This window comes from Peromyscus eremicus, chromosome X (assembly GCF_949786415.1).
Source record: "Peromyscus eremicus chromosome X, PerEre_H2_v1, whole genome shotgun sequence".
Taxonomy (NCBI): Eukaryota; Metazoa; Chordata; class Mammalia; order Rodentia; family Cricetidae; genus Peromyscus; species Peromyscus eremicus.
In genome coordinates, this window is record NC_081439.1 from 15,878,722 (window position 1) to 15,949,990 (window position 71,269).

General features: G+C 45.9%; 2 protein-coding genes, 1 long non-coding RNA gene and 1 other non-coding gene across 4 annotated transcripts; 2 read left to right on the forward strand and 2 right to left on the reverse strand.

Moving 5' to 3' along the window:
- Positions 1-7,977: 7,977 nt before the first annotated feature.
- Maged2 (MAGE family member D2) lies at positions 7,978-14,803 on the reverse strand. The gene is made up of 12 exons (XM_059251141.1): positions 14,536-14,803; positions 13,676-14,170; positions 12,775-13,083; positions 12,592-12,655; positions 12,268-12,347; positions 11,699-11,793; positions 10,978-11,057; positions 10,852-10,894; positions 10,463-10,525; positions 9,149-9,263; positions 8,274-8,757; positions 7,978-8,113 (listed from the first exon to the last, which is right to left on the reverse strand). The coding sequence occupies exons 1-11, from the start codon at positions 14,578-14,580 to the stop codon at positions 8,281-8,283; spliced, it is 1,866 nt and encodes a 621-aa protein (XP_059107124.1). The 5' UTR covers positions 14,581-14,803; the 3' UTR covers positions 7,978-8,113; positions 8,274-8,280.
- LOC131900309 (small nucleolar RNA SNORA11) lies at positions 9,436-9,562 on the reverse strand. Its single transcript, XR_009376207.1, has one exon. It is a non-coding gene; the product is annotated as a small nucleolar RNA SNORA11 (small nucleolar RNA).
- A 462-nt stretch (positions 14,804-15,265) lies between the features above and the next one.
- On the forward strand, positions 15,266-24,718 carry LOC131899645 (uncharacterized). The gene is made up of 3 exons (XR_009376109.1): positions 15,266-15,383; positions 21,457-21,596; positions 24,598-24,718. It is a non-coding gene; the product is annotated as an uncharacterized LOC131899645 (long non-coding RNA).
- Positions 24,719-28,331: 3,613 nt separating this feature from the next.
- On the forward strand, positions 28,332-59,264 carry Itih6 (inter-alpha-trypsin inhibitor heavy chain family member 6). Its single transcript, XM_059251449.1, has 14 exons — positions 28,332-28,433; positions 29,476-29,630; positions 38,084-38,194; positions 41,613-41,860; positions 44,162-44,331; positions 48,344-48,460; positions 49,829-50,000; positions 50,743-52,546; positions 52,659-52,795; positions 54,569-54,661; positions 55,846-55,881; positions 56,164-56,277; positions 57,718-58,095; positions 59,053-59,264. The coding sequence occupies exons 1-14, from the start codon at positions 28,332-28,334 to the stop codon at positions 59,262-59,264; spliced, it is 3,849 nt and encodes a 1,282-aa protein (XP_059107432.1).
- The last annotated feature ends 12,005 nt before the right edge of the window (positions 59,265-71,269 follow it).

Below are 71,269 nucleotides of genomic sequence, written 5' to 3' on the forward strand. Positions count from 1 at the left end.
TAGAGAGGTGAGATGTGGAGGGGATGTAGATGGTGAGATGTGGAGGGGATGTAGATGGTGAGATGTGGAGGGGATGTAGATAGCTGGTATGTGGAGGGGATGTAGATAGCTGGCGTGTGGAGGGCATGTAGATAGCTGATATGTGGAGGGGATGTAGATGGTCAGATGTGGAGGGGATGTAGATGGTGAGATGTGGAGGGGATGTAGATAGCTCATATGTAGAGGGGATGTAGATAGCTGGTATGTGGAGGGGATGTAGATGGTGAGATGTGGAGGGGATGTAGAGAGGTGAGATGTGGAGGGGATGTAGATGGTGAGATGTGGAGGGGATGTAGATAGCTGGTATGTGGAGGGGATGTAGATAGCTGGTATGTGGAGGGCATGTAGATAGGAAGGAGTTTACCAAGGAATCGGGGTGGAGAGGCAGATGCTCAGCAGTGGAGGAGATGGAGGAAGACACACCAGGACAGCAGTGAGCCTGAGAAAATCTTTGCTCCTGTGCTCTTTGGGACTGGCTCAGGTGGTGGTAGAGAAAGGTGCTTGGTGGCCTGAGGCCTTTCAGCATGGTGGCTTGTGTTCTGGGCAGGAGCAGGGAGGCAGGAAAAGCCTTTTGGGGGACTGACTTCCCAGTCTTTGGCCAACCTCACCAGCAAGCCCAAGGGGTCTTGGGTCAGGGCTGCCCTACTCAGCTGGAGCACAGGAGCTCCCTCCTCTCTCCAGGGGTGTTCAGGCTCAGAGTTGACACATTCCTGTGCAGGAAAGGGCCTCATGATGGGGAACAAGTGTTCAGAAGCCAACCACAGCAAGAAAGCCAAGGACAACAGGATACTCTGAGAGCTACAGAAAGCATGAAAACCTAATACTCAGCAATGCCTTGCTTTGCAAAAGGGCTGCTTCAGCGCAGGCTAGGGACTGACACAAGTAGGTGGGTCCATTCAGGCCCTACTTCAAGTCCTTCAGCTCTGTGTCTGTGAGGTGCATACATGATTCCCAAGGAGTGAAGCCACTTACCTTGTCCCTGATGGCTAGCTCTCACATATCCTTAGCAACACTCAAAGGGACAGCTCCTATAGCCTAGAGCATGACCCTGGCCCGAGTGATGGTGTGCCCAAGACCTCTGCATCTCTGGGGTCCAGGTACCTGCACGTCTCCAATGATGTCCTCCATGGCCACATCATAGTGGACCGTGAAGTCGGCCATGATGCCTGATCTGGAGAAGGCAGACTGGTCTTGCAGTGTTGGGGAGAAGGTGATGTGGACACAGGTCTCTCCTCTCTGTATCCTGGTGGATGGGGGCACGTCACCCTCACCTGTATGGGTGTTGAGGTGGGATGGAGGGCTCAGTGGAGAGAAAGGCCATAGATGGAGACAGTGACAGGGCCATGTGTGAGGAGAGTGAGAAGTGCAGTCCCCCACACTCCCAGCTGCTCCACCAGCCTAGCATGCCCTTCCTCCAGCTGTCCCATTGTCACTCTGTCAGGAGCCCTGTGGCCAGCTCCCGCCCTGTCCCACTCAGCTCCCAGCACTGGAGGTAGCGGGTCCACTTATGACCTCACCCTGCCTCACTTCCCACCCAACCCATGACCTGTCTCTGGAGGACTCTCATGTCCCCAGCTCCAGCAGGAGCCTCAGTGTCCTCCTCCAGAGGGGCAGTGTAGTGGGCGGTGAGGACAGAGACAGACACAGTGGCAGGGCTGGGCTCCTCTCCTGTCCTTCCTGCTGTGGGACAGGCCAGGCTAGCAGGGATCTCCTCTGGGACACAACTGTGTGGCTCTTCTTCTCCCTCTTCCTCCTGTCACCCAGAATCATGCCTGTGAACGAGCCCTTCAGAGTCTAGTGAAATCACTCATGACTTTTGCTTCTGGACATTTGCTGAACCGGCTGCAAGATCAACTCCTCTGGAACTTTAGTCCAAGACAAGTGTCCATTTAGAAATGTCTCGGGGCCTCCTTTTCTCCAGAAAATGGAGACTTGGGAATTCTGCTCCCCCCTCCTTCCTGCTACAGCTGTCAGGAAGCTTAGGGGCAAACCGAGCCCCCATGCTCTGAGGCGCCTGCTCACATACATTCCCTGGGCTTCCTTCCTTCCAGAAGTCTTTGTTTTGTTTTATCCCCACAGGACTACTTCTATCCTCTGTTTTAACCTTTAAGGAGAAGGGGGAGGGAGCTGCCATTTTTAGCTTGGGGCTTAAGCATGCAGACTGCTAGATTCAGCTGCCCTGTGGGCTCGGGTCCCTGATAGTGCCCATGTGCCTGGGCCCCTTGTTCCCTTTCTGTGAGCTCCAGTCTCCATAGAAACAGCACAGGGGTGGCAGTAGCTCCCAGGTCATAGGAGGTTGTTTTAGGGGTCAACTGTGAGCTTATGGGGAAAGGCATTTGGGAGCACACCTGGACCTCCATGAGTGTCAAATGAAGGGAAATGATTGCATCACCCCCAGTATTCATTATGATGCTCTATGTCCCGTGGAGGGAGAATGGTCCCGGTTTTTGCATGCATCTTAGGGTGTAGCTCTGTGAGAGAATGACCACTGGCATGAACCAGGCCCTAGGATCCATTCTCAGCTCTGGGAAATAAAACCTCTCCTTGTGGTCTTGGGTCATAGTTTTCTCTCTTTCATCTGACAGATCATTTGGCCCCATCTCATGGCAAAGTCAATCCTGGCTGGAACCCAGCTTGCACCACATGCATCATGCTGTCTTTGTGACTGGGCAGGTTCCCATCAGCCGTAGTCTCTAGGGCTGACAATCTCTGCAAGGGCAGCCACTAGAGCTACGTAATTTCCCTGTTTCCGTCTACTCAACTCTCAGGGAAGTGTTTAAACTGGTGTAGTGGTCCCCCAGCTTGCCTGTAAATCAAGTTACTAGGAAGTGGTTAAACAAGAAATTATTAAGTCAGATGCCCCCATGATGTGGTAAAAGCAGTTTGTGGTCATTGGTCTTTACAATGCCAGCTACAGTGTTGGGATAACCATTGCCGGCTCCCCCATACCTACTGCTTCTGCAAGACCAGTTGCATGGTGCTCCAGGGCTGGCCAAATCTGATTGCTTCTTGAGCTCCATCACAGTTTCCACCCTTCCCGTACTTGATGTCTCCACTCATCCTCCTCACCACTCTGTCCTTTGCTCATGCTCACCTTGCTGTCCCTTTTGCTCTTTCTGTCAGCTGGTAACTGTCAAGTACGTAGATAGGTGACCTGAGGGTCTCGGCCTGAATCCCTCTTCTTCATGACTCACTGTTGATGTTCTCCCCTACCCTATTTTAGAAGTCTGTGGTCCCCACCCTACTGCCTGTTACTCACTCCATTTCCTTCTAAGGCCCAGCTTCTGCTCCAAGATATAGTTCTCCAGGAAGTTCTCCCTATTTGTTCCTTATCTCAGGGGTCACTGGCCTTTGGACATCTCTTCCTTTTCTGGTCTGTTTCTGATTCTCTTATGTCAGAAACATATGTCATGTCTTATGTCATGAGTCTCCCTATCCCCTAGCCCAGTTTAGTAACTTGTAAATTTTAGATACTAGTTTCATAAAGGCATTCATTCCTCAGCATCTGTTCCTTTGCCTGGGCTTGTTAGCATATACATTGTTTGAAAAAACTCCGTCCATGTTGCACAGGTTGGAAATGACTTTCAGGAAAGGCATTCATTGTCCTTATTTTTTTTTCAGACACCTATGCACAGCCACAGTACCATCAGCTTTCACATGTGGGATCCCGCTGGACTGACAATGGCAATGTGAACTGGGCATAACTATCATAGTTTATGGATGAGTAGGCTGAGCCACAGAGGAGCAGAAAGCATCCCCAGGTCACATGACCAGTACCTGGCAGCACATGCAGGACTGAAAAGCAAGCCTTCTTGCTTGACCTTGGCACTTTCACTGGATAGGTGGGGGATGTCCCAGACTTGGACTGCCCTCTGAAGCCCCTTCTATGCTAGCCTTCTTTATCTTCCACACTGGAGGTATCCTCCAACTTGATTCTCAGCTCTCCCACTCTCTAAAGCAGAGAAAGAAACCACTTCATGCATCAGCCTACACCATGGCACTACCTTCCTCTCCCGGGTCTCTTCACTGGAGCTGACCCTGCCCTGCCTATGCAACTCAGACTTCCATGTGATGGCTGGTCGTGTTCATATGAGTGCCTCCTGTAACATACAAATGTGTGCATGTATGTATACACCAGATCTAAGTCTTCACACTCCTCCTGGTTTCTTTTTTGTGTGTGGAATGTCCATACATGTCTATTCACATGTGTGGGGGCTGGAGGTTGATGTCAGGTGTATTTGTCAATTGCTCTCCACTTTTTTTACTGATCCAGGGTCTCTTGCTGAACCCAACGTTTACCGATTCAACTAGATGGTCAGCTTGCCCGGAGGATCTTCTGTGTCTACTTCTTGAAGCATTGAGATTACAGATGGGTTCTCATACTCATTAGGCTCTTTATGTGGGTGCTAAGGCTCCTAACTGCAGATCTCACACTTCCACAGAGCTATCTCCACTGCCCCTAATTTCAAAGGGCTATCATCTTCATCTGTATAGTTCGAAGTTAAGCAGCACTGGCCGTGTATCACACAAGTCTGTGTCTGTGTATTTGTATAGATGTACCTAGCATGTGCCACCTTTGCTTAATAATACCCTGTACACAGGAGAGCGGATCCCCTCCTCCTCTGGGCTCCCACAATTCATGCATTCTTCATGATATAATGGTTCTTCTGTTTGAATTTAACTTGAAAATTACCTAACCAATTTAAATCACTGGATCCTAGTATGCTTCAAATGCCTAATGCAGGAGCCCCCAAGTGACCGTGCACTATACAGCACATACTGATTTTCTTCTCTAATCCATCAAACATAAATTTGGCAGGCAGTGACCATTGCCAAAGAGTAGTGGTGCATATGAGATTGGACTGGAGTAGGCCCCAAACACGCTTGTGAATTACACTAGGCTCATGTTCCCTGTAACACGTACCTGTGCATTGCATTGCGTAGCTCACCCCTAGGGCCTAGTTCAGAACTCCTGATAACCAGCTTCTGGGAAAAAAGAAGCTGGGAACATGATGCCTGATAAGGAGGAACTAGCTGGAGGTTGAGCTGTTACAGCCCTGCTCAGATGTGACCCTGCTAGGAAGCACGAAGTAACAGTCCCTCTGGGGGTCATGCATCTGCTTGATCTCCATCTGGAAAGCATCCCTGTCATCCCAGCACTTTGGAGGGTGTCAGAGGCAAAAGTATCAGGAAGTTAAGGGCAGTTTAAGTTACATAGGGGTGTTTGAGACCAGCCTGGGCTACTTAAAACTCTGTCTCAAAAACTATCACAAAACAAAGAGATGGCAACCTGGTCAGAAGCCCTAATCAATGTTAACTGAGTCATGCTAGAGGGCCAGAAAATAGGGAGAACTGATTGTGATAGCGATATTGGAATAAAATTCTTCAAAGGCACACATCATGTACCAGGCCCAGTTCTAATTGCTTTGCCTGTAGATATTTTGAGTAGTAAGTGAACAGCTCTCTCAGAACAGGCTGTGTGGGAATATTTATGCCCTATTAACTTACCAACAGCTTTCTTCATACAACTCAGTGCTTGTTCAATGAACTAGTGTACAAATTGCCCCAGGGCAACAATAGTTGCTGTGTGTAATTCCTATATGTGTTGCCTTTCACATTTAACTTTTAGCTTAAAACACATTATCTAGTCATTATTAACCTTGTGTTGGATTTTTTTTAAGTGATGCTGGGGATTGAAGCAAGGGCCTTGTAGATGGTAGGCAAGCACTCTACCACTGAACTATGTTCTCTTCTCTCTTTTTACCTCTTGACACAAGTTCTCAGTAATTTGCCCAGGCCGGCCGTGAACTCACTCTGTAAACCAGACAGCCCTGGAACTTACAATCCTCCTACCCCAGCCTCCTAAGTAGCTGGGACTGCAGGCCATGCTTTTCTTTATGCATGAATCATAACTGTGTCACATTATTATAGTCCACTTAGGGAAAACAAATTTCAAGGGAAGGGAACAATTTAGACAAAAAATATCTATAGGCTTTCTGGAAGGTGAGATTGCTCAAAGGGCTCTTCCTACTCCTAGCCAAGGAGAAGATACATGCTAGAATGCAGAATTATTTGGGTTTAGCCAATGACATCATAAAGGAAGGCCTAGAAACTGCAGTGTCCATTTGTTACAATAATGGCATCTAGGCTGAAAAGGTGGCAGAAACAAGGTCTTCTGTGATTTTCTCGGCCACGCCCTCTGCCATGCTGTAACCCCACTTGCCAGGGATGATTTTTTTCTCCCTGTCCCACCTGCCTTCAAGGCCTGACACTTGGTTTCCTGAGAAGTGGGGAACTCCAGAAACCCAGCGGCCTGTGGAGGACACATTGCAAGGGCGGAGTTCTTTATGACCGATTCACTCTTAACTCTGTCAAGCACTTAAACTCCAGTTTTATTAGACCTACAGTCCTCAAGTTCTTCAGGACCCTCCATTATCTCCTAGTTCCCATTTTTACGTAAGCGTCACCTGGCAATGAGGTAACCTTTGACATAGTATCCACTGACTCCTAGAATGCCAAAGCTGACTGACTGTATAGCATAGGTACCATCCAGCCTCCTGAGGAGAGCATGGCTTGCACCCCAATAGAAAGACCTGCTCCTAGTGAAGACCCCCCTGGGAGTGCATGTAGGTCTGAATCGATGGCCATAGGTAAGAGGTAACAGCCTGTCTGGCTGTTTTGTGGTTGTTGTTTTTTTCCCCCAATCATTTTTCCTAAGCAATAAATGTTGCTTTAATTGCATATAGAGTGGAAGAGGTGGCCATTACAAGGGCCTCATAACCCACAAGACTTTCTCAGTGACGGGGAACCTATTATCACAGGAATTAGAGATGGTAAGTCTTCTCACAAAGAAAAGGACAAAACTTCCCACATACACTCAAGGCAATGTCTGGTAGCCTTTGTGCTATGTCCCTTAGTGAGCAACGGCAGAAACCGCCTTTAATCTCAGGAGAGGACTCTGGGTTTCCTGGCTCATAGTGGGCCCCTCCATCCCCATTCTTGCTTCTATACAGGTGCTTTGACACCCATATGGATAGATCAACTAATATTCTGGCGTTCAAGCCATCATCTCCTTACATACAACTACCCTACTGTGTGACTAAAACCCCCCAGACACCTGGAACACCATCAGACATACAGCATCCACCAAGGATATTAATTTAGCTTGGTGCCCCATTCTTGGGCTTAAGACTCCTAGTCACAGACCCCACACACACCAGTCCTTAATCTACCTCATCTACTAATCTTTCTCCACATCTGTCTAGGTTCTATTGTCTAGTCTCTTCTGTCAGTCTTTGTAAGCACTGTTTTAAGTCAGGCACCAGAACACAGTAGCTAAGATCTAGATTCATGCTCACTCCCCTTGGTCCTGTGTTCTTATTGTAAACCCAAATGTCAAAAACCCAATCCTTGGAGTAAACCAATACTCGTTTTCTTGGTTGCTGTACCCAGATTGCCTTTCATACTGTTAGGTCTCCAGCCCTTCCCTGCCCTAATCATGAGCTCCATGCACTATTAGAAACTTCCACTGCTTGATGTCTCCTAAGTCCTGTCTGCACACTGCATTCTCCCAGGCTTTCCAGCAGTCCAGGCCTCTCATCTCCTCAGGGACTGGAATGCATGGATCAGTGGTCAACTTTTCCCTCTCCACTGTAATATATTACACTCTTCTTCCCCGAGAAAATGTTCTTTCATTTGGGTCTAACCACTCACATTTCTCAAAAGGAGAGTCAGGCCTCTTTTTGAAAGAGTGTTTTCCGAGACTACAATCCCCATGTTTCTACCCCACAGAAACCCTACCTACTCTAGAGGGGAGAAATGCCTGACCTACTGCAGAGAGATGTACTAATTCTCATTCTCAGGAATCCAACCACCAAGTTGGAAACTTTGCCAGTTGTTTTTAGGATGTGACAATCTACCCCAAAAAAGGCAATAAACTCAGAAATGGCAAATAGATTTAATATAGAGTGTCGACTTCAATTGATAGATAGTGGCTGCCTAGAGTGCTGCGTTGAGTAGATTTCTGAAAGCGCACCCTGGCTTGAGAAGAAGATGCTGCGATTATTAGCAATATCTGCAAACACAAGTAAAGGAAAATCAGTCAGTATCTAGCAAACAGGACACAGTCACAGAAGAGTCTTTCCACATGCTTCATGCTTATCTCCAACCCAGGACTCGGCTCCCCATCCCACCCCCATAAGCCCCAGCTACTTCACTGGCGCCAAGACAGATACCTGCATCTCACTTGTAGGAGAAACCACAGGCACCAGAGCTGCTGCTGGTACTGGCCCCAGCTCCACTAAGGCCAGCGAAGAGCCCAAATGTGAGAGTGGCAGTCAGGTTGGAGCTGGTACTGAAGCCACCACTGGCACCAGCACTGGCACTGGCACTGCCACCAGTACCAACACTGGCACCGGTACTGGCACCGGCACTGGCACCGGCACTGGCACCGGCACTGGCACTGGCACCACCACTTTCTTGGGCTTTGGCTTTAGTTTCAGCTCCTGCCTGGATCCGGGCCTTCGCCCAGGGCCCAATATCAGCTTCGTCCCAGTTGCAGGGCCCAGCGGCATTCTCAGAGCCGAGGCCAATGCCCATCTGGGCTCTAATCTCAGCCCTCGCCTTGGCTTCAGCAGCAGCCTCAGCTGCAGCCTTCAAATCTGCTTCCATCGCCTCTCGGTACTGAGCTGCCCATTCCTTGGGATCCTTCTTTTGCACCTGAAATGGAAATAATAACCTTCAGAAAGTTCACAATCCGAGAATTTAAAATCCACTGTTTGCAAGGCAGCATACTATACACTGCATGTCATGTAACAATACAGTTAGTACTATAAGTAATCCTGCGCTGACCAGTCCATCCCTTCATCGACACTTAACAGGCTCTATGATTTGGCAACATTACCTGCCAACTACTCTGAGGCTGTTTTCCTATGTGCAATACCAGTTGTAAGGATTAAATGATCTAGATACAGTGCTTGTCACAGTGTTTGATATCTCAGAAGCTTTAAAATGTCCAGATATGAATATCTGGACACTCTGAACATAGAATGCCCCATCCCAGGGCACCCCATAACCTTCATATTCCAAGTACAAATGGCTCTCCAATTACCTTACAAGCAAACTTGAGAACTTTCATCTTGCTGGTTTCATAGTAAGAGCGCAGGCCCCAGAAGAACTCATACTCAGGAGGATTGCTATTGGGTACTCTGGCGTAGTCCAAGTACCTATGAAAGAGAGATTCAAAGTCTATTTCTAGGGTCAAATGTGAACCACTCATGAATGGACTAGATAGCCTGTAGATGCACACATTCTCAACTAAATACTTCAGTCCTTCCCCAATATTGAACCTTATCGTATTGGTTATGCCCTGAAACCACATGGAAGAACTGGAGAGAAACATGTAGGGCACTTGCTCACAGGAGGACAAAGTGTTGTACTCCTTGTTACAATGGGCCCAGATTCCTGTTGGGTGTGTTGTAAACAGAGAAGCCATTCTTCAGGGTCCCTGCTCTGAGGACACCACATTGCAAGGATTTGGAAGGAGGACTGGCCAAGCTCTGGAAAGATCCATTATTTAAAAAAAAAAAAAAAGACTGGCCAGGCATGGTGGCACATGCCTTTAATTCCAGCTCTCGGGAGGGTGAAGCAGGATGATCAGGAGTTAACGGTCATCCTTAGCTACATAAGATTGAGGCCAGTCTGGAGACTGAGGAGAGAGAGAGAGAGAGAGAGAGAGAGAGAGAGAGAGAGAGAGAGAGAGAGAGAAAACTGTTCTTGATTGACTAATCCTTTCTTTATAGACTCCCCCCTTTGTGTCTTTGTGTGTGTGTGTGTGTGTGCTCATGCTCCTAAACACACCTGTTTCTCTATGTGAGAGCATGTATATTCTTCTCTGACACCCAATGATACAAGGTAGACTCCTAGTTACAAAGTTAACAGATTAGGACTCCAAACCCAAACGAGCCGTTTTTAATCACCTGTGGGCCAGGCTCAAGCATCCCCTCTTAGGTATCATATCCCTCACCCGTGAATGGTACACAATTATGTAAATGAAATCAAATGCACAAGTCTAGAGTACCCAGCACTGTCCTGGGTTGCCTAAGGGTACCACTTGATGCCATTTTAATGGAAATTAATTTTTACAAAGCACTACTTAGCAGAGTAAAAAAAGCCATGCTCTAAACACAACTTTTATTCTGAGCAAATGACATTAATTCGTTAAGACTGTTTCCGTCTCCCTCACAGAGCTGTTCTGAAGCCACATATGAAACAGAAATCTGTGACTGCTCTCAGAAATAACCTGCCAATAGCATACACACATGCACACATTCAGACCACACATGCCCAGACCTGCACAGAACATATTCATTATCAAAAGAGACAAAATGCATGGAACACACCAGCAACAGACATAGGCACTTACTTCTGCTTCACAAACTCATCAGTAATGAGCTTCTTCACATCCCCAAAGAGTGAGTGATGTATCCTGAGAACACAGAAAGCTGAATAAACAAATAAATATAATCAAATCTGTCACACCTCCCAGATGCTGGCATAGGCATTTCCACAAGAGAAAATAGATGTACAGTACAGAGAAAGCTCTGTGGAAGCTCAAGAGATGGTGAGAAGGTGAGCAGAGATGAGAGACACTTCCCCATCCACACAGGTCAGACCCCTGGACCCACTACCCAGCTTAGTATTCCCTACCCCCACCCCACGCTCCCCAGACCACCAGGTTGATGCGATCCTGGGACCGTCCTCGCTTGCCAAAAGACAACACGGACAGCAAGCGCTGAGAGAGCCCAATCATACCCAGGACGCAGCCCCAACTTGCGCAGCACCTCCCAGATGACAGCTGTAAGAGGAGGCAAGGAGAGAAAATGAGCATCTGGAATTCAGACAACAGCCACCTATTCAACTGCATGCCCAGCCACTCACCCTCACTGGACCGATTTCCATTCATGAAAATGATGCTAAGAAGCACCATGAGGAGGCCCAGCTTAGGTGAGTCCTTGGTCCTAAGAGGATAACAGGACAAAGAGAAAGTTTATGATCATAAGTCATCATCTATCCAACACAGTTCATTAGGCCAGCCTCTCCTAGATTCCTCAGATACAGAAAATTCGGCCTACTCTGTGGTCCCTGCTATCTATGACCCAAGGCAAGGTGCTTTCATTCTTGAGTCGAGGTCTCCAGTAAAATGGGAACCCACATACTATCCCTACCCTGGGTTAGCAGGACATGGACGAATCCCTGTCAACCACACAGGCGCTCAGTTAATGGGAGTCTTTTCTTTCTCTCCTAAAGCCCCCCGGCCCCGAGAAGTTCTAGATGGGACCCCAGTGACACCCCTGCTCTCAAGCATCATGATCCACACCAGAAGTCCCTTTGAGAGCCACCCTTCCACAGCCAGGCCAGGCACCCAGGAGAAGAGACAAGTAACAACAGGCTGATTTCCTGGGAGCCTGTCAGAAAGCAAACGTGACAGCAGGAATGGTCACTCCAGGCTCTGAAACCCTTCTGTCATAATCTGGTACCACTGTTGCTCACAGGGATCCAGTCATGTGTGGGAGCTGGGACATGGGCATTTAGACCATCTTTCCTGAGCTGCTCAGAGGAAGCAGAAGCCCCTTCCCACCCTAGCACTTTCCCAGCTTACGTTCCCAGTATGCCTGCATCAGTGGGCTCTAGGGTACTGAGAAGAATATACAAGTGGTCACTCTTGTCGATTTCCTTCAGTTGAATTCCAAATACCTGTGGATGAGAATAGCTTATAAATTCATAAAATGCAGCTTCCCAGGCATCTCGTGGCTCCTTATAGCAGCTAAAGATTTTTTTGTGTGAGAGAAATTAATATAATACTGTATATAAAGTACACCATTAAGTGCGTATTATACATGTAACAAACATAGGGTAGTCATCCACAGCATCTTTGTGATCAGTGGAAATTTAGGGAGACAGAGAGGTGTGCATCTGCATTACATGAGACGGTGTATCCAGCAACAGGCAGAAGCCGGGACTGAGCTACATAGCTTCAGTACTAGCTGTGTTTCCACCGCTGACTTGCTGAGTGATCAGTGGCTGCCCCTCCCTAGGCCACTGTGTGCTCATCAGCACAGTAATGGGAATGTATTAGGTCTCTCTGCTTCCCCCCAGGAGGGCGATCATATACCTTTCTTCTGTTTAAGGTTTCCCCAGTGCACCCATCCCCCAGGGCTGCCCCTTCACCTTCTCCAAGGAATAGCCTGCTCGTTCTATGATTTCAGGGTATACATCAGTATATTCTTTTATGATGTCCTTCAGCATATCTGCAAAAGGAGAGTGTTGTAAACATCTGTGCTGTAGAGATACCAGGTGACCCTCATGCCCAACCTACAGACCCTTTCTTGTCCGTGCCATGGGTGGTATAGTCAGGTTTGGGGCTTATCAATAAAGATGCCAGTACTAGGAGAACTTGGGGAGAAGAGACAGGGACAGGAGAGGGACGGATGTCCCCGGAACACTGGAGAGAAGACAGAGCTCAAGAGAGGGGAAGGGTTTGTAGGACTGTACCTGAGCGCCTGATGGGAATTTTTGTCTGATCTTTAGCCAACAGGTACTTCACCAAGTCATTTGCCTAGGGGAGAAGGAAATGGTGAAAAGACTGAAAAAATCTGCAGAAAACTTCAAAGCACAACAGAGAAGAAGTCGGACAAGGCAATGGGAAAGGTGGGATGCAGAGGATGGAGTTCATACCCTTCCTTGTAAAAGGGCCACATCTCTAGGTGGGGGTGCCTCAGGTTCTTGGGATGACTGCAGCTTGGCAGCTCTTCTTCGGGCCTTGCCTCTCCGAGCTCTGGGTGACCTCAGAGAAAGCAAAGCTCTCCGAGCCCAAGCAGCCAACCGAGTCCTTGATGCCCTGCGGGCCCAAAAGGCTATGGGTCCCCTTGAAGCTCTGCGGGCCATGGAGGCCATTAGGGCCTTTGAGACCCTCCGACCACCTGTGGTTTCCGAAGCCTGGCTCTGATCACTGTTACCATCCTCTTCCCCGTCCGGGTGTTTGACCTGCATCAACAGAGGAGGGTCAGCACCAGCAAGTGAAGCAGGTAGTTCTTTCTCCTAACTCACTCTCTTGTGGGAGGTACCCCCTAAGCCTGCCTTGTAGTAATAGTCTGCCATCCTGAGTCATGGGCTTATCACTGAGTACCAGTTGGGAATTTCCTCCTTGAGTGGATCAGGAACAACTCAAAAATAAGGCGCGAGGCTTTTCTTCTTCCTATGTCCACCACTGACTCTGCTTATACCACCCTGCACTAGTCCTGTCTCTGGACATCAGTTTCTTTCTCTAGAGAATGAAACCATAGGAGGTACGTTCAGATATGAGACTACGCATGTGCATATGCCCTACTCAAGGCCTAAAGTGGACAGCTACTGTGTAAATATAAACTGATCACAGTCAGATTGCAGCTATGTGTATTCCCGTCTCAGCTCCCCACCAGCCTCTGAGCTCTATGGATATAAGAACTATAATACATTCCTCTTGTTGTTCCCTGTGTCTTTCATGAGGACAGGAATCCTTTTAATGGTTGCAGAACAAATGAACCAAATGGACACGATGACTGTGGAGAAGCAAGGGCGGTTAAGGCAGAGGCCTTACCTTTTGGGTATTCTTGGCTTTGACCTTGGGCCGAGTATCCTGATTCTCCTGGACCTTGGCAGCTGCACCCTCAGGCTCTGGTTCATCTGCTCCAGCCTGAGAGGCAGCAGCCTCAGTCTCAGGGGCCTTTGTATTGACCTTCGGATCAGGAACAGAGCTGACCTTTTTGGTCTGGGTTGCAGGCACTGTCACGGCCTGCAGGTCAGCAGCCTTCTGCGTTTTGGTGTCAGCTGCTGGGCTCTTGGTTTCAGCTGCTAGAACCTGGGTGTCAGTCGGCTGTGTGGTAGGTGAGGCCTTGGTGTCAGCTGCCTCAGGATCCTCTGGAGCCTTTGAGACCTCTGGAGCCTTCGGGTTTCCAGAGGCTTTGGGGACCTTTGCAGCCTCTGAGACCTCTGGTGCCTTTTCAGCCTTTGGTGTCTCTGAGACCTCCAAGTTCTGGGTCACGGTCAACAGGTCCTGCATGGTGGAACCGCTGTCCTTTTCTGAAGCTTTGCCCTGCAAGGGGAAACAGGGAACTTCACTGACCTTCTCCCCAGCCTCAACTATGCAAATGATCCCCCCAAATTCCGAGGCAACACTTCTCTGACCTGTAAAGACTCCTACCTGCAGTGTGCTCTGACCATCTCATCCTAAAAAGGCCTCCCATTCCCTTTAGTAAAAAGTAATGACAGAACAAGGGCCCGCCCACCCTCTCTCCCTTCCTCCTGGCCTCCTGGTCTCCCATCCACTGGGGAGAGGGGATGCACCCTGGCAAAGAAGTGGGTGGAGAATGACAAGGATGGAAGCTCCAAGGATTTGGAATAGCAGAATGGGCTGGAAAGGCAAAGCATAAAGAAAGAGGGGCCCCAAATCGGTCTTACCTGAAAGCTAGCTGGACCTGCACCACTCTCGCTTGTTTCAGACATGTCTCAAGTTCAAAGCTGAGTCTGAAGAGAAGGCCTGGGTCAAGTGGAGAGCCTGCTGAACGTCGTATCCCTCGTTCTGCCTAGAAGCTGATCCTCACCTTCTCCAGGGCCCCAATGCCCAGCCCCTCCCCGAGCCCCAACCAGTAGGTTCTCAGATACAGAAATTCTGTCTCTAGGTCTCAGTTCTCTGCAGCCGCACCCTCCCCTCCTCCAGGAAGATGTGCCAGCGCGGCAGCTCTGAGGACCCCGCCCCCTTTTCCCAGCGCACCCCCCCCCCCCAGCCGCAGGCCTGGAATGCGCATGCGCGTCTGCTGCAGCGCCCTTTCAACCCCGCCTGCTTTCCCAATACAAACCCGTTCTTTGAAGTTCACCGTGCACATGCGCATTCAGCAGCTGGCCCTGTCTCCGTGCTAGCCCTTCTCAACACGCCCCTTTCTCGCTATACATAAAGCGCATGCGCAGTGGCCACGGTCTCAGTCCAGCACCCAGCCCCTTCACACGCCCCTTTCTAGGTCCGCAATGCTGTTCGGCCCCGCCCCCTCCTCAACTAGCCTTCCTTCCAAATTGTCGCAGTGTCTGGTGGTCCTAGCCCCTCCCCTACTCACATCCACCCTATCAATTTCACAGAGCCTCCAGGTCCCGCCCTTTATCCTAACACGCCCCCCTCCAAACGGTAAAACCCAAATTGGGTTTGGCTCCTTCCCTGTAACACCCCCTCCTCAACTCAGGACTAAACTATTGATTCCATCTTGGGCCCAGCTAAACGGGGTCCAGTCCCCTCCCTTCCTAACTGGATGGATTCGGTAAGATTTGGCTCTTGAGGCAGGTTTTCTCCAGATCCCAGAGGGTGGGGCCGACCCCTAGCAGGCTCTCATCCAAAGCTGGGGCCCACGGCTCACCTCGTCCTCCTACAATTCCCGAGTGTGTCCACTCTCTCCAAGCCCCTCCGAAACTCAGATACTGCCCTCCCCACTAAAGGCCGGAAGTGGTCCCGCCCCTTTCCGCCTCCCTAGGGGGCCTCCGTCCCAGCCCGTCTGCCCTTCCCCCCCTCATCACTCCTTATCCTCCCCCCAACCTCCTTATTCCCTGTGCCTGACTCCGGACTCCCTATTTCCCATCGCATTTCCTATTTACTCTACAAAATCTCTTCCCATTCCTTACATCCTCCTCTGTATTACCTATGCACACACACCCCAATGTTCCTTAACCCTTCTCTGCAAACCCCTATTCTCCTCTCTGGATCTCGTCTTCCCCTTCACATTCCCCCGTATTCCTCGTTCTCCTCCCAACATGCACAGTTTCCCCCTTTTCTCGCCTCCACCTCCACCAGTCTCTGCTGTCCAGTCCATATAGAGCCTACTACTTTCTTGGTCGTTCTCTTTCCCACACCACATTAAAAGCAGCACCTCTTCTCCAGCTACAGTAGTGAAATAAGAATTGTCCACCTGCCCAGCTGTAGATTTCAGGAGGTTAGAACCAGTGTCTGGTCGCCAGGAAAGCCCAGTCTTGTCCTCTCACCTTGTCCTCTAGCGAGTCTGGGATGCGTGTGCCTGCTCTCAGTCCCTCTTGAAGTCTCAGCCTCCTGGACTAGTGCTGCAGACAGCCCAGCCCAGCCCAGCCCAGCCCCTTTCCGCAGCCCCCTACCCCCGCCCCCCTTCCTCGGGGGTGGGGCAATGGGGCCCTGCTCAATGCTGTCTGACGCCAAAGCCCATGTTTATGCCACTGTACCAGGCTCAGTCTGAAGCCCTTCCAAGCCAAACTGCCCCACGAAAACGATTCATTCATTGAATTTATTTATTTTATATCGTTATTTTTTCTTACTACAAAGGTAATGTGTTGTATGAAAATCAGAAAAATGCAGAAATATGTAACATAATGAAAGTCTACCTTTAATCTCATTCCCCAGAAATAGTCATGATTAGCATTTTGATAGACATTTTTTTCTATTCATAGTCTGATTATTTGTGTTTTCTCTCCACACAGGCTACATACTATACCTACTGTTCTTATAACTGCTTTTTTCAGTTATATATTCAAACTTCTCTTCCTTAGTGTGTATTTTTCTTAGTAGCGCATAATGTTTTCATGTATAAATGTCCTATAATTTATTTGCTTGGTTCAGCTTGCATGTACTTTTGGATTGTTTCCCCCTTTTCCGCACTATTACAAACAATGCTACAAGGAACATCCTGGTGTCTATATTGGACTCTTTCGTTGCTTTATAATGTTTTGCTGACTCAAATCGTTCGAAAAAAGACTTCCATTTTCAGCATAAGTTAATTGTACAAAGTAATGAGTTTTATTATGGCATTTACATACTCGCCCTCATTAAGGTTTCTCACTAATTTGAGAGGGCACTTCTGTTACCTAATAAATTCACATAAAGAATTGGGTCTCTTCAAGAGAACAAGATAAAATATAAAAACAAAGAGAAGTAGACAAAACCATTATTAGCAATAGAGCATATAAATGCAGACCCAGAAAAGTTTATTAGAAACTATAATGTACTACACAACAGTTATAGATATAAAATTCAAGATCTTTCTTATTCACAAATGGTCGCTGGTCTGCTTCATGAGGTCACCTTTCCCTTTACTAAAGAAAGGAAGTATGACGAATCCCTATGCTCTACAGACATTTGACTCACATACATTTCACACATCATCAAGGCAGGTTTCCGTACTCCTGTTTCACCTCGTGCGAACGGTTACTTCCCCAAAGTTTGTAATGTCACACTGCCACTTTCTTACCTCCTAGGCTGTCTCTGCTGATCACGTTAGACTAGTCTCTCACTTTTCTTCCAATTTTGGCACCCCAAATTCCTCTCCCTTCCAAGTTATGACAAATCTTCGATATCAAGATAATAAAGTACCCAAACCTGAGTGTACTGAAGGTCTGTTAAAGAGCCCTACAGCGGAAGACAGCATGGATGTTGTAGGTGTGTGTTTTAGTAAGAAGGTCTTAGGTGTTGTGTGGAGATTAAGTGTCTTCTTGGAAATAGAGAGCATAGCTATGACCTTGGTGGCCATCCAAGTGAGCAGTGCTTGTGGTTTGTCCTAGAGTGTTAGCATGAAAGATTAGTAAGGAGATGGGTGGGGGTGGGGTGGGGTGCACATTAGGACTTGAGTAATTGGATTTTGTAGCGATGGATTGGAAGGAGGAACATATTCAAATCTTGGATCTTTATTTGATAGAGAGTGTGGATGGTGACCCTTTCACTGAGACATTGAAGAATGGATTTAAGAGGAAATGAATGTTGATTTTGAGGCACCTGTGGTACATCCAAGTGGAAATGCTGTATTGGCAATTGAATAAGCACATCGGAAACTCAAGAAAAAGGCCTAAGTAAAGGCTGTCAGTCTAGAAACTGTCATTATATAAATGAGTCTTTAATTCACAGGAAAGTACACCCAGAGGAAGGAATTCATCAGGTTAGAAGATACTGGACCTAGAAATGAGCCCTAGAGACCAGAAAGACAGGATTTGAAAAGAATTTTTTTTTTTTTCGAGGCAGGGTTTCTCTGTGTAGCTTTGCGCCTTTCCTGGAACTCACTTGGTAGTCCAGGCTGGCCTCGAACTCACAGAGATCCGCCTGGCTCTGCCTCCCGAGTGCTGGGATTAAAGGCGTGCACCACCACCGCCCGGCTTGAAAAGAATTTTTAAGAAGTAGTTCTCAACCTGTAGGTCGAAAGGGTTGAACGATCCTTTCACAGGGATTGCATATCAGATGTCCTGCATATCAGATATTTATATTACGATTCATAACAGTAGCAAAATTAGTTATGAAGTAGCAATGAAAATAATTTTATGATTGGAAGAGTCACAACATGAAGAACTATATTAAAGGGTCGCAGCATTAGGAAGGTTGAGAACCAGTTCTACAAGATAGAGAGAGGTTGGGCTGGGGATCCAGTTTAAGTGTTAGAGCACACGTCTAGCATGTATGAGCCCTGGGTTTGAGCTCTTTCACTGGTTTAAAAAAAATACACATAGTGCTGATTTTTTTATAGCTGGGCATACAATGATAATTCCAGCATTTAGGGGCCAAGGACAGCAGGATTAACTAACCTGGGATACATAGGGGAGGAGAGCAGAGGGGGAGAAGAAGAAAGAGAAGGAGGGGGAGGAATAAATGCATTTGTGATGTTAAATATTGCTGAAGTCTAGAAAAGCGAAGCACAGAAAAAAGTTTGGGCATGTTTGCAGGTAAATCTCTGGTGAGCTTGGAAGGAATATCTTCAGTGCACACATTTGCAGAGTCCATTGCTAATTACTTAACCTCATATCCACTCTCTTCGTTTTCTCTAGTCATAAAACATCTCTTTTCTAGGATACATAAGCTCTGCCCTGGATAAAGGCCGAGAAGACTACAGTTATACTTTAGGACACCATCACAGTAAATGAAAAGAACCTGATTCCTGACAGCTTGGTGGAATGGACTGCCTACGTCTGGCTTTCTTTTAATGAGATGAATAAGTGTGTGTCTCGTTTAGCCGTTGTTATTTCGGAGTCTCTGCCATGCAACAGTTTCCTGGTGGTTCTGAATGTCATACGTTGTATTCGTGACAGTGAGTAGATTTTCAAGAAAGACCCGAGTTTGCCATCTATCCCTATTTGCCAGCCTTTTTTTTTTTTTTTTTTTTTGCTGTTTTTTTTTTTTCTTTTGAAAAGTATATGTAGTTGCCTATATTCCGGTTAAACAGAGCGCTTCACTATCAGCTGGCACTTCCTCGTGCCTGGAAACCTCTTCTCCTGCAACCGCTTCCCTTGGTCTCTGTCTACCCTCTCTTACAGTTTCCAACATTTAGAGTCCCACATTGTTTCACTCGTGGTCTCAGGAGGAACAGAATTAGAACCTTGAATATTATCGAATTCAGTGAAGTAAGCTAAATCTCAGTCCAAGTTCATCAGAAAGGTAATGCCCTTCCGCACTTTTACTGCCTTCCTAGCACAATGTCATAAATATCCTTATCTTGGGACCTGGAGACCAGAGAAGGGGCGGCAACCTTATGTGAAAAGAAGAGAAAAAAACAATTAGTTCAGAGTCTTTGCCCTTTGACTAGAGAAATTTCCTTCCATTTTCTTCTTATGTACTGTAGAATCTTTTGATCATCAGCATTAATCTACAAAATCTGAAGAGCCTCAGTCATTATGCCCAAGGCCTGTTTCCGATAACCATAAACCATCAGAAAAATACCTGAGATTATGGTCAGCAGGCGCATGTTCTTGCCCTAGAACATGATGACCTGAGTTTGGTCCCAGGGTCCCACGTGGTGGAGAGAATGGACTCCAGAAGGTTGTCTTCTGACTTCTACATATGCACCATGGTGCCTGCGCGCACACACACACACACACACACACACATACACCACTCACATACATACACACTCACTTTCACACACACACCACAACACACACACACACACACACACACACACCACTCACATACATACACACTCACTTTCACACACACACCACAACACACACACACACACACACATACACACACACACACATGTGTAATAAAAGTGTTTTAAAAGAAAAGAGATTACATAGGTCCCACATACCAACTTGGGGGAAACATGAAAAGCTGAGTTTCTGTTAGACATTGCAATTAAGGAAATATAGAAGCCTGACTAAATGTTGTTTAGCGTAGAAGAACTGGATGAAACTGTCTTACGTAGGAACACTGAGATTCCAGCCCCTGAAACTGAAAGACAGAGTGCAGGAGAGCCCTACCACCCACCAATCCTGCCTAGCCAACTTCTCTTCCCCTGGACTACAGAGAACCAATGCTGAGGATTTTGAAAAAGTCAGAGACAGTGCTGGGAAAGAGTGGCAAAAATTCCTTCCAGGGCTACTTGTCATTCCTTTTGACACCCGAGCTGCACAGCACAGCAAATTATGAGTTGGCGATCAGACTTTCTCATTCGTCAAACCCCACAGCCTTTCTCAGTACCGGGAAAAGCCCTGTGCGCCATGCTTGGTGGGCCTCTTCTACCCTTATTTGCAGCTTCCTCCTTTCCACTTCAATGTTTCTCCCTCTCCCTCTCCCTCTCTCTCTTCCCCACCTCCTGATAAGGTTTCACTATGTAGCTCTGGCTTTCCTGGAACTCACTAAGTAGACCAGGCTGGTCTTGAACTCACAGACACCTCTGCCTGTATCTACTGGAGTGCTGGGATTAAAGGTGGCACCACACCGGCTGTTTTTTCATTTGATCTACTGGTAGAACCCTGTTGTAAGGCAATTTAACTCACTCTGTGTTACTCCAGACTCTGAGGGCTATCTGTTCAAAAGGGGAGACAGAGAGAGAGAGGGCCGGGGGGGGGGGGGGAGACTACCTTTTGTTAAAGAAAAGGCAGGTTCCCCATATATATGAAATCCTGATACCTACTTCTGGACTAATACCACTTCTCCCACGTTCTTTGTGCAAAGAAGCCTCCTAAAAACAAACCTGTGAGAAAGAATTGGGCCACTGAAACGAAAATGGGGACTAACTGTCTACCAGGCACCATCACAAAGGTGGCCCTTGCTCATCAAAGGCTTAGGTTTGAACAACTCATTTTCAAGTCCTCTTCTGGCTACAGGGAGCTGTTTCCCTACTCCCCAGTAAACCTTACGAAAGCAGAAAGGCTTACGTTTCTACAGTGGGAGCACCAGCCTCATAGGATGGAAGACACTGGGGGATAAGAAAGGTAACTTACCGGAGGCAAGCTTTCGTCTAGTAGGTATACAGCACAGATGGGATTTGAGCCTAGCTCAATGGATGTCAAATACCAGCGTTTTAACCACAATACTACATTGCCTGTGAGGTGTTAAGACCCATAAGATTTCCAAGGACTATGGTTTGGTTTGGATATTGTTTCTCTCCCAAGGGTTCATGTGCTGAAAGCTTGAGACTCTGTGGACTGATTTGAATTGGTGGAATCTTTCAGAGATGGGGCCAGGGAAGAGCGACGAGGTCCCTGGGCTAATCCCTGTTGAGAGAGATTGATGTCATTCTCTTGGGACTCAGGTGAGTTTCTATAGTTGTGAATTGTTAGTAAAAGACTCACACCTCACCATTGGACCTCTCCTTGTTTGTGCCTCCACCATGATGAAATTCAGGCAAGGCTGCAGGAGATGGGACCAAGTAATCTTGGACTTTGAACATGCAGCCGCAGGCACTTTGCTATAGCAATAGAAAACAAAATAAAACACCAGCACCCTTCCTAAGTATATTAAGGACGTTACAGTATGATTTTCATCTGTGGAGGCAAGTCTAACTGGATATTTCCATTTAGAAAGGGTCAAGACATATACATTTTGAGCCAGATTTGCTGGTGGAAACCAGTAATGACCATGCTTGGGAGGCAGAGGCAGGATGATTGCCGCACATTCCAGGCCAGCCTGGTTCACATAGTGAGTTCCAGGCCAGCCAAGACCTACAGTGTAAGACCCTGATTCATGGGAGAAAGCATTTTATTTTGTTTGTGAGGTCAGCATAATGTTTTTAATATTTTTTATTAAATTCTGAAGTGTATGTGATAACAAACAACTCAAACAAAAGAATATTATAAAAATGGTCCCATGTGCCTGGTGGTGGTGGCGCACGCCTTAAATCCCAGCACTCAGGAGGCAGAGGCAGGAGGATCTCTGTGAGTTCCAGGCCAGCCTGGGCTACAGAGTGAGTTCCAGGAAAGGCGCAAAGCTACACAGAGAAAACCGGTCTCGGGGGAAAAAAGAAAGAAAGAAAGAAAGAAAGAAAGAAAGAAAGAAAGAAAGAAAGAAAGAAAGAAAGAAAGAAAGAAAGAAAGAAAGAAAAAGAAAAAATGGTCCCATACCTCAACCCTCCACATCTCCATCCTATACTTCTGAAGCCACCTTTTGAAATGTTTTTTCAGTTTTCATGCAAGTAGATATTGCATTGCTGCCCATATTTCCCCCTCCCCCTTTTCTTTTTCTTTTTTGGTTTTTCGAGACAGGGTTTCTCTGTGTAGCTTTTCGCCTTTCCTGGAACTCACTCTGTAGCCCAGGCTGGCCTCGAACTCACAGAGATCCACCTGCCTCTGCCTCCCGAGTGCTGGGATTCAAGGCGTGCGCGGACGCTACCCGGCTTCCCCCTTTTCTCATCCCTCTTCCCCTTAGCCTTCTTCGTTCTCCCAGGCACTCTGACTTCTGCTTTCGTTGACGTGATTGTATGTATCCATATATAGTCTAAGAACCACAAAGAAGAGAAAACATGTATGTCTTTCTGAGACAAGCTTAATTTGACTAATAAAATGATCATCTCCAGATGGATCTGTTTTCCTAGAAAACTTTGTTCTCGAAGCCACTTTGCCCATCCACCATGGGGTCTCTACAGCTCTTGATAATGCTACTTCTTAGTTCATAAAATTGAGACAATATCCCATTAAATAACTCCCCAAGATGGCAGTGAAGATGCTCTTCATGGCCAGAGCGTCCTTGCTTTTCTCTCTGCTCCCCTGCAAAGGCTAGCATCAATCCTTTTTTGTTATTGCTTAATTTGTAGCCTGAAAAGATATGTAGGCCTCCATTTAATATTTTGTCAATTCTTTTACAAGGATTTCAACTGCTTGCTTTCTATTTTTAATTTTTTTTATTTTTTGAGATTATTATTACATCCTTCCCCCCTTTCCTCCCTCCAATCCCTCCCATGTACCCCTCCCTCATTTTCCTATCAAATGCATTGCCTCTTTTTAAAAATTGGGGTTACAGTTTTTCTATAAATGTATATGTGTGTTACATATATACATCCCTAAATATATAAATATAACCTGCTGAGTCGTATTTCTGTGTTTTCAGAGATGACCATTGGTATGGAATAATCAGTGTGTTCTTCCTTGGTCAGGACTAGTTCTCCCACTCTCAGCATTCCTTAATTGCCTGAACTTCTTTGACTAGGGTAAAGGTCTCACGACCTTTCCACCTTCTATGTTAGTATGTCTATTGGGATCTTCCTTGTTCAGATCATGTTTAGGCAGCCATGGTGTTGAGAGACTTTATGGGTCTAGCTTCTCTGACATTTCTAGGAGACAAAATCTCACAGGGAACTTCCTGTTTCTCTGGTTCCTACAATCTTTCTGTTCCCTCTTCTACAATGAGCCTTGAGCCTTAGGTGGAGGAGATGAGTTGTAGGTGTGTCAGTTGGGACTGCACATCTCTGCAGTTAGATTGGTTGTGATTTTCTGTAATGGTCTTTCTCTCTGTTGCAAGGTTTCCTTGAGGAGGGGTGAGAACTATGCTTATCTGCAAGTATAAGTACCAGAAGGTACAATGGCGGCATCAAAGGGAGGGAGGCCACCAGTAGTACTGCACAGCCATGATGGCCACAACAACAGCTGCCATGGCACTGTAACCATGAGGGTGCAATAGGAGCTGAATGCCGTTGGCAGTAACCAACATCTCTCTGGGGAAATCATACCTGGTACTGGAAACCTAGCCAACTACCAGGGCCTAGTGAAGTCATGGATCTTGGAGGAGAACCTACAACTACCACTTTACAAAGCCAGCATTATTCCTAACTGCCTGCTTTGAAAAACAAAGATATTAGCAGCACATTGCCCGTCAATGTCCTACATTATCTCTGTGATCTTTCCTTTGACGTTATACATATTATTGACATTTATGTTCTGTTCTGCAGTATTAACGAGATCTTCCTCTCTTTGTCTTTCCAGGGTAGCTCTTAAACCTAAAAACCAATAAACAGTATTTACATTGTCTTGACTATGTAAATATTTTTTCCAAAATCCAGTTAAGTAGTGAGCCAAGAATACACTTCCTCCTTTGCAAGTCCAATGTCATAAACCTTGGGCCTCTTAAAGGAGATTTTTTTCTAGCATCAAGACCTGTCTTATATTCCATTAGTTGCTTATAACCATATTTTATTTTGTTTTATATTTGAACCACTACTTTCTTGCATATATGTAGACTTTGTAACAGGTTTTATTCTTCCATAAATGATATGCCTTTATTATGTCAACTCATTGAACAAATACTTATTGAGTGTCTGCTAGGTACTGGATTCTGTTCTGGGAGCTGAAGACATAACAGTGGAGAAGACGGATAGCAATGCCTGTTCCTCGTGGAGCTGATTCTAGTAAGGGGAAGAGAGGAAACAATCGGCTCAAGAAACAAGATCTGTAACAACTTAATAAAGTGCTATGGAGAAAACAAAATCCAAGTGTAATGGTGCACTCCTTAATCCCAGCGTTCAGAAGCCTAGGGAAGGGAGATCTGGAGTTTGAGACCAGTCTGAGTTACATAGCAAAGCTCTGTCACATAGAAACAAGGTGCAAGGGGACAGAGAGGAACTAAAAAAAAAAAAAAAAAAAAAAAAAACAGGGTGAAAGAGAGAGAGAATAGCAGTGAAGAAAGGAGTTTATTTCAGTTTGAAATAGATTGCTCAAGAAGTAACTCAATGAAATGGCAGGATGTGAACAAATGCTTGCATGAGGTGAGAGAGCTAAGTGGACATCTGGGAAAAGGTTTTCCAAGTGGAAAGGATGGTGCAAAAACCTACCCATGGTGTCTTTTCCCATCCTTGGCATTTGGGAAGAACATGAAGAACTCCGGGGTTGCTAGAGTAGCGGAAGAAGAAGAGAGAGAAGTAATGGGCTGTGTCTGTGACGAGACTAGGATTGAGGGCTTGCCACACTAGCTCGCCTCACATAAGGCTCTGGAAGTGAGCCTTGGTGGTTTCCACCATCTTAACAGAGAGAAGAAAGAATGTGGATTGGGTTTTAAAGGGACCTGGAAACATGCTGATGGAGGACAGAAGGAAGGATGATAACGTGGAAGAGAACTAGTGTGCGAACTCTTGCAGTGACTGAGATGGAGTCACAGGCTTCTGGGTTCACTGTTCTGGCACCTACTCTAGAGATCTTTCTTTAGCTGTAGAAAATTGACGTCTAACACATTTTTATTTTGGTTTGTGGATACAATTTCTCACTATGTAGCTCTGGCTAGCTTGACACTCACTATGTAGATCAGACTGGTCTCTGAGTTGCAGCAATCCTCCTGCCCCAGCCTTGCCAGTGCTGGGATGACAGGTATGCACCATCATGTCCAGCTCCTGATTCATTTTTTTTTAAAAAAACTTTTGTTTAAAATTTTTTCCATCCCTTTTCCTCCTTCTGGGTTGCCTTGTCCAGCCTTAATATGAGGGGAGGTGCCTAGTCTTACTGCAACTTGATATGCCATGTTTGGTTGATATCCCTGGGAGGCCTGCTCTTTTCTGAACAGAAACAGAGGAGGAGTGGATGGAGTGGGGGCAGAGGGGAGGAGGTAGGGACTGGGAGAAGAGAAGGGAGGGGAAACAGCGGTCAGGATATAAAAATAATAATTTAAAAAACCTTTTTCCATATAATATATTTTGATCACATTCTTTCCCTTCCCCAAGCTCCTCCCAGATCTTCCCCCACTTTGCTACCCACCCAATTTCATGTTCTCTCTCTCTCTCTTTCTCTCTCTCTCTCTCTCCCTCCCTCCTTCCCTCCCTCCCTCCCCTCCCTTCCTCCCCCCCCTCCCTCCCTCCCTCCCTTATAAAAACCCAGGGGAAACAACAATTTTTTTAAAAACTAATTCTAAAAAAGGAAAAATCAATATGACAAATATACCAAAACAGAACCAAAAAACACACAAAATATTTCATTATTTTTCTTTGAGTCTGTAACTTGTTTCTCTAAATGTGTCTGCTGTGTTGATCTGTATCTTTGACATTTTTTCATATTTCCTGTTTGTTTTGTTGTTTCACCTTACATTCCAAGAGATTTCCTCTATGTTATTTTCCAATCTTTCTGTTGACCCTTTTATTTCCAGCAACTTCTTTTCCGTTTCTGAGGTGTCTTTCTGTTCTCCGATTGTTCTTGTTTTGTAGCATCTAATTCTTGTTTCACGTATGTCATATTTGCTTGAGTGATTGACAAGTATAATTTTTCTCCTAAAGTTCTCTTTTGTTACTCAATTTCCCAACCTGCTCTGTGTTCATTTGTTCCATTTGTTTTGGCTTCTTGCTTTCATGGTACAGGCTTTCTTTGCCTGGGAACCCCTGGTTATCTGTCTGTCTTTAAGAGAGAGAGTGGGCACCTGGTGGAGTTTTCTCTGTTGGTATATAAACAAAGCTTTTCTCAAGCTAGGACTGTCCCCTATGAGGAAATTCTGTTTTCCCTCTTCATTTTTAAAGACAAGGGCTCACATATTCTAGACTGTCCTTAAACTCCCTATGTGGCTGAGGATGACCTTGAACTTCTGTTCCTCCAGCCTCTACCTCCTGAGTGCTGAGATTACAGACAAGCTGCACCCCATCCCATTTACACAGTACTGAAGACTCAACCCAGCACTTCATGAGTGTCGGCAAGCCTTCTGACATCCCTAGTGTCTGCACCTCCAATGAGGAGACTGCAGTGGGAAGCTTTGAGTGGCCTTAGGGTAGGTGGCAACTAGTAAGATTCAGAACCCCCAAAGGCTAGAATGAGACTTTGTTGTGTAGTGCTTAATGCCGTAGGGCCAATCCTTTGTCATCTTTGTGCCAATTTATCAAAAGTCCTCAGAGAGTTTTTCCCTTGTTGATAGATGCTGGAAGTCTTGTGAATGTAATCTGTGTTCGTATAAGTGCGATAAAGGTTCTGATGCGTGCTAATGGCCCCTGTGCGGGCACATTCCTCAATCCATCTTCCACAGGACCTTCAGACACTGGGCTCAGAGCATCTCAACTGTTCATCTTTCTGCCCCTTTCATGTCTCCAGTGTGGCGGGGGCTCCCCATGCTCTTTTGTTGGTGTTTTCGAGGCAGGATCTCACTGTGTACTCCAACCTGGCATGGAACTCACCATGCAGCACAGGCTGGCATCAAATTCATAATTTTTCTGCACTAGTGTCCCAGATGCTGGGATTATAAATGTGTAGTACTATGCCTGGCCGCCATACTTTGATTTTTGCCATACCTCATCCCAGTATGCATTTACTGAATACCTACCAGATGTCAAGCATTCCAAAAGTACAAGCCCAATGTTGATAACTAAATGCTGTTGTTATCCTCATTTCATAGATGTGGGAACTGAGGGGGCAGAGTGGTAAGTTTCCTCACTGAATATCATGCAGCCAGTGAGCAATGAACTGCAGTTCCAACCCAGATGTTCTCAGTCCTGAGCCTATACTTTAAATGACTGAATTATACTCTTTCTCATCTCTACTGCAGCCCATCTTAACCTCTGGGTATTCTTGAGACTAGAAATCTCATGTCTGTGGAATCTCTACACTGTTAGAGTCCCTCCTCCTGTGTCAAGACTAAAGTGAGCAACAGAAAAGACCGATGCTGGGGACTTGCCTCTCCAAGCCTCTTTAAAGGCTGCTACCTTTTTAAGATGATCAGTGCTCAGTGACCTTTCTCTGGCTCCAGTTATTGAGCTCCAGTGGATGTTTATAGGAAAGAAAAACCCCACCCTGAGCCAACATAGCAAACAGACAGACCCAGCACTCTGGTATGTTTAGTTTCCATTCATCTTACAGCTGGATGAAGGGGGAAAAGGAGGCACAGAACTGGCCCTTCTCCAGGCAAGATGCCAGCCTCAGCTCTTGGACAATCCTGGTTTGTGTAGGCCTCAATGCCACATTCAGAGACTTCTCCACCCTTCAGCATGGTCCCTCCCTCTCAAGAGAAGGGATACCTGGAAGTTTAAAAGAGAGAGGCCTTGGAGATCAGGGCCAGACATTGTGGATGAGAACAGCAGGCCCAGACCAGAAGTGGCACCATGTCTGAATGGAGGTGCCTCAGCTGTGTTACTGTTTTGCTGACCATCTTCCTAGACCTAACACACCAGGGACCCCATGGCTCTGCCTCGTCCAACAGCAAGGTCAGTTCTAGCCTGAGCAGACGATGGGGTGGGAGGAACAGAGGTCTCTCGGTCTGCTTCTGCAGGGCTGAGAAGCTAGGGCCAGAGAAAAGAGTTGCTGATTGCTAAGTGCCAGTCAGGTGGTGTGCCAGTAGTCTTGGTTACGGTTTCAGTTAGTCCTCACAGCGCCCCTGTAAGCCACACTCTCTTATTATTCCCATTAGAGGCGGGGGGGGGGGGGACACAGGCTCAGACAGGAAGCAGCAGAGCCAGAGCTTGAACCTACACCCAACTGATTCCAGATTGCCTCTTTGTCCCACTTCCCCACACTAAGAACAGACGAGATGTACGTGATGTGTGGGTGGAGGGAGGGAGCATAACTTCAGGGAAGATAGAGAAGAAGATAGTTATCTCACTACTGTGTGACCTCAGTGTCTGAGCCTCAGTTAACGTATCTGTAAGATGTGGGAAATACTAGAACTTAACTCCTCAGACGGTGAGGATTAAATAGGATCATGAGTGCTGAACACTTAGCGTGATTGCAGTATTTTACTGTACTTATCAGGCTCAATCTTTATAGCTGCAATCATAAAAACCTAAATATTTATCCCACTGCCTTGTAGTAATGTAGGGCCCAGTGACTCCCTCTATTCTGTTCCATTCGAAAGCTTTTGCTAGAATGTTATGTTCATTCTAAAGTGAAGTCTGTGGATCACCAGCAGCAGTGGTGGCAGCTTCAGGGAATTTGGGAGCAAGGAAGACATTGATCACCCTCTCTCTGCCCCAGGGTTGCTGAATTAGAACCCATGTTTAGTGAGATCTGAGTTCAGTAAAATCAGAGAAGTGCTTGTCCAGAAGCGCTTTGATTTGGAATCATCTGGGAACCTTTACTTTGAGATTCGCTTGCTGCACTCTCAGGCACATCCATGTATAACAGAGGTCACTTTCTCGAGGTGCCTCAGTTTCTCCTCCTCCAGTTCAGGAACCTTGAGCTCCCACGTACCAGCCCATCTTGGCCAATAAAGGACTCTCTCTAAGTCACCTCTCTTGTATTCTCTTCCAGTTGTTGATGACGAGCTATTCCGTACATTCCACTGTGGTGTCTCGTTATGCACACACTTTGGTCACCTCTATCCTCTGCAATCCCCATGATGAGGCCCATGAAGCCACCTTTGACCTGGATCTACCTCGAGTTGCCTTTATCTCCAATTTCACGATGTAAGTCTGCTTCCAAATTCATGGCTTCATTCATTTGTGCACGCATTCATTCAGTCTGTTTGCTCGTTCACAAGTGCAGAGCAGTTAAGAGGACGGATTGGAAAATCAGACTCCTTGATTTTGAATCCTGCCTCTGCCAGCTGTGGGACTCAGGACATGCTACCTAACTTTCGAGTCTTATTTTACACACCTGTAAAATGCGGATAAAATTAGAAACCACTTGTAAGGATTAACATGTAGAAATCTATGCTAACATCAGTGCCTGGTGTATGATAAATACTTGAAAAAGTTAGCTTTTTGGAAAAAAATCCTTTTCCTGATACTGAAGGCATGACTTACATGGTTCTGGTTAGCTATGATGGAAAGAGGGACTGTACACAGTCCCTGCTCTCAGTCTCCTGTCTAATGGGGAACACAAAAAAGGTATCCGGTGATGGAAATAAATACTGCAGGAGGAAGGAGAAATCTAAATGCAAAATGGTGGAAACCCCAAGACCCAGCAGGAGACAGTGATCAATTTTGAATTCCCATCAGTGGAAGAAAGCCTTGGATAATGACACTTAGAGCAGACCTTAAATTATGAAATGCTCGCTAGCCAAGCACTATGGAAGCAAGCCTGGAAACTCAAGGCCAAGGAATTAAGACACAAGTGTTCCCTCATGAGGAGAGAGTGCATGTACTTCTATGTCACTGAAGTGTGGACAATAGGCAGAGGGTAGAAGAGTGATCAGAAACGAGAATTGAGAGGTAGGAAAAGACTAGGCTCTTAGGGGCTTCCAGTGTGAAAGCAAGTTCATGGAGCACACACATATTAAATATACTAAAGGACAAATATGCATTCTGAGGAGTATACATATAAGCCATCAAAGAATAATGGGAATCTCTATAAATAGAGCACTAATCATCTTCCATTCCCTTTTCTTTGTCCCCAGCATCCCCAGGGACCTGTCCACCCCATTGTAGAGATAGCGGGGCCCCTTAGCGAAGAGACATGGCAATGTGGTAAGCGAGCAGTGACAACAGTGAGGCAGGGCTAAGCTGGGAGAGCCAGCCAAGAAGCTGGGAGGCTGAGAAGTGCCCTGTGCTAGAGCATGGAAGGAGAACTTGACGTGGAATTTGAGAGACTATTGGAGGGAGAAAGAACCTGCTTGTGGGGGGAATATGAATGGTGATTGCCCCTTTTCTGTTTCGTTTGTTAGATGGTAGACCATGGATGAGATGAAGAATGAGGGAAGTCGATGAAAGGAAAGCTTAGTGGGGTTGCATTAGCCCACATATATCAGAGTGGGGTTGCATTAGCCCACATATATCAGAGTGGGGTTGCATTAGCCCACATATATCAGAGTGGGGTTGCATTAGCCTACATATATCAGAGTGGGGTTGCATTAGCCCACATATATCAGAGTGAGAGTTATGAAAAGGCTTCTGGAGTTGGGGATGTAGCTAGGTCAGATGTTTTCCTAGTATGCCCAAAACCTTGAATCCAGTTCCCATCACCAGATAAAACTGCCATGATGGCACACGCCTGTCATACAAGCACTGGGGAGGTGGAAGCAGGAAGATCAGAAGTTCAAGATGATCATCCTCAGCTACATGAGATCCTGCTTCAAAAAGACAAAAGGAAAGGGGACTTCTGTCTTGGAGTGGAGACATTCTCTGAGTTAGTAGATTAGGGAGTCCTAGCCAAACAGATTTTCTGTCCTTGCTTGGTCACTCCCACCCCATGACTGCAGAGAAGGCTCTTGTGCTCTAAACAACCTTACAGCCCTAAGCCTATGTTCTGCCATCAAGAATCTCCAGGCTGTACGTCAGAGAGTGGCTAGCTTGGAAGAAGTGATTGGTGTGAAGTCTGTATAGGGAAGAAGAACTGAGATAATGAGAGGGAACTTCCCTGGAACAGGATTTCTAAGTGGGTAAGACTTGAAGCAACCAAGATCATTGCAAGTAGAGGAGCAAATGAGCCAAATATGAGAATAAAAGCAGTCCCCCAGACAAACAAACCAACCCCAGGCATGATATGAAGTGTGGGGCCAACCTGAGAGGTTGGCAGTCAGTTGATGTAAAGACCAAGCAATAGACAGAATGGGGGTTCATTTCAATAGGGGGAAAAAAACCACCGAAAGGATTTTTTAAAATTTTAGCAAAGCAGGCTGGAGAAATGTTCCTGGGCAGACTCTGTGGAAAGTATGCTGGCTGGAGGCAGCACACACACACAGAGGCCCCAGTGTGCTACTGCCAGAGTCGCCCCACCCTACCACCCCAGCCCCCAGGAGACCTTGAGGCCCAGCCAGCTCTGTCCACCCCCACACTAGCCCAGCCTCAGCAATACTGTTTCAGCTGCCTTGAAACACTCCTTGTCTAAGTAGTCTCTTCTGCCAGCTGCGTATCTTCCCTTAGCATTCCTGGAAGCTGCTACTATCTGTGCCCTAGTTACTCCGTTTGTGAAATGGAGACAGCTGCTCTTACCTCCCACGGAGGTATATTAATGTTCTCTAGGACACCAAATTCGCACAGCTCAAAGGTAGCTCTGACCCCATCCATTTCTTCCCAGTTTGAGATTTATCCAACACTTCACATTCCTTGCTGCAACATGAGCTCATGGAGTCTTGAGTTCAAAGTCCTGGATTCTCTAACCTTCTTTCTATAGCTCTCTTCTCTTTGATCCACCATTCCATGAAATGCACACTGACTTTTCTTACTGTCATCCTTGGACACTCATGAGATGATGAAGTGAGTACTGCATGCCAGGCATTAGCAGCAAACCCGGCAGACATGCCTTTGCCCTCAAGGAGCTCATAGTCTCCTAGAGAAGATATGACATGGAAAACTTAAACTAATGTGCATCCGTTTGTCTATGAGAAAGACTACAAAAAAAGAGAGTAGCAAATAGAGCAAAGGAGACAGAGCCTGGGTAGAGGTACCAGCCTAGAGTGATCAAAGACCAAGTGACATGAAGCAGAGACCCGAAGAGAGCGGTGTGAAGACTTATAACAATCTGGAAGAGGAATGGTCTAGGAAAACGGAAGAATAACTACAAAGCACTCTGGGACGGGAGTGCTGGATAAGTTCAGAAAAAAAAAAGGTCAAGGAACACTATACACAACAGCTAAAAATACAGGCAACCCAAGGGTCTAATTGATTAATGGATACCTAAATGCACCATAATAAAAAAGGAATGAAGTCCTGTTACTTGGTTTTTTATTTTGTTTTGTTTTTGGTTGTTTTGTTGTTGTTTTGTTGTTGTTGTTTTGTTTTGTTTTGTTTTTCCAGACAGGGTTTCTCTGTGTAGTTTTGGTGCCTGTCCTGGATCTCGATCTGTAGCCCAGGCTGGCTTTGAACTCACAGAGATCCTCCTGGCTCTGCTTCCCAAGTGCTGGAATTAAAGGTGTGAGCCACCACCGCCCAGCAAAGTCTTGTTACTTGTGATAACATAAATGGGCTAGACATGGTCGTCCATGCCTCTAATCCCAGCATAGAAAAGGTTGTGGCAAGAATATTGGGAGCTCAAAGCAGCTTAGACCACATACCAAAACCCTGTTTCCAAACAGTTGTTTTTTGGTTTGGTTTGGTTTGGTTTGGGTTTGTCTTTTGTTTGTTTGTTTGTTTTTAATCTGGTTTTGAGCTGGGTGTAGTTGCTCATGCCTATAATACCAGCATTTGGGATACTGAGGCAGAAGGATTGGGAGTTCAAGACCAGCCTAAGGCAGAACAAAACTCTATCTCAAAAACAACAGCAAAACACCCCCCCTCAAATTTTGGTTAAAAAGATGACTTGGCACCTAAGACCACTGTCTGCACTTCCAGAAGTCCTGGGTCCAATTGCCAGCACCCACATGACAGATCACAACAACCTGTAACTCTAGTTCCAGGGGATTCAACATCCTCCCTTGTCTCTGCAGGTACCAATCATGTACATAGTGTACGGTCATATATGCAGGCAAAACATCCATGCACATAAAATAAAATGATACATTTAATTTTTTTCAAACTCTCAAACCCTGCCAAGTGGATGGAATGGTCATTATGCTAAGTGAAGGATGTCAGGCATGGAAAGGCACGTCACCCATGATATCCTCACATGTGGAATCTAGATGGTTAAGTTCATAGAATTTGAGGGTGCAATGATGAGTTCTCAAGGCTGGTAGGAGGAAGGGGTCAGGAGAGGTGGGGAAATCTGATCACAATGAGATAGGGACAACAAGCTCTAAGGTACAGGTGACAATTGTGCACTGTACTTCAAAGGTTAAAAGAAGGATTTGCAAAGTTTTACCACAGGTGATAAAGGTTTGAGGATATACGTGGTTATTCTGATTTAAACATTACACAAGGCACACATGTATCATATGAGTACCAAACATTAAATACTCATTAGTACATACAACTTTTATGAGGGTTTTTAATATGTATGTATATGTGTATATATGCATATGTTATGGAGTCCAGAGGTTAATTTCGGGTGTCTCTCAGGCACCATCTACCTGTTTTTGGAGACAAGCTCTCTCACTGGCTTGGAACCCGCCAATAAGCTAAGCTGGCGGGCCAGTGAACCCCAAGAATCTACTTCTCTCTATCTCTCCAATACTGGTAGTCCAAAAATGCCCCCACTATACCTGCCCTGTCTTTTTTAGCATCGGTTTTAGGGATTAAACTCGGGTCTTTGTACTTACAAGGGAAGCATGTTATTGGCTAAGCTATCTCCCAGCCACCACCTTATATACTTTTAAGTTAAAAATAATTTTAATTTTTAAAATTATGGGGAGACAGAGGCAAGAATATCAAGTTCAAGGCTTTTGAGTTGCAGAGTAAGCCCTGTTCAAACAAAACAAAAACCAAGAAAAGTGAAGGACAAAAAAGGCTACATGGTGAGTTCAAGGCTAGTCTAAGCTACAGAGTGAAACACTGTCTCGAAAAGCTAATGATATAGTTTAGTCACATAGAACTTACCCAGCATGTGCAAGAACCTAAGTTCCACCCCCAGCTTTGCCAAAAGAGAGAGGGGAGGGGGAGAAGAAGAGGAAAGATGGAGAGAGGAAGAGAAGGAGAAGGAAGGAGAGGAAAGAAAGAAAGAAAGAAAGAAAGAAAGAAAGAAAGAAAGAAAGAAAGAAAGAAAGAAAGAAAGAAAGAAAAGGAAGGAAGGAAGGAAAGAAGGAAGGATGGGGAAGGAGGGAGGGAGGGAGGGAGGGAGGGAGGGAGGAAGGAAGGAAGGAAGGAAGGAAGGAAGGAAGAGGAAAAAAAGTAGCAGCATGACCAGAGCAGGGTGAGTGGCAGAAATAGTCATGGGATTGAAGAGGTAATAGCCATAATGTGTAGACTACATAGTGCCTAGTGAAGAGTTTCGTTTTTATTCTCAGTTGAGATAGAAGCTACAGAGAATTTAAGCAGTAGAAATAAAGTGACTTGATTTAAGATTAACAATATATGCCAGGCATCATGGCGAATGCCTTTTATCTCAGCTGTCTGGATGCAGATGCAGGTGGATTTCTGTTGCTCTAGGCCAGCCTGGTCTACACAGTGAGTTCAGGCCAGCCTGTAGTATGTAGTAAGACCCTATCTCAAATAAACCAATGATCAATAGATGTTTCTACTGCTATGAGATCAATCTATAAAGAGCAAGGGTTTAAAAGGGAGACCAGTTAGTAAGTGTGATTAGTAGTTTTTTGTCAACTTGACATAAGCTAGACTCATCTGGGAAGATGGAACCTCAACTGAGTAGTGTAGATGATAGAGACCTGGACTGTCAAGTTTCCTAGGGAAGCAAAGGCTTTATCAGACTGTTCTTATGATATTTTGAATTGAGAATTCTTGGTTTCTGGTCAGCTGGGGCTGAAAAATCAGCTGTGATTAACAAGATACCAGTATCACTAAAGTGAAATTTTTGCGTTTCTGGAACAATCGATGCTGATTAGCTGAGGCTGAAGAATCAGCTGTGATTAATAAGAGACCAGCATCATTGAGGTGAAATCTTGTGGGAAGTGATTCCTGGAGGTTAGCATACAGAAGCTGTGGTCCAGGAACACCAAGGCTGCATCTCAAGCTGGTAGCTGAACTTGGAAATGTGCAAGAGTCTCCTATATAGTGTTGTTTTTGAACTTACAAAAGGGTCACGGAGAGCAGCTGAGGCTTGGCACTGTGAGAGGCCAGGAGAGGCCACTGGTGAAGGTGCAGCCTCAGTGGCAGTGCAGACCCAGCATGCAGGTGCCAGGACTATGGGATGACAACCAAAGACAGTGGCAAGTGTGGTGTGGAGCTGGCCTGAGCCTAGGAGACCAGCTGTGTGTGCTGTAGATGGCAGAGCTGGAGAAGTGGAGCTGCCCAAGCACTCTGAAGCCCAGGAGATTGTTAGTAAATTCCCAACACTGGACTTTTTACACTGTTGGAGTTTGGTTTTGCTTTGATTGCGGCTGTGCCCTGGTTCTTTCCTCTTGGGATAAGAAGTATGTAATTTTTTTTTCCTATTTTACAAGAGCTCATAGTTAGGGACTTAGAATTTTTAGAGAGACTTTGGCTATCTTAAAGAGGCTGAACTTTTTTAAAGTGTTTGGATTTTTTAAAGAGTGTGAGACTTTTAAAGTTGTTCTGTTTTACACTGTGATATTAACATGAGATCTTGGGGATAAACAAGATAGAAATGTTACAGTTTAATAGGGATGTATTTGTGTGTCAAGTTGACAAGGGATCACTTGTGCTGATTAGTTTTTTGTCAGCCTGATACAAGCTACAGTCATCTGGGAAGAGCTAGTTGAACTGAGAAAATGCCCCCATCAGATTGGCCTACAGGCAAGCCGTAAGAGCATTTTAATTAGTGATTGATGGTGTGGGGTGGCTCAGGGCATTGTAGGTGGTAACATCTCTGGGCTGGTGGTCCTGGGTTCTATAAGAAAACAGGCTGAGCAAGCCATAAGGACCAAACCAATAAGCAACACCCCTCCATGGCTTCTGCATCAGCTATTACCTCCAGGTTTCTGCCCTTCTTGAATTCCTGCCCTGACTTCACTCATTGATGGAGGGTGACCTAAGAGTTGCAAGCTTAAATAAACCCTTTCTGTTTCTTCCACTTTCAGCACTCCTTAGTTTCTTGTAGTAGGGTTGAGGCCTCATGACCTTTCCTCCCATGTTAAAGTACCTATTGGTGTCTTCTTTGTTCAGGTCATGTTAAGGCAGCCATATTGTTGAGATTTCATGGGTGTAGTTTCTCTGACTTTCTAGGAGACACAATCTCACAGCAAACTTCCTGGTCCTCTGGCTCTTACAATCTTTCCATCTCCTCTTCTGCAATGATCCCTGAACTTTAGGTGCAGGCATTGTGTTGTAGATGGACCAGCTGGTTGTGGTTTTCTGTAATAATCTCTGTTTGTTACAAAGAGAAGTTTCCTTGATTAGGGGTTAGAACTACACTTATATGTGAGTATAAGAATAAATATTTAGACTGTACTTAGGGATTATGCTGGTTTAGTAAAGTGGCCGTTGTAGGTTCTCCTCCAAGATCCATGGCTTCATTACCCGGATAGCTGGCTAAGTTTCCAGTACCAGGCATTTCTCTCTGGTTGAGAAGATCTTAACTCCAATTAGAGAGCTGTTGGTTACCACCAAGGTGTGTCTGCCACTACTGCACCCTTAGGGTTATTGTGCCGTGCTGGTTGTTGCTATGGCTCACAGGCATCATAGCTGGGTCGGACTGTTGGTTGCTTCCCTACTTTGGAAGTTTGTAGGGTGCATTATGGGATACTATGAACACCAGTTGTCAGGGAGGGACCATTCAGGTCAGATCCAGCTCAGGTCCTTTAGGGCCTGCGTCACTGACAATTTTTACCACTTACACCATTCACAATATTATTTGCCTAATGTGTTTTCTTTAAAAAGACACACTTTTTAGGTTGTTATTCATATCCCAAGCAACAGTGCCTGTGAGTTACTGAAGTAAATAGTGTGTGTGTGTGTGTATGTGTGTGTGTGTGTGTGAAACTTGAGATATCTCACTAAATTGCCTAGCTTGTCCTAGAACTCACTATATAGCCCAGAATGGCCCTGAATTTGTGATTCTCCTGCCTCAGATTCCTGAGTACTGGGATTATAGGACTGTACCACCATGCTTAGCTTGGTGTGTTTATTTAAAAATAAATGTTATAGCAAATATACAGCAATTAAAATAAAAATGTTACAACTAAAAATATTATTGTGTCTTAAAAGGCAAGCATTCAACACTTTGAGAAACACAAAACTCCAACAGGTCTACCATATGTTATGTGGTCTCTCTTTCCCCAGTTGACAAATAGATTTCAAGAGAATATTTTCCTCTCCCTCTCTTGCTGTCATTAATTCTTCCCACTGTTAATGACAGTTTTTTTCTTTCTTTTTCCTATCCCCCTTCTTCTCCCTTTTATTTGTATCTATGTTTTGGACCATCTTTTTTCTTTCTCTGTCTCTGCTACCCTTCTTGTTTTCTGCCCCATCAGGACAATCGACAATAAAGTCTATGTTGCAGAAATCAAGGAAAAACACCAGGCAAAGAAAATCTATGACAAAGCCTATCAGCAAGGAAAGACAGCTGCTCATGTAGGCATCAGGTAAGGCTCCATCTGGTCTGAAATGTGATTAACTATCTTAGTTGTGTGACCAGGAAAGATATTCCTTCTTTCTGGATCTCATCCTCTACTTCAGTAAAATGAAGACAATAATTTCTACTTCACAGGATTACATTAAGATTATGTGAGTCAGTAAATATCAATGCCTATAACAGTAGATGTTTAGTAAGTGGGAGTTTACTTCTTCCCTAATTCCAGCTTTCTTCTGCTAGTAAAATGTAGCTTATTTAATAACTGGTACTTTGGGGGAAGATTATGTGCAAGTGACTTTTTCTCTTCTTTTCTTGTTTTTATTTTTAATGTGATATTTTATTTATTTATTCTTTGAAAATTTCATACATTTATACAACGTATTTTGATTATATCCAACTCTCATCCTTCATCCAAGTCCTCATATACCCCATAGTGAATTTCTAAACGGTCTTATAAATAAAAAAAAACACGGAGCCAGAAATTGGGGTTAAAGCCTGAGAGAGATCAAAGGAATAGGACAAGCCACCAGCCAACCTCACCTCACCAACTCTGCAGCTTCCAAAAGTGCGAGTTACTTCCTGTCTACCCATGCCTATATGCCTTGCTGTTCTGCCATCTGATTTGCTCTCTCCATTCAGCTACATCACTTCCTCTTCCTGCCCAGCTCTGTCACTTTCTGTCTGTCTGTACAGACCTCCAGACCTCCATGGTTAACTAGTGTTAGAATTTAAGGTGTGTGCCACTACACCTGGCTCTGTTCCCAGTGTGGCCTTGAACTCACATAGATCCAGACAGATCCTTGCCTTCCAAGTGATAGGATTAAAGGCATGTGCTAACATTGCATGACTTTTGTGTTTACTTATAATGGCTAGAGTTTTCATCTGATCTCCAGGCAAGCTTTATTTATTAGAGCACAAATAAAATATCACCACATACCCCCTCAATGCATCCCTCTTCCAACTTCCTATCCTCTTTTTTTGTTCTTTATAATGCTCTGAGTCCAATTAGTGCTGCATATTTGCAAATGGGTATGGGCCATTCACTGGAGCATGGGCAACCTACCAGTGACTATATCTTCCAAATAAAGATGACTTTCCCTCCCCCACAGAAGCCACCAACTAACTCTTTAGTAAAGAGCAGGATTTCATAGGCTCTTCTCCCATTCATGCTGGAATTTGATTGGCTTGATCTTGTGCAGGTCTTATGCAGGTAATTCCAGCTGCTGTGAGTCCATGAATACAAAATCCATGTCATATACAGAAGAGATTGTTTCATAGTATTTCTTCAAATTTTTCAGCTTTTGCATTCTTTCTGCTCCCTATTCCATGATGTTACCTGGACATCAGAGGGGATCATATGGACATCTTATTTAGGGCTGGGTACTTATTCTCAGCATTTTGACCAGATATGAGTCTCTTAACTAATCACTGTTGAGTGTAAAAAGAAGCTTTTCTGATCAAGCTGGAGAGCATTTTAACAATATGACCATTTAGTAAAACAACAATAGTAGGTTCTTTCTTTGGGCCTGTGACTTCCTTAGCCATAGACTTTTGACTAGGTTTTCAGTACCAGGCATGAAATTCTTCTTGTGAACTATGCCTCAAATCCAATCAAATCCAAACCAGAGAGTAGCTGGTTATCCCCGTAACAGTCATACTGCTATTACATATCTTGCCTGGTAATCTGATACTGTAGTATGGTAGATACAGCTCTGGAAAGACCACTGATAAATCTTCTCCCCAAGCAGCCTACATAAATCCTTCCAGCACTAGGGAAGCTAGCTAGCAGGAAAGAGGTTTCCTGCTCAGTTCAAGACTGATTTATCTATTCCTTGCAACCGAAGTGTGTGGTGTCTTCAGCAATAAGGTTTAACCGTCTTTCTATAGTGGAAACCTAGAAAAATGGTAATGGCCTATATTATTTGGGGGCTTCTGGGGTCTCTTTGAACAATAATTCATAAGGAGGTATCCCACACCTCACATTAGGATTTTAGTTTAATAACCCATGGCTTCTGGGAGTAGCATTTCCACCTATGTAGGGTACCTCCATTAAAACTACTTTTTGAAATATTATTTTAAATTATCTGACAAAGTAGTAGGTTTGAATACACAGGCTTTTTCATACATTCTTAATTTTGGTTAACCCATATCTCATATCCTCCTCTCCCCATACACAACTCTCATCAGTATTTAAAACTTCAGACTCCCAGCACATATACTACGATTCCTGTCCATCTCTGCTTCCCTGTATGGGTCCTGGCCATGGACAAGCCTTACTTCAGCAGCTCTCTTAATCGGGCCCCATCCCCTTTGTCCCCCACCTCCCAAATGTTCTTCCCTCAGATGTGAACACAGCTGTAATTGCGTCACCCCGGCAGCTCAAAAGCAGCACAGTCACGAGACTAGCAGGCTCTTCACTTTTTCCTGTACCTGAGGCTCTCTGGGTTCCATTTCCCCATTAGCTTTGCTTCCTTCCAACGTCATCATATTGACTGTGGTTAAATGGAACCCAGGGGTCCTCAGCTCCCCCTGGAGCTTTGCCACCATAAAGCCTTCTTCTGAGGGTCACCTTAGCATTTTCCCATAATCATTCAAATGATGTCCTTTCTTCAGAAACAAGACCAACAATCATCCCTCCTGTGGAACCTAATTCTATCCCATCTACAAAAAAAAGAGAAAAAACCCTCTAGACTCAAATATCCCTCCTTCCTTTAAACGACATCTGCCCTACTCATCCCGTTAAGGCCTTTACCCTCTCCTACATTCATGGGCCCTTTCTGGCTTCTTGACTTGGACGGACACTTCAAGTTAAACATAGATATCTAAAAGTTTGAGGTTAGGATCCACATGTGGCCTGGGTTAACAAGTGAGGCTTGCCTAGATTGACTGACTTCTTAAATGAGTCCCATTCGTCTGCTGTAAATATTGTATTTTTTTTATGGATTCCTCTCTACTTCTAAGAGAGTTTCATCTTACAGGAATGCTTTAGATTTTACTACTAAAAACTGAGTTGTTGCCATATAAAGAAGCTCTGTTTAACACAAGGATCTGGCAGGTTTGGGAGATTATTAAAGGGAGAGAAGCATTGTTTGTGTACATTGAAACCTTTTTTTTTTGTTAAACAAAACATTAGCCCCTAATTGTTCTGTTCTCGATTCAGATTTTTATCAACCATGTTTCTATAAGGGAGAGAGCTACCTTTGAGATCCCTTTCCAGGTAGAATGTTCAGGAGGAGGAGGAGGAAGGAAAGGAGGTTGGTGAGTAGATGCCTGGATGATTGACTGCGGCCCAGGGACTTGATTGAGACAGAAGCCTGATCAGGTCCAGTTGGTTAAGGATGAGACTTAGCAGAAGCATGCCATCTAATGATTCCCCTATGCCACAGGAATTCCAACACCCTTTCCATCCATTTCTACTTCTTGCCCAGGGACCGGGAATCAGAAAAATTTCGAATCTCCACTAGGCTGGCAGCAGGCACAGAGGTAACTTTTGCCCTCGCGTATGAAGAACTTCTACAACGACATCAGGGCCGGTACCAGTTGGTGGTAAGCCTGAGGCCTGGACAGTTGGTGAGGAAGCTGAATGTAGACATCACGGTGTCTGAAAGGACAGGCATTGCCTATGTGCACATACCTCCACTGAGGACCAGCCGAGTGTGCACCAACAACCAAACAAGTATGTGAGCAGTGCTATGAGAGACTAAAGACAATGCCATTCTTTGAATGGAAACCTTGGGCATTCTATGGAACGATCCTTCAGTAATGTACCTATACCAATTTCCTTCCCAAATCAGAGAGAGGGACTTGCTCAGAGTTCAAGTTATTTTCCACTCCACTACCTGACCAATTCTTGAAGTCAATATGAACTTGACATGAAATAGAAGCTTTTGAAAGTATATATTCAATTACTAAAAATAGTTAATAAACCACGCTTGGTGGCACATGTCTACAACCCAGCTACAAGAAGGCAAAATTAGGTACCTCTGTGAGTTCAAGGCTAGCTTAGACTACATAGTGACTTACAGGTCTAAACAGTGAGATTCTATCTCAAAAAAAAAAAGAACTAACGTTTGACAGGCAAAAGTATAGTGGATGATGAAGTACTGTATTAACAGTGTGGAAGGCTGTGGGAATCATGGGGGATGAGTCCTGCTTTTCCCTAAATGACCACAAAGAGAAGAAGGAAAGCAGAAAGGTAGGACAGGTGATGCCAGATGCAGGGCAAAAACTGATCTTGACTAATAGGCTTGCACTCAAGCCCGTCTGGAGGACTATGATAGGACAACGGGCTGCAGTGCAATCATGATATAATCTGAAGGAAACACAGAATCCAGGACCTTGCCATACTGGAGCCTGGGACCGTAGGCTTGAGTTAGGACCACAAAATTCCATGTTTAACCAGTCTCAAGTGAACTGGATATCCAGCCAAGCTGGGGGACCACTACACCAGTTTAAACACTTCCCTGAGAGTTGAGTAGACGGAAACAGGGAAATTACGTAGCTCTAGTGGCTGCCCTTGCAGAGATTGTCAGCTCTAGAGACTATGGCTGATGGGAACCTGCCCAGTCACAAAGACAGCATGATGCATGTGGTGCAAGCTGGGTTCCAGCCAGGATTGACTTTGCCATGAGATGGGGCCAAATGAGCAAGGCTTCCCTTTGTTGATCTGTCAGATGAAAGAGAGAAAACTATGACCCAAGACGACAAGGAGAGGTTTTATTTCCCAGAGCTGGGAATGGATCCTAGGGCCTGGTTCATGCCAGTGGTCATTCTCTCACAGAGCTACACCCTAAGATGCATGCAAAAAACGGGACCATTCTCCCTCCACGGGACATAGAGCATCATAATGAATACTGGGGGTGATGCAATCATTTCCCTTCATTTGACACTCATGGAGGTCCAGGTGTGCTCCCAAATGCCTTTCCCCATAAGCTCACAGTTGACCCCTAAAACAACCTCCTATGACCTGGGAGCTACTGCCACCCCTGTGCTGTTTCTATGGAGACTGGAGCTCACAGAAAGGGAACAAGGAGCCCAGGCACATGGGCACTATCAGGGACCTGAGCCCACAGGGCAGCTGAATCTAGCAGTCTGCATGCTTAAACCCCAAGCTAAAAATGGTAGCTCCCTCCCCCTTCTCCTTAAAGGTTAAAACAGAGGATAGAAGTAGTCCTGTGGGGATAAAACAAAACAAAGACTTCTGGAAGGAAGGAAGCCCAGGGAATGTATGTGAGCAGGCGCCTCAGAGCATGGGGGCTCGGTTTGCCCCTAAGCTTCCTGACAGCTGTAGCAGGAAGGGGGGGGGAGCAGAATTCCCAAGTCTCCATTTTCTGGAGAAAAGGAGGCCCCGAGACATTTCTAAATGGACACTTGTCTTGGACTAAAGTTCCAGAGGAGTTGATCTTGCAGCCAGTTCAGCAAATGTCCAGAAGCAAAAGTCATGAGTGATTTCACAAGACTCTGAAGGGCTCGTTCACAGGCATGATTCTGGGCGACAGGAGGAAGAGGGAGAAGAAGAGCCACACAGTTGTGTCCCAGAGGAGATCCCTGCTAGCCTGGCCTGTCCCACAGCAGGAAGGACAGGAGAGGAGCCCAGCCCTGCCACTGTGTCTGTCTCTGTCCTCACCGCCCACTACACTGCCCCTCTGGAGGAGGACACTGAGGCTCCTGCTGGAGCTGGGGACATGAGAGTCCTCCAGAGACAGGTCATGGGTTGGGTGGGAAGTGAGGCAGGGTGAGGTCATAAGTGGACCCGCTACCTCCAGTGCTGGGAGCTGAGTGGGGCAGGGCGGGAGCTGGCCACAGGGCTCCTGACAGAGTGACAGTGGGACAGCTGGAAGGGCATGCTAGGCTGGTGGAGCAGCTGGGAGTGTGGGGGACTGCACTTCTCACTCTCCTCACACATGGCCCTGTCACTGTCTCCATCTATGGCCTTTCTCTCCACTGAGCCCTCCATCCCACCTCAACACCCATACAGGTGAGGGTGACGTGCCCCCATCCACCAGGATACAGAGAGGAGAGACCTGTGTCCACATCACCTTCTCCCCAACACTGCAAGACCAGTCTGCCTTCTCCAGATCAGGCATCATGGCCGACTTCACGGTCCACTATGATGTGGCCATGGAGGACATCATTGGAGACGTGCAGGTACCTGGACCCCAGAGATGCAGAGGTCTTGGGCACGCCATCACTCGGGCCAGGGTCATGCTCTAGGCTATAGGAGCTGTCCCTTTGAGTGTTGCTAAGGATATGTGAGAGCTAGCCATCAGGGACAAGGTAAGTGGCTTCACTCCTTGGGAATCATGTATGCACCTCACAGACACAGAGCTGAAGGACTTGAAGTAGGGCCTGAATGGACCCACCTACTTGTGTCAGTCCCTAGCCTGCTCTGAAGCAGCCCTTTTGCAAAGCAAGGCATTGCTGAGTATTAGGTTTTCATGCTTTCTGTAGCTCTCAGAGTATCCTGTTGTCCTTGGCTTTCTTGCTGTGGTTGGCTTCTGAACACTTGTTCCCCATCATGAGGCCCTTTCCTGCACAGGAATGTGTCAACTCTGAGCCTGAACACCCCTGGAGAGAGGAGGGAGCTCCTGTGCTCCAGCTGAGTAGGGCAGCCCTGACCCAAGACCCCTTGGGCTTGCTGGTGAGGTTGGCCAAAGACTGGGAAGTCAGTCCCCCAAAAGGCTTTTCCTGCCTCCCTGCTCCTGCCCAGAACACAAGCCACCATGCTGAAAGGCCTCAGGCCACCAAGCACCTTTCTCTACCACCACCTGAGCCAGTCCCAAAGAGCACAGGAGCAAAGATTTTCTCAGGCTCACTGCTGTCCTGGTGTGTCTTCCTCCATCTCCTCCACTGCTGAGCATCTGCCTCTCCACCCCGATTCCTTGGTAAACTCCTTCCTATCTACATGCCCTCCACACGCCAGCTATCTACATCCCCTCCACATACCAGCTATCTACATCCCCTCCACATCTCACCATCTACATCCCCTCCACATCTCACCATCTACATCCCCTCCACATCTCACCCATCTACATCCCCTCCACATCTCACCCATCTACATCCCCATCCATATCTGACCATCTACATCCCCTCCACTTCTCACCATCTACATCCCCTCCACATCTGACCATCTACATCCCCTCCACATCTCACCCATCTACATCCCCTCCACATCTCACCCATCTACATCCCCTCCACATCTCACCATCTACATCCCCTCCACATCTCACCCATCTACATCCCCTCCACATCTCACCATCTACATCCCCTCCACATCTCACCATCTACATCCCCTCTACTTCTCACCATCTACATCCCCTCCACTTCTCACCATCTACATCACCTCCACATCTCACCTCTCTACATCCCCTCCACATCTTACCATCTACATCCCTCCACATCTGACCATCTACATCCCCTCCACATCTCACACATCTACATCCCTTCCACATCTCACCATCTACATCCCCTCCACATCTCACCCATCTACATCCTCTCCACATCTCACCATCTACATCCCCTCCACATCTCACCTCTCTACATCCCCTCCACATCTTACCATCTACATCCCCTCCACATCTGACGATCTACATCCTCTCCACATCTGACCATCTACATCCTCTCCACATCTCACCATCTACATCCCCTCCACATCTCACCTCTCTACATCCCCTCCACTTCTCACCATCTACATCCCCTCCACTTCTCACCATCTATATCCCCTCCACATCTCACCATCTACATCCCCTCCACATTCCACCCACAGTTGCTCTCCTCTACCTCAACCCATACAGTGTTATTGACAAGACTGCTCCTTCATCCCTGTCTTGACACATCCTCCAGCAGAACTACTGCAGCCTAGGGCCCAACTCGTTGGTGCTGGAAACTCAGAAAGATTGGACTAAGCTCCCAATCTCTCCCTTGGCTGCTCCTGGTTGTAAAGCAGACAAATCCTTGTTGGCATCAGAGTCAAATACACCATAGGTGCTGTGCTAAGCAGTGTGTGTGTGTGTGTGTGTGTGTGTGTGTGTGTGTGTGTGTGTGTGTGATGCCAGGCATGGAGGCATCAGGACAGTCTTCCTGAGAGATGGTAACAACTACCTTCCTATGACAAAAATGAATAGATCTTGCCTGGAGTGAATGAAGGAAACGGCACAGGGCGGGGTGGGGTACGACAGACTATGCAGAATTATGGCAGGGATGCATAGAGAGACTCAGGACAGTGATGGCTATTGCCAAGAGGCAGAGCTGGGGGGGACTGCAGTAAGATAGGGAATCTTACAATCATCAGTCTACACTGTAAAAATGGCTCGGGGTACCGGGACCCAAACTCGAAGGGCCTGCTCAGAGCCACTTGGCCCCACCAGCTTGCTTCACTCTCTTAAGCTTTCCCAGTGCGGGCAATGACCTGGAAAACTTTGCACATGCTGTCTTGGCTGTGGTGGGAGGATGGGTGTGGGGGCAAAGGGACCCAGAGAAAGTGCTCTGAAGAGGTGACCTGTGGTGGCAGGAGGAGGTCTCAGGGTCTCAGAATCCCAGAGCTTACAAGAGGGAAACGGTGTGGTGGGGTCTGCTCAGAGTCAAAGGCATCTGCTGGCTTAGGAACCAAGCTTGTCCTAGATGTCTTTAGTGTTGGAGGCAGTGAGTCTGGGAGCAGCACGTGCTGTGGGTTCAACAGGAATGAACATGGTGGGGGACTCTCACAGCTGCCCATGTCTTTAGCTGGGATGTCCCCAGTGGGAAAGAAGCTGGTTAGAAGTCCGAGGGCAACTGGGAACAGGGGTCGTGTCAGTGGGTGGAAAGCGCATCCTTGCCCACGCTGTAAGGAAGACCTAGCACGGGGCATCCTGGGAGAGCAGCTGACACAGAAATGAGGTGGTTGACCTCATACAGCGTCCATGGCAAGAAGGCATGGCCCTCAGCGGGAGGCATAGGAACCCCTCCCCAGTCAAGGTGGGCTGTGCAAGTACATATGACTTGGTGCCCTTCAGTGTGCTCAGGGACTGAGACTATGTGGCGACTGACGAAAAGGGCTGTGGGAGGTTGCTGGGCAGTTTCTGGCACCCAGGCTACAAGCTAGCCACTAGAAATCTGGTTAGAATGCAGTCCAGGATTGGTGGGCACACTTTCCTCCCCCAGCATACCAGGTACAGAGGAGCCCCCCAAGGATTCTGCCCATGGCTTGACAGGGACAGGGTGGGTGAGTGATAGAAGCCTTGGGGAAATGGGACAAGGAGCCGGGATTGTGTGGAATAGGCCTCCCATTCTGTGTGAAGTAATGCAGAGGCAGGGATGGAGGGGGAAAGCATTTCCTCTTCCTGTTCCCTCTCCTCTGGAAAAAGGGAGCTCTCAGGGTCATTGAGGGCAGGCAGGAGCAAATCCTGCTCGCCCTGGGCAGCCCTCAGGCCTTAGGCCTCAAACTGCAGGCTCCAGGACAGCCTAGACCCCTAGGCAGCCTGGGCCTCCCTGGGCTGGAGAGGACACTGGTCCTGAGGGGCCTCCAGGCCCATCTCCTTCCCTTCCCTGCACAGACCCAGCCCTCAGGCTCTGCAGAGGGAAAGATGGAGTGTGGGGGCAGGGGCCGGCAGCCAATCACATCAGGACAGCCCAAGGCATCTGTACCTGGTGCTAACCAATCCCCTCTGCACAGACAGCTCTGTTGGCCTCTGCTTCCTCCTCCCCTCCCTGCTCTGCCCAGCAACAGCAGAAAGGAGTGTTTAGGAGGAGAAGGAGGCCCTGCAAGCTCCCAGCCCTTGGCAGCAATGAGCTGGGCCCCCGGCTCACTCTGTTGAGGGAGGTTAAAACAATACTTTCCGTTCCTGGAGCCCAGACAAACGTCCCCGGGGACCCCCAAGCCTGTGCAAGTCCGGCTGTCCCAGGGACAGGAACTCACACAGTACAAAGATGCTGACCCTTGTAGGCCTGGGCCCCAAGCCTCTCTTCTTCCCTCTGCTGCTCCTGGCCAGGCCTGCGATGAAGGGCTCAAGTGCAGAGGTTCAGTTCTGGTGTGCAGAGAGAGCAAGGCTGAGCCAACAGACAGCTAGGGAGAGGGAGCTGGCCTGGGAAGGGAAGAGCAGGGTGTGATGCAGGAGAGTGAGAGGGGCCTGATTCGGATTGGCTCTCAGCGCTGTTCTTCTTGGCTCTCCTTCTTTTTGTCCAGATCTATGGTGGCTATTTTATTCACTACTTTGCCCCCAGAGGCCTCCTGCCAGTGGAGAAGAATGTGGTATTTGTTATAGATGTGAGCGGCTCCATGTTTGGAACTAAGTTGCAACAGGTAACAAGGCCTTTTCCTGGGGCCTCTGAAATCCATAACTGTCTCCCCTTTTGATAGTGTAAAATGATTGTTCTTACTCTCTCTTTTTTTTTAACACTTGCTGCTCCTTTTCTGAATCACTGTTTCTTGTAATAGCCCTGGCTGCCCTCAATCTCAACATGTAGCTGAGGATGACCTTGAAATTTGATCTTCTTCCCTCTAAATTCTAAGTGCTGGAATTATAGGTATGCACAACCATGCCCAGTTTATGTGGTGCTGAGATCGAGTATAGGGCTTCCTGCATTCTCAGAAGCACAATACTGACTAAGCTCTATTGCCATCCCTTAACACCTCTCAATGTTTGCTTTGTGTCTCTGATCCATCAACTACTCATTTTGTGACTCTGAGCCAATGATTGTTTCTATGTGTGTGAGTCTCAGTGCCATTACCTAGAAATGAGGATAATATTAGTCTTCTTCACTATGCTTCTGTAAAGCTTATAGGAGCTAATACAGCCAAGGTATTCAACAATGTCTGGAACATAGTAAGTGTCCTATAAATGGTACCTAATGCTAGAATCTACTTTCTACGGAACCTCCTACATGCCTAGCTCCATGTTAAATATTGTCATGGGAAAAAGAGAGCAGAAGAAGAAGCATTCTGTGACCTGTTATCAGAGTATTGGATATGTGACTGGAGAGTGAAAATATTCCATGGAAGGGTGTTAGTGTGCAGTCTGGGGTAGAGACTCTCTGGGTGAGAAGGTTGAAAGCACACAGCTCAGGAAAGTGCTTTCCAGAGAAGCGGCAAGTAAAAGCTCACTGAAGATGTGAACAAATAAAGGAGAAATAGTGTGCTATCTGAAGGGCACAAGGGCAAAGTTATGCAGTTGAAATGGAATCTGGGTTATCCAGGGTCTGATGAGACAGTAATCCTGGAGGAAACAGAGGGGACTGAAGATCAGAAGCAGATCTGAGCGGAAGCAAAGCATACCAAAGTCCAGCAGCCAGCTAGCCAGCTCTGTAATCATGAGGTCCTCCAACTTGAAAGGATTGACATCATTTGCCCAGGATCACGCGCTCAGAAACCATTGACCATGCAGACTGTAGAGCTCTGGGAAGGACAGACCTGAAAACTTGAAACTGAAGCTGTCCAGGAGACTTTTCCTGTGTTTATTCATTTTGTTTTGTTTTTTGAGATAGTCTATGTATCACAGGCTGTCTTAGAACTTGCAATCCTTCAACTTCAGCCTCTTGAGTGGTGTTTACAGCCATGCACCACCATATATGGTCCCATTGGAACTTTCTTGATGATAATCTCAAATTCTGTACTATCAAGTTCATGGACCTCAAATTTTCTCTCGTCATCTCTTTCACCCTTATCCCACAGACTAAAAAGGCCATGAACACGATCCTCAGTGACATGCAAGCTAGTGACTACTTCAATATCATTTCCTTTTCTGACAAAGTTAACATCTGGAAAGCCGAAGGCTCGATCCAAGCCACTGTCCAGAATATCCACAGTGCTAAAAACTACCTGAGTCGCATGGAAGCAGATGGCTGTAAGTGTTATACCTGCCTACCCAAGTGGACAGGCTGTGGTGATAGTCTGTGGTGGCAGGCCATTTCTGAGCCCTTCTCTTCATTCGCCCATGCCTCTCATTTACCACACTGCCAGAAACATCACTTTCACATTCTGCATACATAACCATACCTTTTCATCCTCTTCTTGGTTCCCCCCCCATCTCCGTCTCCTGATAGAAAGAACATGGTTGATTTCCCCTGGATCTTAGCATATTTCTCTTTGGACCTCAGTTTCGTCTTCCTTAAAGCAAACACAAATGTTGCTAAGACTTTTAAAATCAATACTGTAGATTTTCTTTCCAAGCATTTGCCCCAGTTCTGACTTTTGTTAAATCCTGCATCTCAGATACTTACTCCATTTCCCCAGATTTCTGCCTCTGTCACCTAAGCCATCTTCTCCCCTGTGGCAAGAAGGTGGTGGTGCTCTCTTTGGGTGGCTGTCATCTGGCTAGAGAAGGAAACAATCCTGGCCCCCACCCCACACACACCCTGGGAAATAATCAGAGAATGGTTTGAGACCAGGAGTGATAAAAGGCAAGGACATATGGGCTCCACTATCAGGTCACGTGAGCCAGGGTGAGCAGGAAGGAGTTAGGGATAAGCAGTGGGAACATTATGAGAAAAGATAAAGTGGGGAGGATGAGCCTGGGAGCATGGTATGTCTGCAGTGGGGTAAGAAATGGCCTGAGAAAGTGATCTCACAGTCTGCTCCCCAATTAGGGACCGACATCAACGCTGCTCTGCTGGCAGCTGCTTCAGTGCTGAACCATAGAAACCAGGAGCCTGGAAAGGGCCGTGGTGTGGGGCAGATTCCTCTTATCATGTTCCTGACAGATGGGGAGCCCACAGCCGGCGTGACAACTCCCAGTGTGATCCTTTCCAACATCCGTCAGGCATTGGGCCACAGGGTATCTCTTTTCAGCTTGGCCTTTGGGGATGATGCTGACTTCTCACTGCTGCGCCGTTTGTCCCTGGAGAACCAGGGAGAAGCAAGACGCATATATGAGGACAGTGATGCAGCTCTGCAACTAGAGGGTTTCTATGATGAGATTTCCAAGCCTCTGCTGGCAGATGTGCGCTTGGACTATTTGGGGGGCTTGGTTGGGGCCTCCCCTAGGGCCCATTTCCCTAACTATTTTTGTGGCTCAGAGTTGGTGGTAGCTGGCAAGGTGCAACCAGGTGAGCAGGAGCTGGGCATCCACCTAGCAGCCCGTGGCCCCAATGGTCAGCTTCTTGTGGCCCGCCATAGTGAAGAAGCCACCAACAGCAGCCAGAAAGCCTTTGGTTGCCCGGGGAAACCTGCCCTCAATGTGGCACATTTTATCCGCCGCCTGTGGGCTTATGTCACGATTGGGGAGCTGCTGGAGGCACGCTTCCAAGCCCGGGACACTACCACTCGCCGTCTGCTGGCTGCCAAAGCCCTCAACCTATCCCTTCAATACAACTTTGTCACACCTCTGACCTCACTGGTCGTGGTGCACCTCGAGAAGACCAATGAGAAATCCATGAGCCAGCCAGCCACTACAGCTGAGACAAGCACAGTCACACCCTCATCCAGCAAAAGCCTTGGCCTAGGAGCAGGCACAGCTCAACCAGCCTCAGTCCTTGAGGTCTCTTCTAAATCAAGGCCCATGAAACCAACCTCAACTATTACTGCCCCTAAAAAGAAAGTGCCCAGTTCCAAGGGGCAGGGGGCACTGAGTCAGTGTTCTAATAGCCCACCAACTTCAGTACAACCAAAGTCCCAAATTCCAGCACAAGATTCCAGTACCTTGGCACTGCCAACTTTGAAGATGAAACCTCTTGCCCCTGTGCCTTCAAGTTCTAATGTCCCATTGCCTCTGAAGCCCAGCGCTTCATCACACCAGAATCCTGGTGTTATATCACTTGTTAATTCTAGGACACATGTCCTACCTCTGAATCCTGTCACCCCTGCCCAGCCCAAAGGTAGCACTATGAAACATTTTAATCCATTTACTCCTTCCAAACTTCCTGCTTCATCAGATGCCCAACCTACACCAGATGCCCCATCATACCCTCAACCTGGGGAATCCATATCACAGACACTCCAAAGCCTGCCACAGCCCAAATCTATCTCCACATTTCAGAAATCCAAACACCTATTGCACCTCAGCTCCAAGGGTCTTGTTCCCAAGACTCCCCCAAATTTACCACACCCTAGATCAGGGATTGTCTTGCCCAAGTCTCCTAAAATTCCTTCATCTCCTAAATCTAGTGTCTCATCTCACCAAACTTCTACTAGCTTACCACTTTCCAAGTCCAGAACCCCAACTCCCTATAACGCCCAAATCCCACTACCTGCCAGGCCCAGGCCACTGGTTCCTCAGAGTCTCGGCACATTTTCGAACACACTCTCGGGTTCCACAAGTCCCAGCAGTACTGTGCCAACATCTAGTCCTGGGGAACCTCTCCCTTCTTCCTTTACCCCTACTCCGATCTCTCTGCTGCCCACTGCAAGACTCTGGCATCAGCAAGAGCCGCTACTAGGACTCAAGAGCACCAGGCAAGTTCTGGGACCATCTCTGCCAGGGATTCTAATAATGGCCCTAACCAGCAGCTCTGGTCCTATGCCTGGAGGCATCTCCCCGAAACCTCCCAATCTTGCTGCCTTCCAGCACTCCCCCTGAGGCTATCAGTCTTCATCTTCTCCCAGAGAAGCTCCAGTTGCTGCCAGAGTCAGTGGGAGAGTCCAAGTTCGTGGAGTCCTTGAACCCACCAGTCTTCTATACGTTTCTCACTCCTGACAGAGATGGTGAGTGCTGCTGGCAAGAGACCAAGGCAGAGCGGGGGAGGTGGGAATGGAGAGAGCTGAGTGTATGAGGTATGCACGGATTCTATTCATGCTCCAGAAGCTTCCTTGGTTGCTTTGGGACTTTGGACTAGTTAACATTTCTAGACCTTGGTACATAGGCACAGAATCAGAGGCCTTGGCAGATAAGACTGGAAAGGTTAAACAGAAGCAACTGGTTAAACTAGAGTTGACATTTGTCTTGTTGAAAAAGAGAATGGTTGCTGACTCCCAAGCAGGGGAGGAATGTGGTAGTCTAAATTGGAACATCACTAGGTAAGGCAGGTCTGCTTGGTTGCTCTGTACTCTGTGAACAGTCCCACTTAATAAAGGGGATATAAATTTTATGGAAAATAATGGTAATTACCATTACATTTCCCAAAGACTATTACATTATAATTTCTAGCTCTCCCTATGTACAGGTACTCCTCTGCATATCATGTTTCTAATCTACCATTTAATTCCCAGTGAGAAACTATTGATAATGCATTTTATACACAGGGAAACTGAAGCACAGAGCAGTGAGACAATTTGTTTAATGTCACACAGCTAGTCGGGGACTAGAACCCATACTTTCTGCTCCTGAAAGAAACATGTCTCACCATGCCACTATTCAGCTTTTTTTTAAAAGAAAAATTTCTTAAGTTACTTTATAACAGAGGGTTAGAAAGGGTTAGGGGGTAGCAATAATTCACAGGAACACAAATTTGGATCACATCTTTGACGTACCATGTCCCTCACTTCCCCCAATATCCCACCTACCTCCACATCCTGGTGATGTTAACCTCTAATCTATTTCCCAATTCCACTGACTTCCCACGATCCCAACTGCCACTATCACAGATCAGACAAACTCTACCATCTCATCTCAAATGGCTCTTCTTGTCTCCATACCAGTCTCCTCTTGCCCTCTCGTAAGCCAAGAAATTTTTCAAAGAAACAAATCAATTCATGTCCCTTTCCTACATAATGCTCTTCAAGGATTTCCCCTCACACCTGGAGTAAAGTTCAAAGTCTCCTTTGTGGCCTGCAAGGCCCTGCATGGAGTGCTCTGCATGCCCACACCACACTGACTTCACCTTCTCCCACGCTCCGACTTATCCTCTGAACTCTAGACCCCTGGTTTTATCCCTGCCCCTCCCATTGGATCCTCCCCAACCACAACTCAAGTATGTCCTTCTTACTGCGTCTCTTTGATTCACCCTTTCCTATAGTGCTAAAACTCCAGCCGGTGCCTTGGATCTCAGATCAGCTTTCTTTCCCACCTTCCTCCTCCACAGGCCACTTTAGAGCTTTACTTCCTTGATTAGTCCAATTTGTTTTTGTATAGCATCCACCACCATTGATAATCTTGACTATGATATTTCACCAGGTGAGAAGCCACACATGTCTTTCTCACCATCATATCCTGATGCCTACCTAAGCAGTGCCTGGAAGAATAAATGAGTGAATGAACGGATGAATATATAGGTGTTACGAGTAAGAAATTTGAGTGTATCTGAGCTTGAAAGGGGCTGTGACGAATATAGACATAGGTTAGTTTGGTTAGCCGGTGAGGACTCTCCCAGTCAGAAGGAAGAAAGGACCAGATATGGAGGTCACAGAGAATCCTGGTACTTGGGAAACTGCAGCATTAGGATCAGTAGTTGAAGGCAAGCCTGGACTGCACAGTGAGACCCTGTCTTCTCTTTGACCCAGGCGTGGGAAGGATTCCTTTTATTTCTTTGTGTTTGGCAGGAAGTCCACACTGGGATGGCAATTCTGAGAGGATCCTGGGAGGAACTGAACATGATATGGACTCCAAGAAAAGTTCCGTGGAGCTAGCAAAAGGTAAACAGGGGGTTCCTCTGGCAAAGACCCCTCTAAGCCCTCAGTTCTATTCAATGTTGACAGTGTGGGAACCTAGAGGAGGAGCAAGATATTCATTTTCCATCACCACGTAACAAATTACCATAAATTGAGCAGTTTAGAAGAACACAATGGAATCTTACTGAGTGGATCAGCCACACACCAGGGCAGGTCCTATGCCCATGTTAGCCAACACAGAATGAATTCAATGGTGTTTTTGTAGACCTTTTGTCTCATACTGCTTTCTTTGAACAGTTTTTTATCTTATTGGTCTTTTGCTTGTTTTTTTATTTCCATTTTTGTGTTTTTCTGTTTCTTTTTTTGTTTTTGTTTTTTGTTTGTTTTGAAAGAGAGAGAATATAAAGTTGGGTATGTAAGGAGGTGAGAAGGATCTGAGAGGAATTGGGGAGAGGGAAACATAATTAAAGTATATTATATAAAAATGTTTTCCAATTAAAAATAAGACAACCCCCATTCCCGTCACCATGTTCTCCTCCTGCTGTAACGGAATGCTACAGAATGGGTAATTCATAAAGAAGAGATTCTTCGAGGTCCAAAGTGGAGTTGGCTGCATCTCCTGAGAGTCTCCTTGATGGTAGGAACTCAAAGAATCTCAAAGCAGTGCAAGTCATCACTCAGCAAGCCAGAGCAAGCTAGCCCAAAGAGGTAGCTCTTAGAACAATCGCTCTCTAATAATCCATTAATCTATCAATTGGTCTGACCTTGAAGGATAACCAGAAATTGACTTTGAGTAAGAAAAGGAACAGAAAACATTCCAAATGGCAAGAAAAACAGGAAGCAGCAGCAGCAGCAACAACAACAAAAAAAGGCAAGGCACTCATAACAGTCAGTTCAGGGTCAAGTGTGATGGTCATGTGTGATCCTGGCACTCCAGAGGCTGAGGGAAGGAGGATCAAGAGTTCAAGTCCAGCCTGGGCTATACAGTGAGACCCTGATTTAAAAAAACAAACAATAACAAATAAGTCAGTTTGACTAGTATAGGATAAAGCATAAAGAAAAAATTGGAGAAATAAATTCCAGCAAAAGTTTGAATACTGAGTCAGGAATTTGGCCCTTACCTAGGACTCAGAAGCCAGAGGGTCCCAGGGTTGTTAGGGATGTGTTAGATCAATTCTTTATCGATGTGTGTCCTCTGTCCTTTGCAGGCACATTGCCAGGCATCTTCACCTTCTCGTCCTCTGGTAATCCACTCCCAAGCCCCACCACTCTATACACTGGACTGACACTGGGCGCTCTCTCTCTCTCTCTCTCTCTCTCTCTCTCTCTCTCTCTCTCTCTCTCCCTCCCTCCCTCCCTCTCTCCCTCCCTCCCTTCTTCCCTTCCTCTCCCTCTCCCTCTCTTTCTTTTTCCCTCTCCCTCTTTCTTGAAAATAGACATTCTTCCATTCTCCTCTTCTCCTTTACTCCCCTTTCTCCCATTCCTTCAAGACTCATAACTTCAGAGTTCCATCTCCTGCCTTACAGTGGATGGGGACCCCCACTTTGTGATCCACATTCCTCACTCAGGAGAGAAGATCTGCTTCACACTGGATGGGCGCCCAGGGGACCTACTGCAGCTCATAGAGGACCCTAAGGCAGGTGAGAACCCCAAGGACTCCATTCCCACACAAGACCACAGCTGGGTGTTCTCATGTTAACAACCCTAGACATTTAGCACCTTACTATATATACCTTATAGTAGAAGATATAAAATAATGGTATATTTTATATACCGGGGCACTATATTATAAAGAGAATTTGTGTTGGCTTACAGTTCTGGAGGCCCAGAGTATGTACATATATACATACACACATATATGTATAGATGATATAATATGTGTATAATACATACATGTATAATATAAATATTATATGCTCTATGTATTTATATTTTATAACATATAAAATAATAATTATGTATAGTATCTTGTAATATACAAGAGTACATAGGAAAGCAAACATATGACTCACAAACATCTGTAACTCCAGTTCCAGGGCTTCTAACACCCTATTCTGACCTCCATAGGCACCAGACATGCACATGGTATGCATACATACATGCTGGCAAAATATTCACACACATAAATAATACATAGATAAATCTAAAGCTAGGCATAGTGGTACATGCCTTAAATCCCAGTTGTCAGGAGGCAGAGGCAGAAGGATTCTCTGTGAGTTTGAGGCCAGCCTGGTCTATATAGTGAGTACCAGGACAGCCAGAGCTACATAGTGAGAGGCTGTCTCAAAAAATAAATAAATCAAAAATTAAATAAATAACATTTGAAAGTACAAAAAATGAAAACAAGCACATTTGTAAAAACACTAAGATAGTCAGAGATACATACCAGGGCATATGGTAAATTATTTGACATTCCACATACCCACCCATAAATATGTAAATATGTACCACACAGTAACCCACACACATCAACACATTCAGACATAGAAGCCCTGTTGCTTCCAGATTCATCCCAATTTCCAGGAATCAAATACACAGAAGTAGCACATATTCCCTGTCACATCAGACACATGAAATATACTAGTGCACAGAAATAGTCACCTGATACACACTGGCATGCATCTAGATGCATGCATTCTGACACTTCATACATGCCAACATATCTTACAACCAACCAGGACATAGACCATCAACATATCCAGAGGCACATATAATCATACAACCAAAAATACACATTGTAACATGTCATCTTCTTCAAACATGTAGGTGCACTGATATTCCCAGAGAACTTCATCAGAATATAACCAAACACACAGATTTATACAGCAATGGACAAATATTCACATATACATGTAAATAGTCACATTAGGATAAGCATTGTGTACATGCTCCCCTTACACACAGCTCAGGATGGACCATGGTGGAAGCATTTCCACATGAGAGATAGCATTCTAGCCACAAATCTGAATTATGTCATCTAAACCCTGGGACCTGAGACCTCACACCTGCCTGTACAGTGGGTCACCATGTGCATGCTGGGGTGGAAGCCTGTGCTCTATGCCTGCATCTCCCCCTTACAGGGTTGCATGTGAGTGGGAAGTTGCTTGGAGCACCACCAAGGCCAGGCCATGAGGACCAGACCCGTACATACTTCCAGATCATCACAGTCACTTCAGATAAACCCCGGGCCTACACTATTACAATAAGCCGCAGTTCCATATCTGTGCAAGGTGAGGGTACCTTGAACTTACCCTGGGACCAACCCGCCCTGGTGAAGAAGCCCCAACTGGAGCTCCATGTCGCTTCTGCAGCCCATCTCACCCTCCAGCTTGGGCCCCACCTCAACTTCCTCATCCTTCGTCACCACTACAGACACCCCAGCACACTACAACTACCCCATTTGGGGTTCTATGTGGCCAATGGCTCAGGCCTCAGCCCCTCAGCCCATGGCCTGATGGGTAAGTGTTGCTGAGGTCGAAAGGAACTATGGTGTACCAGTCCTAACGGAAACCTCTTTTCTTTTCTTTCTTTCTTTCTTTTTATTTTTATGTATATAAATGTTTTGCCTGCACATATGTGTGTGCACCATGTGTATGCCGGGTAACCCCAGAGGCCAAAAGAGGGCCTCAGATTCCCTGGAATCCGAGTTGAAGAAGTTTGTGGGCCTATGTGGGTGCTGGCAGCCAAACTCAGGACTTCTGCAAGGACAGCAAGTGCCCCTAACCTCTGAGCCTTTTCTCCAGCCCAGAGACCTTTTTTAGGATGCAGGCCTAGTGGACCTCACATTCAGTGCTCTCAACTCTGAAGAGAAATGAAAACCAAACTCTGCCTTTGGGAAGCTCCTGACACGGGAAAAGGAAAGAGTCAGCCACAGAATAGTGATCGCTAGGAGTGGCGAGTGTCAAGTGAGCTGCACAGGAAGCTACAGTATCCCACGTCTCCTAGCTCAAGCAAGACCTCCCTGAAGAGGGAGGGCATTGCAGCTGCAGGGCTAAGCAGGAGCAGCATGGGGGAAAGGACTGGAGACTGGGAGGAGCTAGCGCCTGCCGGCATGATCAAGCTGAGCCTCAAGTTGAGGAATGTTACTTTATCTCAAAGGCACCATGGGAGGGGGAAGCCATGAAAGGTTCTAAACAGAGAAAGACACAGCAAGCTCTTAGTATTAGCTCCTTGAACCTCTTCTTCCCCTGTATCTTCCTGTCTTCTCCAAGCCCAGCTGCTCTCTTTGTCTCTGCTGTCTTGACTGTCCACGTCCACACCACAGCCCTGTCCCATCGGGCTCTGCCATGGTTTCTACAGTGTCCAGCCTCTCCCCTCCTGTAGGTCTGATGCTCCACCCTGCCACTTTCCTCCTAGATTCTTTGCTTTCAGGCCTCCTCAGAGCTCTAACTGCTGCTCCATCTTCTCTCCCTCAGGACAGTTTCAGCACACAGATATCCGGCTGGTAACAGGACCTACTGGGTCTTATATACAGAAGCACCAGGGCCCAGATGTGCCAGTGGTACTAGGCAAGAAGCTGCTGAAAGAGTCACCAAGGCTTCATCCCCGCTGGACTTCATGCTGGCTGGTGAAACGCTCTCATGTAGAACAGCTGCTGGGTCGGCCCTACCTTGCCTATGTTCTGTGATGGCTCCTGGACCTAGAGCCAGGAGGTCTAAATTTGTAGATCCAGAGGCCAGGGCATGGAGTCAACCAGGACACAGGCCTGGGTACATGGAGGTGCACATAAAGGCCGCCTATACATGTGCTAAGGGACAAATATACCAGGAAATACAAAGATAGAGCTAAGCAGAACTTCAGGCCTAAAAGCTTTAGTACGCTCACCTCATGGTTCTTCTTTATACTCTCTGCCCCCTCCAAATTCACATTAGCCCTGGAAGTGACTTTCCTTTTTATTCATTCCTTGAGAATTCCACACATGTGTACAATGGACTTTGACCTCATCAACCCCTCCATACCCCCATCTATTCCTCTCAGAATCCCCCACCCTACCTCCACCTCACCTTCCCAACTTCATTTTCTCTTTTCATAGCCCACAGACTGCCTTTCCTAAAGCCAAAATCTCACTGAGTCATGAGTCCTGTGCACAGTGTTCTCTTATTCCTACGATGTACTCCTAACTCTTGGGATTTTCCTCGTAAGCTATGATGGTCCCCACCACTGGACTTCTATGTGTATTCAACCTGCTGTGTGGGACACTCTTCCCCCATCTAGGTAAACTCAATTCATCTTTCAAGTCTTAGTTGCCCCCTCTCCTAGAAGGCATTCCCTGGGCCTTCCATGAGGTGAGCTTGGCCCCTGCTTTATGTCCTGCCTGATCTCATGGCAGTTTTCATACTGTCTAATAATCATCTGTTCCCTCATCTGGATCCTGGCTGAGCCTGTAAGCTCTCTGAGAGCAAGACTCTGTTCTGAATCCTCTGTAGCCACAGTTCATGGCACATGGCAGATGCTTAATAAATATGTGTAGAATAAACAAATGTACAAGAATAACCATTAAATCGCAGTAGGCATGCAACCAAAGTCATAGGTCACCTGCAGAAAAACAGCCACAGAGACACGAATATGGAAGTATAGTGACGGAGGGGACATAGCCGCAGGAAGTAGAGGGAACTCAGAACAATGGAACATGGACAGCTGGGCGTGGGGCCACATGCCTGTAATCTTAGCATTTGGAAGGCTGAGGCAGGAAGGTGGCTTTAATTTCAAGGCCAATCTGAGCTACATAGTGAGTTTGAGGCCAACGTGACAAGGACCTGTCTCAAACAACAACAGCAGCAATAAAAAGAAAAGCATGAATATATGGACACAAAGACATAAAGAGGACAGAGTGACTGCATCAGAGACAGAAACATATGTTTTCTTGCTGGAGTTCAATGTTCCTGTGACTTTAAGTTACTGTCCCTTCACAGAAATGCGAAGAGACAAAAAAAAGAGATGACTTTGGCACAGTGGCAAATGTGAAGAATGAGACATAACAAATTACAAATGAACCGGCACAGAGATCCAGACTGGAGCAAAGATACAAAGACAACCAGGAAGACACTGGCAGGGTCACAGTCCAAAAACCAGCCAAGGATGGAAAAAGTAGAAACATGCAAATATACTGACACTCTGATTTGCAGACATAGGTAGGGATGAAATGATAATCCAGAGACACACAGCCAGAGACATGCGAGGTGTGGAAACAGGCATTGCCGAGTCCTAGATGGGATGGCAAAGATCTAGTGATATCAGCACCTGCAGAAGAAGAATGAGTCAACATCAGAGATCCACATACTCCAAGATCTAGAAACAAAGAAAGAAAACCCCTGAACAATGGAAACTACGGAAAAGAGATATCCATCGGGCCAGACAGCACAGACAGAAGGGAAGGCAGGTACCAGCACAGGGACCGTAGGGCACTGGGATGCACAGACAGAAGGGAAGGCAGCTACCAGCACAGGGACCATGGGGCACTGGGATGCACAGACAGAGGGTAGGCACCAGCACAGGGACCATGGGGCACTGGGATGCACAGACAGAGGGCAGGCAGGTACCAGCACAGGGACCATGGGGCACTGGGATGCACAGACAGCAGAGTCGGAGACAGAGAAGTAGTAGACGGGAATGTGAACCCACGAATCTAGTCACGTGAACATAGCGTCGACTTGGAAACAGTAATAGATAGATATGCCTGGAAAGATGGAGATAGAAAGAAAAGTGGACACAGAATATAGGTCAGGAGGCAGAGGATGATGAGAAAGGTAGGGATGCGAGGACATTGAATCAGGATAAACCTGAGGACACCTATAGCAGTGACATATATCAGGTGACAAACCAAGGCTACAAATGAAGGGATAAGAACAGTGACTTCAACCTAAGCACATAAAGGTAGTAGGTTATGATTCCAAAGCATGGCTCCAGCCCCTAGACAAAATAGGGAGGCAAAGACATGGAACCAAGGACAATGAGACAGAAAGAAAGAGATGCAGAGAAATACTCAGACAAATAAATTCACAGAAACAGGAATACTCTCACGTGGGACCCACAACAAAGACTCGGGGACTAGGAGAGCACAGGTTCAGTACTATAAGTAGTCACACAGAGACATTGACAAAATGTGGGAGAGAGAGATGGAGAAGAGAACTAGCAAAGCACAGAGATTTAGACATGAAAGAGGAAGTTCTGGAGATGCACAGACTTGGGGACTCTTTGATATCAGGCACATGGAAGGCAGCATATGCAGACCATGAGCATGTGGACACCGGAACAAAGGAACTCAGGGACACACAGACACAAGAATATAGGAACACGTGCTGGATCACAGAGTATCCAGTATATGCAAAGAGTCGGGGTCACACAGAGATAGGAACAAATTGAGAGTGGAATACAGAGGCTGCTGGGTACCCAGTCACCTTGTGTAGCCGGTAGGTAGCATGGTAGGTAGCATGCAAACACACTCAAGCCATGTAAAGGTTCTACATATACAGACTCAGAGATGCACAAAGATTCAAAGACATATGAAGAATTATGAATATACAGAAATTGGGAAACATGTAAAGAATCACTGGTGGATGGATAATCAGGAATACACAAAAACTAAGTGCTACACAGAAAAGGGGACACACACACACACACACACACACACACACACACACGTGCACTCCAACAATAGCAACTCACTAGATAAGCAGGCAGTGAGACATAGAGCTTTGTGGGCACACAGAGACAGGAAGACACAGACAAGCTTGGGACATGCTAATTCTCAGGTACATTCAAGGGTAAGGATACATAAGCATTTAAACATACAGCCAGGACACATGGAGACAAGGGCAGAAGTAAAGAATATAGTGTCATAGTGATACCCAGAGAAAGGCCATTGTTAGTACTACAACACAGAGACTGATAGAATTTATGGCATAGAGAAGTATTAAGAGTTGGAAACAGACACTCATAGACTTACTGACAACCAAGGACATACAGATTATAGATCACAGCATACCATAGAAACCACAGACACCAGGACACAGAAACCTTGGTATACATAAATCTTGGGAAACTGAATTATGTAGACAAAATTCAAGTGCTTGTCATACAAATATTATGATTCATCCAGACAAAGGAAAACATACATAGCCACTAAAACACACAGACACACTGGCATGAATAAATATTTAACACACACATAAGCTCTCTGACAGGTGTCAGATACACAGAAATGCAGAGGCAATAGATAGTCCCAAATGCTGGTACACAGAGACACTGGTATATGTACACAAAGGAACGTACAGAACCTGAGATACTAGGACACAAAGAACTGGCACAAAAAATGAAGCATATGGAAAACTAATCTCAGAGAGAAAACAAAGTACTAACACTAGAACAAATAAATGCGGAGGTGTATAGACAGGAGGCTATAAGATACCTCTGAGACACAAGGATACATTGGAAAAAGTAAACCCTGGGATACACATATGCCAAGGTAAACTGGCAGTGAGACACAGGAAAGCTGGCGCATATGCTGTGGGGAAGAGAGTCGATGATGGGGCATGCACACACAGACATAGAGTTATATAGAACTGGTCTTTACAGATACTGTGACAATGACACTAGAACACAGAGACACAGAGGTAGAAATGTCAAAAACTAAGAGACGCACTCTGGCCGGGCGGTGGTGGCACACGCCTTTAATCCCAGCACTCGGGAGGCAGAGCCAGGCGGATCTCTATGAGTTCGAGGCCAGCCTGGGCTACCAAGTGAGTCCCAGGAAAGGCGCAAAGCTACACAGAGAAACCCTGTCTCGAAAAACCAAAAAAAAAAAAAAAAAAAAAAAAAAAAAAAAAAGAGACGCACTCTGGTCAGGAAAATATGTAAACTAACTGTACATCTTCACCTCTCCCTCTGCTCCTCCAAGTCCAGTCCCCCAGTCTCATCCCCAGATCTGCAGCAGAACACCTGTGGCAGACTACCCTCTCCTGTACCCATCTCCAGGGGATCACACAGATCTTCCCCCTCCAACCTTCCTTACCCCCACTCATTGCTTGATCCCAGCCCCCAACTCCAACAGGCACTCCCTGGGAACCCACAGGCCACTCTGACCATGGAAGCAGATAGGCTGACTGCAGATCTTCTTTTCTCCTTCTATTTCTCCAAATGCAATCCCCCAGTCTCATCCCCAGCTCTGTAGCAGACCTCCTGCTGTGGCCTCTTCACACTCTGTGCCCTCATTCTCAGGGGGCTAACTAAACAGATCCTGGTGGAAACCCCTCCTTTCCTCACTCCTCAGAAGCCCCTACACCACCTCAGCCCATTCCTAAGTTTTAGGTCCCAACCCAGAAACACATTTTATCTGGAACATCCAGTGCCAACACCTATCAGGACTCCAGAAGATTTTCCTACCAGGCAACACAGAGCGACCACACTCTTCCTAAGAACTAGAGAGGGCAACAGAAACCACAGAATAAAATACCCACCAAACAAGGACAAGACCAGATATCAGCACCTAGAATTAAAATCTTCCTAATCCCAGATGCCTAGACCCAGCATAAAAACACAATCAACAATAGCCAGGATAATATGTCTCCATTACAGCCCAGTAACCCTACCACAGCAGAGAATTCCAACATAGTTGGAGCACAAGTAAAAGACTTTAAAACAGCCTTTATGCATATGATAGAGGTCCTTAAAGAAGGAATGAACAAATCCCTTAAAGAAATCTATGAGCTGGGTGGCAATGGCGCACGCCTTTAATCCCAGCACTCAGGAGGCAGAGTCAGGTGGATCTCTGTGAGTTCCAGGCCAGCCTGGTCTACAGAGTGAGTTCCAGGACAGGTTCCAAAGCTACACAGAGAAACCGTGTCTCGAAACAAAACAAAACAACAAAAAAAAGAAATCTATGAAGACACAAAAACAGTGGCAGGAAATGAATAAAAACATTTAGGACCACAGTGGAAGTAGAATCAACAATGGAAACCCAAACTGAGGGAATTCCGAAAATGAAAATTTTAGGTATTCAAACAGGAACCATAGAGGCAAGCTTCACCAACAGAATGCAAGAGATGGAAGAGAGAATCTCACACATTGAAGAAACAATAGAAGAAATGGGTATCTCCATCAAAGAAAATGTTAAATCTAAAAAAATTCTGACACAAAACACCCAGCAAACCCAGGACACTATGAAAAGACCAAACCTAGGAATAATAGAAATAGTGGAAGGAGAAGAAACCCAGGTCAAAGGCACAGAAAATGTTTTCAACAAAATCATAGAAGAAAATCTCCCTAACCTAAAGGGGGAGGTGCCTATTAAGGTACAAGAAGCATAAGAATACCAAATAGATTGGAGCAGAAAAGAAAGTTCCCCCTCCCAGGCCATAACAATCAAAGCACTAAATATACAGAACAAAGAATATTAAAAGCTGCAAGGAAAAAAGACCAAGTAGCATATAAAGGCAGAGCTATTAGAATTACACCCAACTTCTCAATGCAGAAGGGTCAGGATAGATGTGCTGCAGACTCTAAGAAACCACAGATGCCAGCCCAGACTACTACACCTAGTAAAACCTTCAAACACTATAGATAGAGAAAATAGACATTCTGTGATGACACCAAATTTAAGCAATATCCGTCTACAAATCCAGCCCTACAGAAGGTGTTAGGAAAACTCCAACCTAAAGGAGTTTACTATACCTAAGAAAATACAGGAAATAAATAATCCAAGATCAGAAAAGTCTAAAGAAGAGAAGCACATCTCTCTCTCTCACACACACATACACCACCACCACCACCACCACCACCACCACCACCGCTAATACCACCACTACCAACAACAAACTAACAGGAATCAACAACCATTAGTCATTGGAATCTCTCAATGTCAATGGTCTCAATTCCCCAGTAAAAAGACTCAGACTACCAGAATGTATTTGAAAACAGGATCCATCCTTCTGCTGGAACCAAGAAACATATCTTAACATCAAGGGTAGACATCACTACAGGGTAAAAGGATGGGAAAATATTCCAAGCAAATTGACCTAAGAAACAAGCTGGTGTAGCCATTTTGGTATCTGACAAAATAAACTTCAAACCAAAACTAATCAGAAGAAATAGGGAAGCACACTACATTCTCATCAAAGGAAAAATCCACCAAGAGGACATTACAATTCTTTTTTGTTTTTCATCTTTATTGAAATGTGTTGGGGGATTCTTGATGCTTATTAAGGAGAAATATACCTTATAGAAGATAAAGTAGATGAGCCACTTTTAGCTCATGCCATCACTTGTTCTAATTAAACATAAATTATCATAAAAAGAAAATAGATTCTTTTCTCATACAATATATCCTGATTACAGTTTCTCCTGTCTCCACTCCTCCAGTTCCTCCCCACCTCCCTTCCCATCTGGATCCACTCCTTTCTGTCTCTCATTAGGAAACAAACAGGCTTCTAAGAGATAACAAAACATAACAAAATAAAATATAAGATAAAACAAAAACCATCACATTAAAATGCAACAAGACAAAGAAACAGAAGGAAAAGAGCCCAAGAGAAGGTACAAGGATCAGAGACCCACGAGTTCACACACTCAGGTATCCCATAAAAACACTAAACTGGAGACCATAATATATAGACACAGAGGACCTGGTGCAGACCTGTACAGACCTGTGCATGCTGCTTCAGTCTCTGTGAGTTCATATGAGCTTGCTCAGTTGATCCAGAGGGCCTTATGAACTCACAGAGACTGAAGCAGCATGCACAGGACTTACATGGGTCTGTACCAGGTCCTCTGTGTATATATCATGGCTTCCAGTTTAGTGTTTTTATGGGACTCTTGAATGTGTGAACTTGTGGGTCTCTGGTTCTTTTGCCTTCTGTTTGTTTGCCTTATCCAAATTTGATGTGATGGTTTTTATCTTACTGTATTTATTTTTGTTGTATTTTTTTAAGTGAATGAATCAATGAACCAATGAATCAATGAATCACTGCAAACCTAGCTACTACAGTAAAGGTCAAACTTAGCTGTCACTTACACGTGCTGAGAGAGGCAGACTCCAATCCAGCGTCACTGGGTATGTCAACCACTTCAGGGCAGGCCTCGTGCTCAGGAATAGTTAACCAACATGTAATGGACTCCACAGTTTTGTGTGTGTGTGTTTTTATTTGGTTACAGTTTGGTGTTTTATTTTGTTTGGGTTTGGAGGGGGTGTGGTTTTATTTTGTTTTCTTGGTTTGGGGGAGATTTTTGTTGTTGTGTTGGGCTTTTTTATGTTTTCTAAGAAAGAACTTAAAGTTGGGTGGGTAGATAGGGGAGAAGATCTGGAAGGACTTGGGGGAGGGCAATAATATGATCAAAACATATTTACATTTAAAAATTATTTTAAATAATAAAAATACAATAAAAGAAAAAGAAAAATATATGCCACCTGTATGAGGTATTAATATCAAGCTATTTTCTGTATTAATTATGTAACCTATGGAGGGCATTCTATTAATTATTTCTTAATATTAAATAAAATTCATGGAACACAACTTTCAACCCTCCCAGCACCTTTTTAAAATACTTATTCTGTTTTTAATGATGTGTCTCTGTGTGTGTCAGTGAATGTGAGTGCAGGTGCCCTTGGAGGGCAGAATAGGACGTCAGATCCCCTGGATCTAGAGTTACAGATGGTTGTGAGCCACCTGACATACATGCTAGGAATAGAATTCAGGTTCTTAATAAGAGCAAAACGGTGGTTTGAATGAGAAGGGCCCACATAGGCTTATTTGTGTGAGTACTTGGTCCCTAGTACTCACATGACCAACAAATGCTGGGACACACAGGTACTAAGATATAAATAATGAAATACAGACATTCTGGCACTCAGATACAGGAACACACAATCAGAGTGCTCAGAAACTGAAACATAACATACAGACACTGGAATACATAGTCACTGAAACACATAAACATGGGAACCTGTAGAAATCAGGATGTGCAGAAACAAGCACCAATAAACCAAGGCATGCTGAAACACCAAAAGCTAATTCTGAGACACACAAACACTGGAGTGTATAGACACTAGAGTAAATAGGAAAGGGATAGGCAGAATCTGAGAAACAGACACTTGGACACAGAGATAGGAAGATAAACATATCCGGGGTTCCACACACTGAGACGTGCAGACAGTGGCTTAAAAATTGTGTAAGTAGATACTGGGGCCTACAGGCGTTTGAACGCTGGTTCATATATGCATACCACACAGATTCGTGTAGAGACACAGAGATGCAGGCAAGGGGACAGGAAACTATTCAAACTAGAGACCCAGTGCAACATTCTGCCAAAACAGACAGTGGAACACACTGACACTGAAAACCATGGAAACATACAAAGATTCAAAGATACACAGACCCTGAGACATAAGAAAGACAATCTTAAACCTGGACACTGGAGTATATAGACACTGATATATAGAGACACTAGTATATAAAGATACTAGGTCTAATCCCGGCACTTGGGAGGCAGAGGCAAGTGAGCTCTTCCTGATTCTACACACTGAAGAACCTGAGGAAGAAATGAGCGAATTAGGGAGGAAGGGGCCTCATGATGGCTCCAGAGAAAGGAAGGGGTGTGCCAGCTCTGTGTGAAGACATGACTAATGTCCCAGCAGGGGAAAGGGAGTGCTGGAAAGAAGAGAATGCAGCTGGGAAGTGTGAGCTTTCTCCTAAGGCCAAGACAATCACTGCAGCCTCTTTGAAACCAGATGACAGAAAGGAGTGGAGAGGGCAGAAAAGAGTAGGTCCTTCTGAGATGTCAGCAGATGGCAATAAACAACACAAAGACTCCATCTTTGGCTCACATGCATACCTTGCATGCATTCATTCATTCAGCAAACATTCATCACAGGGTTTCTCTGTGCCTGACTCTGTGCTGGGCCTTAGGAATAAAACAGTGATGTGACGTGGGCCCCTTGTCCCAGTAATGCTGACCATACTTGAGGATATGGACACTGAAACAGATAATGGTGATACAGTATAACCAGTAGGGCAGCCTTTCCAGAAGCGACACGATCAAAGTCTAGTCTAAAGGGGTAAAGAAGAATTAGTCAGGGAACATGGCAAGGAGGAACATTCAATACAGAGGTTGTCTAGAGAATAGGATGAAAGATCCATTCTTTTCATCAGTCATTCATTTTACTAATAGTAGTGGGTGTGAGCTACATACCGCGAATTTGGAAGTAAAGCACTGTGTATGTCCATGTGCTTGTGGAGTTTTTTATCTGCAAGAGAACAGATGAAGCTGCCAATTTCTTTGTGGATAATGGTTCATTGTGACAGGAACAGAGAAAGCAAGGGTGAAAGGGAATGAGCAGATGGAAGAGGAGATGGAGTCAAGCCAGGATGCTCTTGTGGCCCATGGTATTTGGAGTAGGGCAGAAGATATAGAGAGATGAGGGAAAACTACAGAGGTAGTAAGCTACCATGGTGGGAGATTTGATTGGTGGTCGGGAAGAAAAGAGTCCAATGGGATTGCCATGGTTATTGGTAGCTTAGGTGAGTGGGCAATGTTGGAGCCATTTCCTGAGACACAGGAGCACAGGAGATGTAGACCTAAATGAAGGGAGCACATTACAGTATCTGGGGGCTTCTCACCTCTTCCTCCAAATCTTCTGAGATTTCATAGCTCTCTTTGATAGAATTATTATAGTTGCAAACGGCAGAAAATCCTATTCAAACTGTGTTAATAAGGGAATTCATTGGTTCTATAACTGGAACCCAAAAGTGTAGGAATCCTCAATGAACGCTGAGCCAGTCTACCTGCTTAGTGTCACCATGGACCCAGCTTCTTCCTGTCCTCTCTCCCTTCTGCCTTGCACGGAGCTCTCTATCTTCCCCCCACCTCCTCTCAGATCCAAACTCTCCCCCACTTGTGTCCTCTTTTTGGTGCTGTTAGAAGAGACTGTATTGCTGCAGATGTCCTGGTCCTGGTTCTCAGGTTCTTAAATCCCCCCACCCCTGTAGACGAAATTCTGAACCTGTCTTATTAAATAAGAAACACAGAGCCAAATAAAGAGTTAAAAGCCCAGAGATGGAGCAGTAGCCAAGAGCTAAGACCACCTTTATCTTACCACTCGCTGCTGTCCTTCCCCTGAGAGAGAGACCTTCTTCCTGTGTCCTGTCTTTTATTGCCTTTCTGTTCTGCCTTCTATTGGTTCTAAACCCAACCACATGACTTCCTCATAGCTGCCTGTCTATACAGACCTCCAGGTCTCTATGGTTCGTACTGGGATTAAAAGTTCAGGTCACCTTGCTTTGGATGTGTCCTTGACCACAGACTCTGCCTGCCATGTGATCGGATTAAGGGCGTGTGCTACCACACCTGACTCCTGCTATGGCTGGCTGTGACTTCTGATCTCCAGGCAACTTTCTTAACATACAAATAAAATCACATTTCAGCACAAATAAAATATCACCATACATCCCCTTGTCTGGAAAGTTCCCCCAAGCTAATCTCATACAATGTATTTTGATCATATCCACCCCTCCCCTAACTCCTCCTAACTCCATCCCTATTCCCTATCCACTCAACTTTGTGTCCTTGCTTTTTAAATGAGCAAACAAAAAGCATCATGTCCAATTTGTGCGGCCGACATACTCTTGGATATGTGACCAAGGGCTGGAGCATGGTGGACCTACTGACCTAAGGAAAACGGTCTCTCCCTCTTCTTCCAACTACCAGATGCCAACAGCTCCTCGGGCAGAGGTGGAGAGCGATTCCCATGCGGGGCTTCTGGCTTGAGCCTGTTAAGTCATGCTGTCACAACTGCTGTGAGTCTGTATGTGCTTCTGCCCCGCCGTGTCTGGAAAAGACTGTTGTTCGCTTGTAGCCATGCCCTACCTCCGGCTCTTACAATCTTTCTATCCCATCTTTCACAATGATCCTTGAGCCTTGGGAGGAGAGGCTGGGCTATAGATGTCCCAGTTGGGGCTGAACATTCTTACTGTCTGCACTTTGACTAATTGTGGGTCTCTGTGTTACTCACCATTTGCTGCCAGAAGAAACTTTTCTGATAAGGATTGAGAATGCACTAATCTGTGGGTGTAACAATAAGTCATTAGGAATTGATTTAATACTATGTCTGTTTAGTAGAAAAATAAAAATGATAGTTCTCCCCTAGGGTCTAAGACCTGTCTAACCACAGTCTCTTGGCCCCAATTATGGATCCATCTTGGGTTTCATCTTGTGAAGCATGTTTGATGTCCTTGTTAGCATTAATTGTCAACTTGACATGTATCCTACAGTCATCCGAGAAGAGAGCCTTAATTGAAGAATTGTCTACATTAGATGGTCTTGTAGGCATGTCTGAGGGTGGCTATCTTAATCCCTAATTGATGCGGAAGGGTTCATCCCACTATGGTCAGCACCATCTCTAGGCAGATAGTCCTAGGATATTTAAGAAAGTGAGGTGAGCCAGTCAGTTAGTGAACTGGCAAGCAGTGTTCCTCCCAATTTTTGCATCCAGGTTCCTGCTTGAGTTTCTGCCTTGACTTTCATCAATGATGGATTGTGACCCAGAAACATAAACCAAATAAACCCACTCCTCACTAACTTGCTTTTAGTCAGAGTATCTTATTACAACAACACAAAGCAAAGTAGAATATTATCCTTAATTCT

What these genes read in the sequence shown, in the direction of transcription:
- Maged2 (XM_059251141.1), bottom strand. Translation starts at nt 14,580, where the DNA reads ATGTCTGAAACAAGCGAGAGTGGTGCAGGTCCAGCTAGCTTTCAG. An exon ending in CAGGTCCAGCTAGCTTTCAG is followed by an intron (nt 14,171 to 14,535) that starts GTAAGACCGATT and finishes TTCCCCTTGCAG; the next exon opens with GGCAAAGCTTCAGAAAAGGA. An exon ending in GATGCAGGCATACTGGGAAC is followed by an intron (nt 11,058 to 11,698) that starts GTAAGCTGGGAA and finishes TTATCCTCTTAG; the next exon opens with GACCAAGGACTCACCTAAGC.
- Itih6 (XM_059251449.1), top strand. Translation starts at nt 28,332, where the DNA reads ATGTCTGAATGGAGGTGCCTCAGCTGTGTTACTGTTTTGCTGACCATC. An exon ending in CTGCCTCGTCCAACAGCAAG is followed by an intron (nt 28,434 to 29,475) that starts GTCAGTTCTAGC and finishes ATTCTCTTCCAG; the next exon opens with TTGTTGATGACGAGCTATTC. An exon ending in TTCCGTGGAGCTAGCAAAAG is followed by an intron (nt 54,662 to 55,845) that starts GTAAACAGGGGG and finishes TGTCCTTTGCAG; the next exon opens with GCACATTGCCAGGCATCTTC.